This window comes from Nicotiana sylvestris, chromosome 4 (assembly GCF_000393655.2).
Source record: "Nicotiana sylvestris chromosome 4, ASM39365v2, whole genome shotgun sequence".
In the NCBI taxonomy this organism is placed as follows: Eukaryota; Viridiplantae; Streptophyta; class Magnoliopsida; order Solanales; family Solanaceae; genus Nicotiana; species Nicotiana sylvestris.
Window position 1 is genome coordinate 138,685,700 of NC_091060.1, and position 72,089 is coordinate 138,757,788.

At 40.0% G+C, this 72,089-nt stretch overlaps 3 protein-coding genes across 3 annotated transcripts; 1 reads left to right on the forward strand and 2 right to left on the reverse strand.

The window, feature by feature from the left end:
• Positions 1-537: 537 nt before the first annotated feature.
• On the forward strand, positions 538-1,215 carry LOC138890234 (uncharacterized). Its single transcript, XM_070173602.1, has one exon. The coding sequence runs from the start codon at positions 538-540 to the stop codon at positions 1,213-1,215; it is 678 nt and encodes a 225-aa protein (XP_070029703.1).
• An 18,262-nt stretch (positions 1,216-19,477) lies between these two features.
• On the reverse strand, positions 19,478-20,212 carry LOC138890235 (uncharacterized). The gene has a single exon (XM_070173603.1). The coding sequence runs from the start codon at positions 20,210-20,212 to the stop codon at positions 19,478-19,480; it is 735 nt and encodes a 244-aa protein (XP_070029704.1).
• A 48,091-nt stretch (positions 20,213-68,303) lies between these two features.
• On the reverse strand, positions 68,304-69,321 carry LOC104234622 (uncharacterized). Its single transcript, XM_070173605.1, has 2 exons — positions 69,044-69,321; positions 68,304-68,943 (listed from the first exon to the last, which is right to left on the reverse strand). Exons 1-2 carry the CDS (start codon positions 69,319-69,321, stop codon positions 68,304-68,306), a joined length of 918 nt encoding a protein of 305 aa, XP_070029706.1.
• Positions 69,322-72,089: the final 2,768 nt, after the last annotated feature.

A 72,089-nucleotide genomic window follows, 5' to 3' on the forward strand; every position in this document is an offset into this window, starting at 1 on the left:
ATAGTAGAGTATGTAGCTCGGTGCCTAAATTGTCAACAGGTGAAGTATGAGCACCAACGACCAGGTGGATTGCTTCAGAAGCTAGAGATTCCAGAGTGGAAATGGGAGTGGATTACTATGGATTTCGTTGTTGGGCTTCCGCGGACTCAGAAAAATTTTGATGCAGTTTGGGTGATTGTAGACATATTGACCAAGTCAACTCATTTCATTCCAGTGGTGACGACTTACTTTGCAGAGCGGTTGGCGGAGATTTATATTCGCGAAATTGTTCGCCTTCATGGTGTGCCAGTGTCTATTATTTCTGATAGGGGCACACAGTTTACATCACAGTTTTGGTGAGCAATGCAGCGAGAGCTAGGCACACAGGTACAACTGAGTACAACATTTCACCCTCAGACGGACGGACAGTCCGAGCGCACTATTCAAATATTGGAGGATATGCTACGTGCTTGTGTCATTGATTTCGGGGGTTCTTGGGATCAGTTCCTGTCGCTAGCGGAGTTTGCTTATAATCACAGTTACCAATAAAGCATTCAAATGGCTCCGTATGAAGCTTTATATAGGAGACGGTGTCGGTCTCCAGTGGGTTGGTTCGAGCCAGGTGAGGCTAGGCTATTGGGTACTGATTTGGTTCAGGATGCCTTGAACAAGGCCAAGTTAATTCAGGAACGGCTTCGCACGACGCAATCTAGACAGAAGAGTTATACTGACAGAAAGGTCCGTGATATGTCTTACATGATTGGTGAGAAGGTCCTGTTGAAGATTTCGCCTATGAAAGGTGTTATGAGATTTGGGAAGAAAGGAAAGTTGAGTCCTAGATATATTGGACCTTTTGAAATACTTAAAAGGATCGGGGATGTGGCTTATGAACTTGCTATGCCACCTAACCTATCGGGTGTTCATCCAGTGTTTCATGTATCTATGCTCCGGAAGTATATTGGGGATCCGTCACATATTTTGGATTTTAGTACAGTTCAGTTGGATAGTAATTTGACTTATGATGTAGAGCCACTGGCAATTTTAGATCGGCAGGTTCGAAAGTTGAGATCAAAGAACATAGCTTCAGTGAAAGTGCAGTGGAGAGGCCAGCCCGTCGGAGAAGCTACTTGGGAGACTGAACGAGAGATACTGAGCAAATATCCACACCTATTTGAGACTCCAGTTTTTTTTAACCCGTTCGAGGACGAACGTTTGTTTAAGAGGGAGAGAATGTAACGACCCGGTTAGTCATTACAAGTATTTTAACCTCGATCCTCTAAATTATATTCTTTTCTATGCTATATGGTGGTTATATAACTTGTGTGGATGTTTGGTTTGGATCTCCGAGTGCCCAGGTAAGTTTTGGATGAGTTTGGATTGTGTCGCGCTCTTATTTCATGTTTTGGCATCGTTTCTTTTGGCATAAAGGGTACCACATCTAGACATCTACTTTTGACCCTCCCCGAAACCTGATACCTTTTTAGTGCTAGAATATTTCTTTTAGTTCTAAAATTGTTATTTAGAGTTAGTTTTATTTTAATTTAGATGTACACAGTATAAGCAATTAGCACGTAGTATCTTGCTTTTCTCTTAAAGGTAGTCTTTTACTATTTTAATATGTACATATTATTTACTTTTTCCTTTAACAAAAATTAGCGACTTCACGTCATATTCCAACGAAAGAAAAATGACAATCATAGAGTAGAGAGATAGAGGACGGAGGAAGAGAACACAAACCTTTTAGACATCTCTCTCTTCTTTTAATTTCACGCCCCATCTTCAAAACCACATTCAATTGTCCTAACTCAAATTTTGTCACCTTAATATCTAAACCCAACACTCAATCTATAGAAAAACCACCGAAACAACACCACGTGATAAGCTTGAGCCTTTATTTGTATATCAAAATTTCCTCTAGTTTGTGGTTCTATTTGGTCAAGGTTTCGATCCCATCTCTGCTGTAATGATCTATTTCTGGTCAAGTTGTTCTTGGTTTTCTCATTAATCTGATATTAAAGTGTGCTGCAAAATATTCGATCCACTAAGAGTTGGATAATCGAGGAAAAGACTTACTAGGGAATTGAATTAACGCAAGTCGAGGTAAGTGACTTGTCTAACCTTGTGTGGGGGAAATTCCCCTTAGGATTTGTATTGTTATGATAATTGTTATGTGTTGAAAGCTGTGTACACGAGGTGACGAGTGTGTACACGGGCTAAATGTGAAATTTTTTGGCTTTAAATTGTGTAGATCTCTGCTACATATTAGTTAAATTATTCTATCATGCTATAATCATCATCATCATTCTAATTTCAGATGTCCTACTTTCCTTACCTTTTCCTGCTAATTGCTTTACTTGTTTAGTTAAAGTTTGGCTCCCTTTTCTTTTGTGCTCACTAATTGAAGGTTGAATTCTTCAATTGAGTTGTTAAATTATGGAATATCGATTATTGAAATTGGTATTAAAGTATAAAAATCGTAATTCATATTGAAATAAAAGTGTTAAATTATTAAACATTTTTCTGTTGAGTAGTTCACTCCCGAAAATTTTGTTGAGATTTTTTTTGTATATATTCTGATTTAGCTGTGAGTCCCTTGTTGAAAATATTGTTATTATTGAATTATCTGGCAAGCCGAAATATTTGGGCACTTAGGTGCGAATTGTGATATTAATACGTATGCGGTGGTATAAGGCTTGGGTGTTGAAACACATACGGTGAGATAAGGTGGGTTTGATACGCGTGGCTAGTAGGGGAACTACTAGAAGTCATGCAGTGTGATAAGGTGGGCTAAAACGCGGGATGCTATTTCGGGAAAAATGATTATTTTTTAAAGAAAAAAAAACTAAATGTGGAGGCTCCCGCGGTGATATAAGGAAAGATTGTGAAATTATTTATGAATTGAGACTACAAGGTGGACCTAGGGAGTGACTCTGTTGATATTTTTCATTTGGTGTACTTATCTTCGTTTGTTTTGTGTCCCTTATTATGTAAATTCATCTTCCACTAACTAAAGATTACAGGTCACTCTGCACCAAATAAAAATAAAATAAAGTGATTCCTTAAAATATAGTTAACAATATTCAAAGGTGACCACAAGGCCATTACACTATGTTATGTCTGCTTTGCTTTAACAAACAATTTTAAATTATTGAGCTATGGAGTTATAAAAAGGGGAAAAGACAAGGAATAATGAAAAGAACATAAACGTACAACTTATTTCAACATTTCAAGAAAAATGGTCTGCCTAGTAGACATACTTTTAACTAAGCATATAATTAATTTTTCCACCACTCCACTAGCATAAGACAATTAAAGAATATAATACTCTTTCCTAACAAATACACACAAGCACGTATATAGAACAAACCAGTATGTGATAGTAGCAAAGACTGTAGACTGGACAAAAATAATTCATAGGAAGAGGCGCCAATTTTGGTATGGGCATAAGCACATCGCTACTACCAAAACATCATTAGATCTTATTATTATTATTATTCGTCATGTATTATTATTATTATTATTATTATTATTATTATTATTCGTCATGTCCCTTATTATTTATTTCCAGTAGGGCCCTGACTTGACCTCGTCACTACTCAACCGAGGTTAGGCTTGACACTTACTGGCCACCGCTGTGGTGTGCTCATACTACATTTCTGCACATTTATTTTTGTGCAGATCCAGGTACTTCTTATCAGACCAGGTACCAGTGAGCTAGCTGTGCGTGGAGACTTCAAGGTATATCTGTTAGCGTCCGCAGATCTCAGAGTCCCCCTCTATCTTTACTATCCTATTTCTTTATCTGTATTAGACTCCGATGTTTAGAGCTGTGTTAGAACTCTTTCTATGAGCTTGTGACTTGTATTTTACATCGGGTTTTGAGAATTTTATTATGTACTGAATGGTGGATATTTTGAGAGTCTTAATTGTTATTTTGATTATTCCGTGTGTTAATAGGCTTACCTAGTCATAGAGACTAGGTGCAGTCACGATACCTTATGGAGGGAAAGTTGGGGTCGTGACATCCACTTTGGACAAACTTAAAGGAAAAGGGGTATATTTGAACCAATAGTATAACGATAGGGGTATATATGGACTCAAAGTATAACTAGAGGTACAGGGACATATTGGTGGATATTAAAATGTGTATGATAAAGGTGGATATTAAATACAAACATGCTAATAAAGAGCCACATGATAATGTAATACTATTAAGTATTTAGTAATATAATAACAAATTTTTTTTTTATAGAGAAAATCAAAAACTTCCTCACAAAGAAAAAATAAGGATAAACCTTATTTAAAGTTGAGTTGAGAAAGCTTTGTTTTTTATATCTATTATGACAAAAAGGTCATAGCGTGGATACGGTCTATAACGATCTGACCGGTCGTTTTGAGCTCTAGCACGTCGTTCAGCAGTCTGAGATCATGAGCAGCTTCATTTCAGGTATTATGACTTGTTCGCGTGGTCGGAATTAAATTTCGAGAAGTTCAGAGTTAATTTGGAAAGAGAATTCTCATTTCGGAAGCTTAAAGTTGAAAAAATTAACTAGGATTGGATCTTTGAGTAAACGACCACGGAATCGGGATGTCAAGGTTCCAGTAGGTTTGTACGATGATTTCGGACTTGGGCGTATGCCCAGATTGGGTTTTGGTTGACCCGGGAATGTTTTGGCACCTATTGTGGAAGTTAGTATCACACCTCCTTTTAACCTCCACCCCCGGAAAGGAGTATATAAGGGAGTTTTTTCCAACTTGAAGTGACAATCGAAACGGGATTATTTTATTTAAAGATTCAGAGTCGCCACTTAGGATAATTTATGGTGTCCCAAGTCACCGGTTTTAAATCCCGAATCGAGGAAAGATTGATTCTGTATTACAGTCCGGGGACACAGAAATCTGGGTAAGGAATTCTGTTAACTCGGGAGAAGGTGTTAGGCATTCCCGAGTTCTGTGGTTCTAGCACGGTCGCTCAACTGTTACAATTGGCCTATTATCTGATTTTAGTATATGTTTTAGCCTATGGTTCGATTTTAACTTTATAACTGCTTTTATTTTATTTTAAGAAGATTTTAACGTTATACAAAACATGCCTTTGGATCACCTCACATGAAATGCACCTGCGATATGCGACATATTTTATTTAACGTTGTCAAGATTTGGATTTGAGTCACATGAAATGCACACCCGAGTTTAGGAATGTGAATTGTTAAAATAATGTGCCTAAAGTAAATATGCATTTGCAACTTTGCGAGGGCCACAGAAATTTCACTAGATGGCACACCTCGGATTCTAAGGATTAAATCAAAATTAGTTAAGCGAGGGCCATGCAATTGTCATTTTGTTTGGCACGGCACCTCAATTCCAATTCTAAAAGGGAATGCAAACTAAGTTTTGGAGGGCCATAAACTATTTTATTGTCTAATATGGCACACCTCCAATCAACTTTTAAAAGAGTCAAAGTTAATTAAAGAAGAAGCCTCAAGGAGTTTAAAAGGCCCTTCATAATAAAGTTAAATTCAAAATGCAGAATGAATGAGCAAACGTCCGTTCCTATTTCAGATCTGGGCGAAAAGGGAGCCCAATACTTTGTTGCGAAAAGGCCCTTCAGGTTTGACTGTTTCAGCAAGACATGAATAAATCATCATTTTTTAAGACTCAAAATTTGGCAATTAAACTAATTCTTAAGGGAGCATTTTCATGCTATTTGAGATATTTGCTCCAAATGGGTGACTGGCTAACGACAAGTTTGCAAGCTAATTTAGTAGACACTAATAATCTGGACTTTATCCTCAAGCTAGATGTGCTTACCAAACATCACACAAATAAATCAATGTGAATTTACAAACCATTATTCAGCATTTAACGAACTTAAAAGAAATTCAAAAAAAATTCCAGAATCAATCTCGACTTCCCTTCGAACCTTCCTCATCCTCAAAGAGCTTAACATAGTCACAAAAAGAGAAGCATTTAAACCGAGATCTAAAACTATGCAGGGGCAGATTTTATCATGATTGCTGGAAAATAACCTCAATAACTCATAATTAACATGTATTTAACAACCATGACTATGGAACCAAAACTAAACACTTCAGCCAGTACACTGCAACTCACAGTCCATATTTAATGCTCTTTACAGAGTCCATGACAATCTCTATTCAACTGCATCCTCATAAGTTCAAGTCTAAACTTAACAAAACAGAATGAAAGGCACACAAAGTTATACTAAAACAAAACAAGAACCAGATTTAAACTAAACAGATAGTAGAAAAACCAGTATTGATTATTGCTCCAATTTGAATTACAGAAGTTCATAGTTGCACTTCACATGATGACAAATCCAAAGCGTACCTGAAAATTGAAATATAAACCAAAGGGTGAGGAATCAACAGTAGTATTGGCAGAAATCAGCACCAGCAACACTCAGTAAACCAATTTCAAACCCCAGAAAATGATGTGCAACAATCCAGAAATCAGTTTCGATCGAACAGTGACCCAAACTTCAAACCAAACTTCTACAACCCAAGTTCAATCCATTCTATCCCCGAATGAGAAACCATTGTTTTCAGAAATTGAAAAAAATCAGAAATCACTGAGGCAACTCAATGAAACAGTAAAAACCAGCCATTTTTATTTTTCTCAATTTTTTATCTCTGAATCTCTGCCTTGAATGCCAAGTTAGACCTAACGGCTAAGCCAGGCCTGGACTCAAAACTTAATTCAAGTCCCTTGGAGTGAATTCTGAAATGGATTCAAAGCTCAAACGGCATAATGACTCAAACCCAGATTTAGCAAATTATGGCAAATGGTAAAGAAACAACTGAATAGTTTTCATAAAATTTAAAACCTGAGCTAAAATACTAGTTAATGCAAAATTAAACTAAATTATCACTTCAACCTAATTAGGTTAAACTAAATGGATAAATAAAGAAGATGAACAAAGAATTTATCAAGCAAGACCAAACGAAAATCAAGGGATAAACCTGGAAAAGAACAAACTGAAAAAGAACAGACAAAATAAAGTTTATCTTGGCCAGAAATTTTGGTCGATTTTCAATTGAATTATCCGGAGAAAAGAAGAAGAGAAGAAGAAAAATAGAAGAACGAACCAAAGAAAAGAAAGAAACTCACTGACTCGGCTCGCACTCATGACTGCCTCTCCGATTAAAGCCCCAATATAGTATCAATCGCCTGTTCTTTGTCAAGAACATGCGACTAATGTTATTCTGTGGTAAAATCGGCACCCTAACACTCGTGAATACTGGAGAAGTGGACTTGCATGAATGAACTTGACTTTGTCTTCTAGGGTTCGAACCCTAGATTTAATATTTGAGGAGTTCTAAGCATATTCGAATGCAGAGTGAGGATTTGGGAAGAGGGGAGTGAGGGGGTTCTCTGGTGTTAGTTTGGGGTCGGTTTGTGGTGGTGCCGCCACCGGTGGCAGTGGGAAATAAGGGCGTCGCTTAGGGTTTGGTTGAGATAATCTCTGAGGAGAGGGGGGTATAAGAGAGACGAGTGAGTGAGGGGGCAGCGTTCGGACACTAATATACTAAACAACCCCCACTTCCAGGCCGTCTTATCAAACAAATTCAACGGCCCAGATCGAGGGCCTTCAAAACGGAGTCGTTTGACCAAATGGGAATCAGACCGGGTATTGGGAGCAGGTCTGGGCCGAAATTGGGGCGGTTTTGAGGGCAAAATCAATTAGGCCTGGGGATTTTAAATAGATATGGCCTGATTAAGACTCCTTTCTATTTCACTTCAATTTTTTTTATTCATTTCTCTTTTTTAATTCCTTCTTCTTCTTTTTTCAAAATTAAAAATAAAACCTAAACTAAAATTGAAAATCAAATTAACCTATCAGATTGGATTAATTAACTCATAATTGCCACAATAATTAAAAACCAAATTAAAGGAAAACTACCAAAATTCAAAACTAAAATTAAAAGTGTGAAAATAAATTATTTTTGTGATTTTTCCATTTCTATGGGACAATTAAATTACTAATTAATTTTAAAATGCAAGATTAAATCCTAAATGCGAATGCAATATATTTTGTATTTTTCATTAATTAAATAAAGATAAACATGCACAGACAAATGCAGACAATAACAAAATATGCTACAAAAATCCACGAAATTGCAAACAATGGAAAAACTATTTTGTTTTGAATTTGTGGGATTAATTCATATAGGGCAAAAATCACATACTCACAACTGCCCCTCTTTGCTCGAAAACACGAAGAATTTTCGTGCAAAGATAAAGTGAGCGAATACGAGTGATTTTTGCCCGTTTGATTACTCCGTGGGAAGCATTTTTGAAAGATTTGACCGCACCCTACTTCCGAGGTTGCCTACATATCCTTGACTATAAAGGAATCAGGTCAGTGTAGTTCGGGAAGTTTTGGTAGCTGGGACTACCATGAGCTGTGATTTCACTGCTGCTGCTTCTGCCACTGCTTACTGAACCCCTTATTACACCATGTCAAAATAAAAAAGAAGTAGACTAGACTATGATCTATGCATTACAAAAATCCTATCTATATCTTCAAACTTGCTCTTGTGGTTCTTATTGCCTTGTATTCTCCCGGTGAAATCCCTTTGTTGCCGACTTAAATTGTAATCTGAGATGTTTTCCCTTTATCCAGGTGGATGCCTGACTGCAGAACTTGAATTATATTCCTGTGCTCTCCAGGTGGGCGCCTGACTGCTGAACTTGAATTGTATTCCCTTGCTCTCCAGGTGGGCGCCTGACTTCTGAACTTGAATTGTATTCCCGTGCTCTCCAGGTGGGCGCCTGATTGCTGAACTTGAAATGTATTCCCGTGCTCTCCAGGTGGGCGCCTGATTGCTGAACTTGAAATGTATTCCCATGCTCTCCAGGTGGGCGCCTGACTGCTGAACTTGAATTGTATTCCCGTGCTCCCTAGGTGGGCGCCTGACTGCTGAACTTGAAATGTATTCCCGTGCTCTCCAGGTGTGTGCCTGATTGCTGAACTTGAAATGTATTCCCATGCTCTCCAGGTGGGTGGCTGATTGCTGAACTTGAAATGTATTCTCATGCTCTCCAAGTGGGTGCCTGATTGCTGAACTTGAAATGTATTCCCATACTCTCCAGGTGGGCGCCTGACTACTAACTTGAATTATATTCTCGTGCTCTACTGATCTTGAAATGTATTCCTGTGCTCTCCAGGTGGGCGCCTGATTGCTGAACTTGAAATGTATTCTCATGCTCTCCAGGTGGGCGCCTGACTGCTGAACTTGAATTGTATTCCCATGCTCTCCAGGTGGGCGCCTGATTGCCGAAACTTTAACTGTTTCTCCTTGTTCTCCAGGTGGGTGCCTGATTACCAAACCTTTAACTATATTCCCCTGCTTTCCAGGTGGGTGCCTGATTACCAAATCTTTAGCTGTATTCCCTTGCTTTCCAGGTGGGCGCCTGATTGCCAAATCTTTAACTGTATTCCCCTGCTTTCCAGGTGGGCGCCTGATTACCAAATGTTTAGCCGTATTCCCTTGCTTTTCATGTGGGCGCCTGATCAATGTGTGTCGAAGAAGGGTAGCATGATCGTGGTTACAAATTCGCAGAATGAGTTGATTCCAACAAGGATTGTCACCGGGTAGAGAGTGTGCATGGACTACCGCAAGTTGAATAAAGTGACCCGCAAGGATCACTTTCCATTGCCTTTTCTTGATCAGATTCTACACAGACTTGCTGGGCGTGCCTTCTACTGGCCCTTGGATGGGTATTCTGGGTACAACCAAATATTGATTGCTCCGGAAGATCAAGAGAAGACCACCTTCACTTGTCCATATAGCACCTTTGCCTTTTCTAGGATGCCTTTTGGATTGTGTAATGCACCGGCTACATTCAGCGGTGTATGATGGCCATTTTCATCGATATGGTGGAAGATATTGTGGAGGTGTTCATGGACGACTTTAGTGTTGTGGGGGACTCGTTTGATGAATGTTTGAAAAATCTTGAAGGAAAGTTAAAAGCCTGGAACAGTCATTCAGAGACATGCGAGGGTTGGGAGGTCAAGTAAGTATGGCCTACAAAGACCTATGTCTATTTCCAGATGTGCAATTGTCGGCAGGGTTTAAGAGGCCCAAGTTTGATTTGTATGATGGGCACGGTGATCCAGTGGCACATTTGAGAGGTTTTGTGGCAAAATAAGGGGAGCTGGCAGGAAAGACGAGCTGTTAATGGCGTATTTCAGTCAAAGTCTAAGTGGATCAGCGCTAGAATAGCAAACTCGGCAGGATCACGGAAGATGGTACACATGGGATGATCTAGCCCAAGCATTTGCTTGTCACTTCCAGTACAATCTTGAAATTATTCCGGATCGTCTGTCTTTGACGAAACTTGAGAAAAAGCACAATGAAAGTTTTAGGGAGTATGGTTTCAGGTGGAGAGAGCAGGCAGCAAGGGTTGACCCTCCAATGAAAGAAAGTGAAATGGTGGATTATTTTCTACAGGACTTAGAACCTACTTATTACGATCATCTGGTATCAGCTATAGGTAAGTCCTTCAGTGAAGTGGTAAAGATGGGCGGTATGGTATAAGAAGGGCTCAAGACAAACAAAATCATGAGTTATTCAGCTATTAAGGCAACCACCCAGGCCATTCAAAGCGGAACTGGGGGAGTAATTAGAAAGAAGAAGAAGAAGAAGAAGAAGAAGAAGAAGAAGAAGAAGAAAGAGGATGTAGCAACGATTGATTCAGGAGCTTGGTTCGGACCCAGGGGTTCACCTCACCACTATCATCAGCCTCGTCCCCACCACCAAACCTACCCCCATACCCCGTATAATCCACCCCAATACTACTAACTACCACCAGACCCCCATTTTTCTGTCCACCATGCCGAAACATACAGCCAACCTCCGATCCATGCACAATGGCGTGCGCCAGTCCCACAAAATACATACCCAGCTCCACAAAATGTCTATCTACCCCCAAGAGCCTACCGAAACCCTCCTGGATCAGGTTTCCGGTGGTTAGTTTGTGGCATTCTTGCTAAAAGTGACCTCCCCACTGTTGTGCTTTGTTTTGACTGTCTTCCCCTAAACTGGCCAAGAACCGCTTGACTTCCCGACTGACTTTCAAACCCCATGACATTGGATGACCCGAGTGTTTTATACCCAAACCGTTGTGTTTCATCTCTACCCCATCTGTTTGAACCTCTGCATTTCCTACGAAATTACCAAACCATTTCACCGACGGAACTTCCTCTGACCTTTTATACCCCATTTCACATCATACTATCTCTAGCAATGCCTCGGTCGCCCTGTGCCTTGTGCAACTTTGGAAGTTGGGATTAAGCTTTGAAATTCCCACCTATTTGCTTAAACAGAACTGACATTGGGAACATCTTAGAGAGATAAATCCAAAAGAAATGAAATGCAATGACTTTCAGAGTTAAGGATAAGAAAAATCCAAAACTGGAAGACTTTCTGAAGGGGAAAAAGAAAAGAGACTTATCTGAGTGGAGCAGCTGGCACCAATGATCATGATATGTATTTCGGATTAATCGTCCCAATCTGTCCAACCAATCAACTTTCAATTGTCGTACTTTATGCCCCAAGATCTTCAAAAACCCAATTTCCTCATCAGAACCTTGCCCTTGTTCGGTCCGTGGTGCCTCGAAAGGTTTTCACCAACAAGCCTATCTCATTTATTCATCTCTCAACTCACTTTCGCCTTACGATGCCCGTGAGGGTTTTCACCAATAAGACTCTCAATTTTTATTTCTCTCAGCTCTCATCGCCTTACGGTGCCCGTGAGGATTTTCACCAATAAGAATCTCTCATCTTCAATATTTTTTTGCTTCGACCAGAGTGTTGCCCCTGATATGAATTACCTCTCCTTGCTTGACTTGGCATTTCTCGAACACTGATCGGAAGGTCTTTCTTTGGACCGTAATGTAGGCTTTTGGATAGGGTTGGAAAGAAAGGGTATCAAAAGCTCAAAGCAATTCAAAATGGGTTCAAAATTACAACTTTCGGAATCAGATTTCTTACAACAACCACAACTTCCGCCCCCGGTTTCTTTGCTTGGGGACTTTGGATTTTATTTTGATGGGACCGAACCGTAAGACTGCCTATGTATCCTTAAAAGGAATCAAGTCGAACGTAGTTCATGTCATAGAAATTGCTTTGTTGTTGTGACTTTTCCTTTTTCTTTTCTTTTCTTTTCCCTTTCTTCTTCTTTGTTTTTCTTTTGTTGTTTTTTCTTCTTTTTCTCGTTTTTTCCCCCTTTTTTCATTCTTTTCCCTTACTTATCGTTTGCTCTCGCATTTCTGAATTTTGCCACTGATTCCAAAAGAGGGGTATGAAAGGAAATAAATAAGGCTCGAAAGGGGTAACGAAGGATAAATTGTTTAGATAGCAGAACAAAATGTCTTCGTCATTCAAATCTTCAAAATATGCCAAGTACAAACGAATACAATTTACCCAAAGAAATCACACATAATATCTTTTGACTGCATCAGAATTGATAGTCATTTCTACACACTTGCCTTCTATGTCTGTTAAATACAAAGCACCATTGGACAATACTCTAGTTACGATGAACGGCCCCTGCCAATTTGGGGCTAACTTGCCTTTTGCTTCAGCTTGATAAGGAAGAATGCGTTTCACTACTAACTGACCACTTCAAACTTCTGTGGACGCACCTTCTTATTATATGCTCTTGCCATTCTCTGTTGATACAACTGGTCATGACACACTGCTGCTAATCTTTTCTCATCAATCAAACTCAGTTGCTCCATGCGGGTTTTGACCAATTCATCATCATCAATTCCGGCCTCAGCGACAATCTGAAGGGACAAGATTTCAACTTCCACGGGTATTACTGCTTCAGTGCCATATACTAACAAATAAGGAGTTGCCCCTACTGAAGTGTGAATAGTAGTGCGATAACCCAACAATGCAAAAGGCAACTTTTCATGCCACTGTCTAGAACCCTCAACCATTTTCCGAAGTATCTTCTTTATATTCTTGTTAGCTGCCTCGACTGCTCCATTAGCCTTGGGGCGATATGGGGTGGAATTGCGATGCGTAATCTTAAACTGTTGACATACCTCTTTCATCAAATGATTGTTGAGGTTAGAACCATTATCTGTGATGATTACTTTCGGGATCCCGAACCGGCAAATGATATTCGAGTGCACAAATTCGACCACTGCTTTCTTGGTCACGGACTTGAAAGTTTTAGCTTCAACCCACTTGGTGAAATAGTCGATGGCCACTAGAATGAACTTGTGCCCATTTGATGCTGATGGCTCAATTGGCCCAATGACATCCATGCCCCATGCAACAAAAGGCTATGGTGCGGACATTGTGTGCAATTTAGATGGTGGAGAATGAATCAAATCTCCGTGCACTTGGCATTGATGACACTTGCGCACGAAACTGATACAATATCTCTCCATAGTGAGCCAATAATAACCTGCTCGGAGAATCTTCTTTGCCAACACGTACCCACTCATATGTGGGCCACAGACTCCAGAATGTACTTCAGTCATGATAGTCGTGGCCTGTCTAGCATCTATGCATCTTAACAATCCCAAGTCTGGGGTTCTTTTGTACAACACTCCTCCGCTAAAGAAAAATCCGCTCGCCAAACACTGAATTGTTCTCTTTTGATCACTTGTGGCTTGTACCGGATACACCCCCATCCTGATATATTCCTTGATATCATGAAACCAAGGCTCACCATCAAGCTTTTCTTCTACCACATTACAGTAAGCATGCTGATTATGACCTGAATATGCAATGGGTCAACATAAGCCTTATCCGGATTGTGTAACATTGACGCCAAGGTAGCTAAAGCATCAGAAACCTCATTATGGATCCTTGGAATATGCCTGAACTCTACTGCCCGAAACCGTTGACAAAGATTATGTAAACATTGCCGGTATGGTATGAGTTTCAAATCTCGTGTTTCTCATTCCCCTTGAATCTGGTGCTCCAGAAGGTCCGAGTCTCCCAAGACCAAGACTTCCTGGATGCCCATGTCTGCATCCAACGTCAAACCCAAAATGCACGCCTCGTACTCAGCCATGTTGTTAGTATAATAGAAACAAAGTTGAGCCGTGACAGGGTAGTGATGCCCTGTTTCAGAAATAAGTACAGCCCCTATCCCGACACCTTTCATGTTAGCAGCTCCATCAAATAAAAGTTTCCAACCTGGCTCTCCAACTGGTTCCAACTCATCAATATGCATTGCTTCTTCATCAGGGAAGTAAGTCTTCAAAGGCTCATATTCTTCATCCACGGGGTTCTCAGCCCAATGATCGGCCAATGCCTGGGCCTTCATCACGGTCCTAGTCACATAGACGATGTCAAATTATGTGAGTAAGATTTGCCACTTTGCGAGCCTCCCTGTAGGCATAGGTTTCTGAAAAATATATTTTAACGGATCCAAACGAGAGATGAGGTAAGTAGTGTAAGATGACAAAATAGTGCTTCAACTTCTGTGCTACCCAAGTTAGGGCGCAACATGTCCTCTCAAGGTGAGTGTACTTAACCCCATAAGATGTGAACTTCTTGCTGAAATAATAAATGGCCTACTCCTTCCTGCCGGTGATGTCATGCTGACCCAACACATAACCAAATGAATTGTCCAGGACCGTCAAATACAGAATCAAAGGTCTTCCTAGTTCTGGCGGCACCAACATGGGTGGGTTTGACAAGTATCTCTTTATCCTATCAAATACTTCTTGACACTCATCTGTCCACTTGACCGCAACATCTTTCTTCAACAGTTTGAAGATAGGCTCACAAGTTGTCGTAAGCTTAGCAATAAACCTGCTAATGTAATTCAACCTCCCTAATAGACTCATCACTTCAGTCTTGTTCCTTGGAGGTGGCAATTCTTGGATAACTTTAATCTTTGATGGGTCCAATTCAATACCTCGGCAGCTGACTATGAATCCCAACAATTTTCCAGATGGCACACCGAATGCGCATTTTGCAGGATTGAGCTTAAGATTGTACCTGCGAAGCCTTTGGAAGAACTTTCTCAAAACCTTGACATGGTCAGACTGCTTTCTAGACTTTATGATCACATCATCCACATAAACCTCGATCTCCTTGTGTATCATGTTGTGGAATATGGTTGTCATTGCCCTCATGTAAGTTGCCCCAGCATTTTTCAGACCGAAAGGCATGACCATGTAGCAGTATGTTCCCCATGGAGTGATGAATGTTGTCTTCTCTGCATCTTCCTCATCCATTAGGATCTGATGATAGCCCACATAGCAATCCACAAAGGACCCAATCTCATGTTTGGCTCAATCGTCAATCAGAATATGGATATTTGGCAGTGGAAAGTTGTCCTTGGGGCTCGCCTTGTTGAGATCACGGTAATCAACACACACCCTGGTCTTGCCATCCTTCTTTGGTACAGGTACTACATTGGCTAACCAATTGGGATACCGAGTGACCCGAATGACTTTTGCATCGAACTGCTTGGTGACCTTTTCTTTGATCTTCACACTCATATCAGTTTTAAATTTCCTCGGCTTCTGCTTGACAGGAGGGAATGCTAGGTCAGTGGGCAATTTGTGAACCACCAAGTCAGTGCTTAAACCCGGCATGTCGTTATATGACCATGCAAAGATGTCTTTGTACTCAAGCAATGCTTTAATTATCTCCTCCCTGAGTTGAGGTTCAAGATGGACACTTATTTTAGTTTCTCTGATGTTATCTGGGTCCCCTAAATTGATTGCTTTTATATCACTCAGGTTAGGTGTGGGTTTTTCTTCAAAATGGCTTAGTTATTTACTAATCTCTTCAAAGGCCTCATCCTCGTCGTATTCCGATTCATCATCCCACTCTATTTCTTGAATTATTATCTCAGAATTGGATTGACTTTTAAGACTGGGCCGAAGATTCCTCATGCATGTCATGTCATTGAAACCAGCATAAAAAGAACTGTACAAGAAAAAAAACAAAAACAAAAATAAAACTATCAGGAAGGAAGAAAAAGGGACATTGCATTTCATTGAAATTGAAAGATAACAAGGTTATACATCCAAATGGACGGAACATAGAATCTGAATTACAACCCTGGAATAATCCAGATAAACTGAAAGAAAATCAAAGTAAACTACCAAAACTCCTTCCTGGTGGGGAAAGGAGTAGATTCCCAATTGTCAATCTTTGCACTGGGCCCAACGAATTGCACATCCACCTTGCTAGAACCCTCTCCAGCTTCCACCATATTCACCTCGTCGAATAATTTCTCAAACCTTTCAAGCAACTCCTTATCAGGACCAACCATAGAACTAGGAACTGTTGTTGCTAGGCGTTTTTTGGGGCCGGTCCTGACAAATGATCTGGAGAGCCGTGGGATGGGCTTTAGGAGGACCCAGGCCCTTTGTTTCAACTTTCTGGCTCTTTTCACGTCCGCAACTGTGGGCTTAAACCCCAAACCAAATGTATCCAAGTTTTTGGGTAGAGGCACCAGCTGTACGATACCTTGCAAAGATGCACCCAAACCCTTGCCCGGTACAAAACCATTTTTCAACATTTCAACGACTACCATGACTAATGCAACAACTACCTTCGGAGTTGGAACGCACTTCCCTTCTGGAATTTCTCTACCGATACCGTGTCAAAAACCTGATAAACCCATGGCCCCTTGTCGTCTTCAGACTCTATGAACGGAACAACGGCATCGCTGGGAACACACAAATTATCTTCGTCGTGCACAACAATTTCTTATCTATTCCATTCAAACTTGACCATTTGATGCAGAGTAGACGGGTCCACTTTGGCAGCATGAATCCAGGGTCGACCTAACAGCAGATTGTAAGAAACAGCTACATCGAGCACCTGGAACTACATGGTAAATTCAATTGGCCCTATTGTAAGCTCAAGCACTATGTCCCCGACTGAATATTTCCCTCCACCATCGAATCCCCGAACGCAGATATTGTTCTTGTGAATTCTTTCATCATCCACCTTCAATTTATTCAGAGTGGAGAGAGTGCAAATGTTCGCATTGGAACCATTGTCGACCAGTACGCGGGTAACCACAGAATCTTCGCATTTCACCATGAGATAGATGGCTCTATTATTCTCAGTACCCTCCATGGGAAACTCATCATTAGAAAAAGTGACTCTGTTTACCTCAAATATCTAGTTAGCTATCTTTTCTAAGTGGTTTAATGAGATTTTTTAGGAACGTGGGCCTCATTCAGGATCTTCATCAAAGCCCGCCGGTTCTTATCTGAATGGATCAATAATGACATTAGTGAAATCTGAGTCAGTGTCTTCCTCAACTGCTCCACAATGGAATAGTCCTGCACTTTCATCTTTCTCAAGAATTCTTCTGCTTCTTCCTCGGTCATAGCTTTCTTCATTAGCACCGGATTGTCTCTGGAGATCTTAGCTTTTCTCAACTCTTCGGGGGCAAAGCATCTCCCCGATCGAGTCAGACCATGGGTCTCACAAACTTCTTCTTTAACCTCTTTCCCCTTGTAAGTCACTGTCGCCCGTTCATAATTCCATGGGACCGCCTTGCTGTTGACTATCAGTAATTGAGTTACCGGCTTGATAATGACAGGATCTGTGCGGGCACCCTCCACAATTACAACAGGCTTGTTCGCCACTCCTAGCACCACCACTTTTGCTCTTTCTTGTTTTACTGCTACATCACTTGGGCTCCCCTTCTTGACCACCGTAGATGGTTCGCTGTTTGCCCCGCTCAACCTCATCACTGATTTCTCACTTGTCGACTTTTCAACCGACCTGGCTTCACTGGACCGAATCATCATGATGGTCTGCGAAGGCTTCTTGGGCTCCCTTCCCCTATGCACTATCTCTATCATATTTGTCTCAGGATAGGCCGGCAACAGATTCTGGTTGATATTGGGCACCTCCGGAGCTTGGACCTCAATCAGATTAGTATCAATGAGCTCTTGAATAGCTGTTTTCAATTTCCAGCACTTCTCTGTGTCGTGCCCCGGAGCACCAGAACAATATTCGCAACTCATAGAGTGGTTAAGATTCCTCGAGGGAAGATTTGGCAGTTTTGGCTCGATCGGACTCAACATACCCAATTGTCTCAACTTGTGGAACAAACTGGTATATGATTCTCCCAATAAAGTGAAGGTTTTCTTCTTCTGCAACCTCTCGTTCTTAAATGCTTGGTTGGGCTATCTCCTCTTGTTCGGGATTTTTAGATGGTTTTTCAGTTTCCGCAGGGAGGTCAAAATGAGGAGTGTAGGAATAGGGTTCGGGAACCTTGAAAATGGGCTCCGGGGGGGAGGGGTAATACTGGTTGTCGTGAGTTTAGAACAGAGGCTCACTGGAGGATCAGTGTAATGTAGTAGGTGGGGTGCCACAAAAACAGGAGTGGCTGGTGGAGGAGGGTACGAGACTTGTTTGGGCGGTGAAGCTTGTGATGTATGGGAAGTGGTGCCATAACATTGTTGGTAGAGGGGAAAGGCCGGAGATGAGTTCACAGTGGGAGGTTCCTGGGTCTGAGTGGCGTGATAAAAGAAGGGTTGGCGGGGTAAACTGGCGGTGGGTGCCCTTTTGCCCATGCTTGGTACATTTCAGTCATCTGCTGCTTCAGCTTATACAACTCATCTTTCAGATTAACCTCCGATTCTTCCACCTCTTTTGACGGATCGACAATACTTGCCTCAAGTTCCTGGTTGGCCATGTTCAGCTTATTTTAGACCGGGTGTTGTAGGAGTGAGTTGCCAGAATGCCAATCAAACTAACCACATGCCTGAACTGGAATTTCATCAATAACAAACTTGTTAGCGATTAGGGCTTTAACAGATAGGCAACCGCACATTTGAGGAGTAAATGCACCTAAGCAGTTAACCGTTTCTATTATGCATTTGATCAGTTGCTTGCGTCATCCCGACTTTTCCTTATTTCCATTTGCAACTTCTCTTTTCTCTCTCTCTCTCTCTCTCTCTCTCTCTCTCTCTTTCTCTTTTTTTTCTTTTTCTTTCTTTTTTCTTGCCTTCCTTTGCTTGATTTCCCTTTGTTTTATTCTCTCATTTCCCTCTCTTGTTTTATTATTGTTTCCTTCTCACGGTTTCTTATTTTCTCTCTTCCTTTTCTTTTCGCTCTTATTTTTCCTCTCTTTTTCTTTTCCTCATCTTTTTATTTATCACTCTTTTTTCTTTCTTTTTGGTTATGGTCGAATCCTATGAAGATTGTCTACGTATCATGACCCCGCATGAATTAGATCGAGCATAGTTTTGGAAGATAAGTGCAGAAAATAAATAACAAAACATTTTTGGGATTTCAAATTTTTTCTATAAAATAAAACAGTTTTGATTACAACCACTCATTCTACCAAATTATAAAATTAACAGACTCGAAAAGGGAAATTAACAGACTCTGACTCAAAACAAGACCAACAGACTCTGACATAAAGGTGAAAACAACAAACTCGAAAACCAACTAATAGACTCCAATAAAAGAAAATACAGGCTCGCATACAGACTAACAGACTCCAATGAAAATTATGAATACATTAATGCCTCAAATGCTCCTAGGGCCCGCGGGATATCATTCGGTCTCGCCACGGGCCTATATGCAAGATCCCTTTGAAGCCTCTCCAAATCATTCATTATCTGTCGGACAAACGCCATCACTGCCACGAAGAAAGTGGTGCGAGTCATATCCTCATATGCTTGCCATTTCACAACAATGTAGTCGGCAATGGCTCTGACCCGCTCTCGAATTCTACCCTTTTCTTGAAGCAGACGCCCGACCTGTTGATTCCGGGCTTCTAATACCTGAGCATCATGGAGATGTTGATTTTGCAACTGTTGCATTTCTTCCTCCAACCGAGCCATCAAATCATAACAGTGTTCCCTATCAGATTTGAAATCTTTAGCCCGTTTGGCTGCCTCATTCTCAAGAGTAGTTACTTTTCTTTTCAGGCTGGTGATTGTCCCTTCATACTTTCTCTTTATTTGTTGCACAAACTGTGCCCGCGCTTTTGCATTTTCCGCCAATTGAGCCCGGAGTTTCGCTAGACTGGCCTCAGACTTTTCTAGGTCATCTTGATACTCAAGGGCTTTCTTTTTCAGACTGCTTATAAGCCTTTCATCCACTCGGTTTCTTTCCGGGTTTCTATCAGTTATTTTCATCTTACGGATTTGAGCTTTGAGGGCTTCATTTTCCTGAGTTAATTTTTTCTTCTCTCCCTCATCTGCGACGGCTTGTAAACCATTTTCAAACAGAAGATCCATGACCTGCCTTTCCAGCCTGCTTATGGTGGCTCAGTACTCATTTTCTTTGGTCAACCAGTCCCATTGCACATGTGCTTCGTGGTAAATTGTTGGACATGGGGTTTCTTTGCGGGCCTTTCGGGCTTATGATGAACTCGGGATCTTTTACCATACCAAGCAGTGTAACTAGGCTCCACCTCGCCTCTGGATAAATCTCGTACTTGAGTTCTAGGCTCTAAGAATCTGCACTGATGCCAAATCCGACACATTCTTTCTTCTGGAAGAGCGGCTTTTGGTTCCAACTCAATAACCTGCCGACTCAAATCCTCATCGTGTGGGATGGTCTGGTATCGACCTAACTGGTGTAGAACTTGGTGCGGAGCATAAGGCTGGATACTCCGAAGACCCATTAACAACAGAAAGCATACCTCAGCCGACATATAAATTACCTCACCGACCGAGAGCCACCCGAATGTCCATTCGATCTTATTTGCAGTCAAAGATCTCAAATGAGCATGCCATGCTTCCGTACCATCCGGGAACTCATAACCCTCTACCAGTTTTTCATGTTTTTCAATGCACTCGAGGCCAGTCATACCACAATTCAAGTATCCAGGATGGTGGCAAAGGTGTTCCTCCATCCATAATTGTAACAGCATATTGCACCCTTCAAAGAACTTTCTCCCTTCTCGACAAAGGGTCAGAGCTCGGTAAATTTCTGTCAAAATTATCGGCACTATGGTCCCATTTGCCTTTTTCATCATAAAGTCTTATATCCCCACGAGTCCCAACTCTATGTTCCCGTCTTTTCTGGGGCAGATCAAAGTACCCAGGAACGCCATTATGAAAGCTAATCCTCTCCGAGCTTCCCACTTATCTTGGTTTCTCGCGTGAGTAAGACCGGTATCTGGCGTCTCGAAACCACGGGGATTCCCGTAACGTTGGTACAAAAAGTAGAAGGTACAGAATCCTTTGGCCAAATTTCCGTCTCGGATGTCCCGACTGATTCTTAACAAGTCCAAAAATTTGTGAGGGATTACTGTTCTCGGTGCTACCGGGTATTGATTTCTAAGATTCCCCTCGAAACCGGTGTAGCCTGCTATCTTTTCCAGTGTAGGAGTTATCTCAAAATCAGCAAAGTGGAATACATTATGTGCTGGGTCCCAAAATGGTATCAAGGCCTCAATTATGTCCTTTCTCGGCTTAACCTTCAAGAGCCCGACAAGACCACCCAACGCTTTTGTCACAGCTTTTCTGCTATTGTCCCCCAAATCATGCCACCACATATGTAGCTCAACGGGATCTCTTCACGGACGGAGAAAGTTTCATTTTGAATTGTGCTCATCCTGCACATTTATTAAGGTAATTTTAATTAATAGAAAACTATGAATCATTTTAACTCAAGAAAAATGACCATTTTTTCAAAATTTCCACAAAAATATCCGGCTTTGCCAATACGGTCTTTCAGCACTCCGAAAATAAAGATTTTAAGGCTGTGTTCGCTAACCGGCAAAAACCTTGAAAAATGACCAAAGGTGGCTATTCTTGCAAAACGACCTTCCGGCGCCCTTTTGGGGACATTTGGCTATTTTAGACAAGAATGGCATCACCTTACTTATTTGTAATAAAATTAAAATTTTTGTTCTTTTTGGGCTATTTTTGCAAAAAGGAAGTTGGACCCGATGGGAGTTGCCTACGTATCTCACACCTTGTGAGAATCAAACTGGCGTAGTTCGGGCAAATAAAATAAAACCAACTATTTTCAAAACAAAACCTTTTCTTTTTCATTTCATTTTTCTCGAAAAATTCGGTAGAGTTTCAGTACCATTTGGACATTGGTTTTCCCAAAACAAGTGATTTAACTCACTTAACCCTCACATTGCTATTTTTTTCCCACTTTCTCCCATTATTCAAAAGCCGGTCAACATGCAAATCCAAATCAAATAAATGCACAAGAAGCAAGTAAGATGCATCAGAATGGTCTTTTCATTTTGATACACCTGTCCTAGACAGACCCAACCCCTATGTTGAGTCTCCAAAGTCAGATGCACATGATGCAGATAAGCGTTCCTACTAGGGATTCGGCATGAGGATTTGTTATACTAGGTTTAAAGCCTGGGTTTATTGTTCTATACCTGGCTTACCCGAGCGGCCAACTCGAGCCGAGGGGGGCAGCGTACCGGGAATACAGAAGTTTCACCGGCTTTACAACTTGTCCAAACCTCGTTCTAAATTTGGGATATGACTCTTAACAGAAGAGAAGTCACACGAAGTGCATACTCCTCTATGATTTAGAAGACTTAGAGAGAAGAAGGGTTTCGTAGCAGTTTATATACAGTTCACAGAATATCAAAGCGGTAAAGCAACATTTAGCACATTAGGCCCAAACATGTAACAAAATCAGATAATAAATGAAGCCAACTATAACAATTCATCTAAGCTCGAATTCTGAACTCTGAACCAGAGATTCTGGGTTCGATCCCCAGCAGAGTCGCCAGAGCTGTCACACCTCCTTTTAACCTCCACCCCAGAAGGGAGTTTATTCCAACTTGAAGTGACAATCGAAACGAGATTATTTTATTTAAAGATTCAGAGTCGCCACTTGGGATAATTTATGGTGTCCCAAGTCACCGTTTTAAATCCCGAATCGAGGAAAGATTGACTCTGTATTACAGTCCGCGAACACAAAAATTTGGGTAAGGAATTCTATTAACCCGGGAGAATGTGTTAGGCTTTCCCGAGTTTTATGGTTCTAGCACGGTCGCTCAACTGTTATAATTGGCCTATTATCTTATTTTAGTATATGTTTTAGCCTATAGTTCGATTTTAACCTTATAACCGCTTTTATTTCATTTTAAGAAGAATTCAACGTTATACAAAACATGCCTTTGAATCATACCACATGAAATGCACCCGCGATCCGCGACATATTTTATTTAACGTTGTCAAGATTTGGATATGGGTCACATGAAATGCACACCCGAGTTTAGGAATGTAAATTGTTAAAATAATGTGCCTAAAGTAAATATGTGTTTGCAACTTTGCGAGGGCCACAGAAATTTCACTAGATGACACACCTCGGATTCTAAGGATTAAATCAAAATTAGTTAAGCGAGGGCCATGCAATTGTCATTTTGTTTGGCACGGCACCTCAATTACAATTCTAAAAGGGAATGCAAACTAAGTTTTGGAGGGCCATAAACTATTTTATTGTCTAATATGGCACACCTCCAATCAACTTTTAAAAGAGTTAAAGTTAATTAAAAAAGAAGCCTCAAGGAGTTCAAAAGGCCCTTCATACTAAAGTTAAACTCAAAATGCGGAATGAATGAGCAAACGTCCATTCCTATTTCAGATCTGGGCGAAAAGGGAGCCCAACACTTTGTTGCGAATGCTACTAAACTATTGATCTCTTGAGTGGCTTAAGCTAAACTCCAAAATAAGGCCCAATTCGAGAACACAGTACACTTATAACGCTGGGACTCAGGATCGAGTCCCTGCGATGGCATGAGGCAGCACACATACATATTGGAATTAATTTGATCCTATGAAGCATACACGCAAGTACTATTTAACTTTCAGGTTTGACTGTTTCAGCAAGACATGAATAAATCGTCATTTTTTAAGACTCAAAATTTGGCAATCAACAAGTAATCATGCTTGAATCCATTCGTTGATTTTTAAAACTAATTCTTCAGAGAGCATTTCCATGCTATTTGAGACATTTGCTCCAAATGGGTGACTGGCTAACGACAAGTTTGCAAGCTAATTTAGTAGACACTAATAATCTGGACTTTACCTCAAGCTAGATGTGCTTACCAAACATCACACAAATAAATCAATGTGAATTTACAAACCATTATTCAGCATTTAACGAACTTAAAAGAAATTCAAAAAAATTCCAGAACCAATCTCGACTTCCCTTCGAACCTTCCTCATCCTCAAAGAGCTCAACATAGTCACAAAAAGAGAAGCACTTAAACCGAGATCAAAAACTATGCAGGGGCAGATTTTATCATGATTGCTGGAAAATAACCTCAATAACTCATAATTAACATGTATTTAACAACCATGACTATGGAACCAAAACTAAACACTTCAACCAGTACACTGCAACTCACAGTCCATATTTAATGCTCTTTACAGAGTCCATGACAATCTCTATTCAACTGCATCCTCATAAGTTCAAGTCTAAACTTAACAAAACAGAATGAAAGGCACACAAAGCTATACTAAAACAAAACAAGAACCAGATTTAAACTAAACAGATAGTAGAAAAACTTGTATTGATTATTGCTCCAATTTGAATTACAGAAGTTCATAGTTACACTTCACATGATGACAGATCCAAAGCGTACCTGAAAATTGAAATATAAACCAAAGGGTGAGGAATCAACAGTAGTATTGGCAGAAATCAGCACCAGCAACACTCAGTAAACCAATTTCAAACCCCAGAAAATGATGTGCAACAATCCAGAAATCAGTTTCGATCGAACAGTGACCCAAACTTCAAACCAAACTTCTACAACCCAAGTTCAATCCATTCTATCCCCGAATGAGAAACCATTGTTTTCAGAAATTGAAAAAAATCAGAAATCACTGAGGCAACTCAATGAAACAGTAAAAACCAGCCATTTTTATTTTTCTCAATTTTTTATCTCTGAATCTCTGCCTTGAATGCCAAGTTAGACCTAACGGCTAAGCCAGGCCTGGACTCAAAACTTAATTCAAGTCCCTTGGAGTGAATTCTGAAATGGATTCAAAGCCCAAACGGCATAATGACTCAAACCCAGATTTAGCAAATTATGGCAAATGGTAAAGAAACAACTGAATAGTTTTCACAAAATTTAAAACCTGAGCTAAAATACTAGTTAATGCAAAATTAAACTAATTTATCACATCAACCTAATTAGTTTAAACTAAATGTCTAAATAAAGAATATGAACACAGAATTTATCAAGCAAGACCAAACGAAAATCAAGGGATAAACCTGAAAAAGAACAAACTGAAAAAGAACAGACGGAACAAGGTTTTAGCTTGGCTAGAAATTTTGGTCGATTTTCAATTGAATTATCCAGAGAAAAGAAGAAGAGAAGAATAAAAATAGAAGAACGAACCAAAGAAAAGAAAGAAACTCACTGACTCGGCTCGCACTCATGACTGCCTCTCCGATTAAAGCCCCAATATAGTATCAATCGCCTGTTCTTTGTCAAGAACATGCGACTAATGTTACTTTGTGGTAAAATCGGCACCATAACACTCGTGAATACTAATATACTAAACAACCCCCCACTTCCAGGTCGTCTAATCTAACAAATTCAACGGCCCAGATCGAGGGCCTTCAAAACGGGGTCGTTTGACCAAGTGGGAATCAGACCGGGTATTGGGAGCGGGTTTGGGCCGGAATTGGGATGGGTTTGAGGGCAAAATCAATTGGGCCTGGGGAATTTAAATAGATATGGCCCGATTAAGACTCCTTTCTATTTCACTTCAATTTTTTTATTCATTTCTCTTTTTTAATTCCTTCTTCTTCTTTTTTCAAAATTAAAAATAAAACCTAAATTAAAATTGAAAATCAAATTAACCGATCAAATTGGATTAATTAACTCATAATAACCACGATTAATTAAAAACCAAATTAAAGTAAAACTACCAAAATTCAAAACTAAAATTAAAAGTGTGAAAATAAATTATTTTTGTGATTTTTCCATTTCTATAGGACAATTAAATTACTAATTAATTTTAGAATGCATGATTAAATCCTAAATGCGAATGCAACATATTTTGTATTTTTTATTAATTAAATAAAGATAAACATGCACAGACAAATGCAGACAATAACAAAATATGCTACAAAAATCCACGAAATTGCAAACAATGGAAAAACTATTTTGTTTTAAATTTGTGGGAGTAATTCATATAGGGCAAAAATCACGTGCTCACAGCTAGCATTTTGGAAGAAATTTCATAAGTTTGGTTTGAAGTGCATTTCAGTATTATCGATGTCCGTTTGGGATTCTGAATCTGGGAGTAGCTCCGTATGGTGATTCTGGAGTCGGGAGTGCGATCGGAAGTGAATTCAGAGGTCCGTAGGTCATTTTGGAGCCATTCAGCTAAAGATAGAAATTTGAAGGTTTTTGAGAAGTTTGACCGGAAGTGGACTTTTTGATATCAGGGTCGGAATTCGATTTCGGAAGTTAGAGTAGGTCCGTAATGTCGAATATGACTTGTGTGCAAAATTTGAAGTCAATTGGACGTGATTTGATAGGTTTAAACATCGAAAGAAGAAGTTTGAAATTCTAAAGTTCATAAAGCTTGGATTGGAGGTCGATTCGTGGTTTTAGCGTTGTTTGATATGATTTGAGATCTCAAGCAAGTCCATAATATATTTTGGTACTGGTTGGTATGATTGGTTGGGGTCCCAGGGGCCTCGGGTGGATTCCGAGTGGTTAACGGATCGAAATTTGAAAATTTTGAGAAGGCTGAAGGATTGATGCTTCTGTCATAACCGCATCTGCGGTTCTTGGATCGCAGATGCGGTTCTCCCATCGCAGAAGCGGCCCAAGCCAGGAACCGCAGATGCGGCTCCCAAGCCGCAGAAGCGGCTCCGCAGATGCAGCCTGGAGACCGTAGATGCGGTCCCAGCCCCTTTGCCCCTCTTTCGCAGATACGGCCCCTTCTTTGTAGATGCGGAAATCGTTGGGCAGTGAGATGCATTTAATATGGGATCAAAGTCATTTTTGCTCAATTTCACTCACATCTTGGGCGATTTTGGAGCTCTTGGAGAGGTGGTTCCATCATTCATCAGGAGGTAAGTAAGTTATTCTAGCTTTGAGTTTAATACAAGGTTTATATATGGATTTAGACATGAAAATTTGAAGAAAACTTGGGGTTGAGGGAAAACCTAGAAAATTAATATTCTTGGAATTTGACCACGATTTTTAGTATGAAATTAAGAGAAAAGCATATATTTGAGTTCATGGAGTCATGGGTAAGCTTATTCTTCAAAAAATTTGGAAATCCGGGCACGTGGGCCCGAGGACGTTTTCATCAACTTTTTGATCGGGGTTAGGAATTGTTATAAATTGGGTTGTAAGGAATAATTGAGTATATATTAACGGATTGGTATCATTATTGGCTAGCTTTGGAGGTTCATCGGTTCGAGTCTTCGAAAGAACGTGGAATGTTGGTTATGGATCTTCGGAGCGAGGTGAGTCTCCTTTCTAACCTTGTAAGAGGGAATTGTCCCCATAGGTGAGTTAATTGGTTAAGTGCTTGTCTTTGTTGGGGATACGTACGCACGAGGTGACGAGAATCCATGCGTAGCTACTATGATGCTATTGTCCGGGTAGTCTAGGACCCAAAAGCATGTTGTACTTGGATTATTTGTAAACTTATTGACAACTTGAATTGCTTAAATCACATCGAATTAGTAAATAAATTTCTAAAAGGATTAAAACTTCATTTTTCCTTAAATCATTAAAAGAGAATTGGCTTTCATTGGAATAAACTCTTAATTGGTTGTTTGACTGTGTGTATCTATGTGTGCCCGCGTCGCAGGTATGATGCACGAGCGGGGTATTTTTTTATTTATGTTGACCGCGTCGCATGCATGATGCGCGAGCGGGGTAATAGATGCATCTATGGTTCGCGTCGTTCGACCCTCGGCAGTGCACATTTTATATTTCTATTGGATCGGGCCGTACGACCTCGACATGATTTGCGCATGCTTGTATTACTCTTGAGATTATTTGAGATTGATATTTGATCTCCCCGACCTGAGATAATTGGAAACTAATGGATTAGGAATCCGGAGACTTTTAATATAAAAAGGAACTTTCACCTGTTCATGACTTACTTCAAATTACTGTCATTCTTAATAAATCCTCGATTATTCGCATTAATAATGTATCCATATTGGACCACTAGTAAGTGTCGAAGTTGACCATCTCGTCTCTATTTCTTCGAGATTAGACGGGATACTCATTGAGTACACGTTGTTTTCGTACTCATACTACACTTCTGTGTATTTTTGTTGCACATGCATATGTATCTCTAGTGGCCTACTAGGCGTAGCAGCATGGTTGATACAGAGACTTAGGTGAGTTGCACTTCTCGAGGCGACCCGCAGCCAGCAGAGTCTCTTTCAATTTTTCTGTATTTATTTTTCTATCCATTATTGTATTCTGGACAGTTGTTGTATTTTAGTTCCTTCTTAGTAAATGCTCATGCACTTGTGATACCGGGTTCTGGGATGATTGTTGGGTATTCTTTTATTTACATTGTAAAGATCGTCTTTTCACTAGTAAGATTGAAGGAAAATCTTAGTTTTCAAAATTGTTAAAATGAGGTCTTAATTAAGTAATTTGGTTGGCTTGCCTGACAGCGGTGTCTGGCGCCATCATGACCCTTAATGGATTTTGGATCGTGACGACATGGTATCAGAGCACTAGGTTCCCTTAGGTCTCACGAGTCATGAGCAAGTCTAGTAAAGTCTTGCGGATCGGTACGGAGTTGTCTGTACTTATCTTCGGCTACAGGGCTGTTAGGAGTACTTCCCTTCTTGATTCCTCATCGTGCGATTTGATTTCCTTAAGGCAGATGCCCTTGTTTCCTTCCTACTCAATCTTACGCTATGCGAACCACTGGTTACAAATCGAGAATTTAAGGATTTTAATGGTACTACGAATGTGGTGCGGGGTGTTTCTCCTTGCGGGGTTGTTTGAGCTATTATCGTCGCCTTGTGGAAGGATATTCTATTGTTTCAGCTCAGCAGCAGTACTTCTGAGAGCTCTGAGGCTAGGTACAAGTTGCCATGATGATTATGAATGATTATTCTGCAGTATTGATATGATGGTAGGATGTTTGCCTACGTGTCGAGGCAGTGAATGACTTGAAGGGAGGCCTACTTTGTGCATGATCTAGAGATTTGGTATTATATTCCCGGCAGAGGAAAGGCAATCGGGCTAAGAATGTTCAGATTCGGGTTGGTGGGGTAACGAGATTTGGTATTTTCGAGCGTGGTGGAATTTTCATCTGCGATGTAGTGTCGTCGTCCTCAGTTGTATCTGTTAAGTTCGCCGGTATTATGATCTTCTACAATTCGCCTCTGGAGCAGGATATTGCGGGTCAGTATTGAAGAAGCGACGGTCAGAGATCGTAGGGCGCGGTGGTCCAGGATGGAATTGGTGTTCCTAGTGTTGAACACTTGAGAAAGATGATCTTCAGAAAGGTTAAAGTTAGTAGCGATTGTGGGTGCAAGTGCTACGAAGATAGATATTATTTAAGGCAACAATTGAGCAGCAAAGTATGAGGAAGGACCTGTGGGAAGTGTCAGGCGGTGTTTAAAACTTCTAGAAGGCCAGGTATAAAAAGCGCAGGTCGAGTAGTTGATTAAGGAAGCGAGTTTGCCCAAAGTGGGAGAGTGGCGGAGTTGCATATGGGCTTTGTGGTAGGATGACTGCGCACCTTAAGGAGAGTTTGGAATGATTTGGGATTTTAGTGACTGGCGATTGGAGTTTACGAGTTTAATTTGAAGCATGGGCCATTTTGTGGTAGAAGATTTGATATAATGGGAATGAGCTGCTTGAAATGGAGAAGGATACAACATAACTTTGAATTGGAAGGATGTTGCCGCATATTTAATTAATGTCCACGAGGGGTGAATGGACTTATGCAGCTAGAGAGTGAGCTCGGACTCAGAATGGGTAATTGATGTTGTAGTGATTGTACCCCGTGCAACAGCGTTGGAAGATGTCGAGAAGTGATTTCCACAGGTAGGTTAGTCCTTGTGAGCAGGATAGCGGCCGTGTGGTTGGCGAGGCTTCTGCGAAGAATTCTATGGGTTATTCAGCAAAGAGATTGGTCGTGCAAATGTGGTTGATGATTCAGAGTATAAAAAAGGGGTTTTACAGAAGGATTCCGAGAATTTTGACGGTTGATTGCGTAAGGTTATGTCAACAAGAGATAAAGAATTCTGGTGAGTTCCAGAGTTGTGTAATAGTTACTTCAAGCTAAGTGGGAGAGTCCCACCGCCTATGATTGGGTTGCATGGTTAACTGCTTGCGAGGTTCCTGGTATTTAGCATATTGATGGGTTATTTCAGCTACGGGGAAAGAACACAAGTGGTAATTTGAGCAAAGGGATTGTTAAAGGTGTGTTATGGTAGGCCTTGTTGGCTCATGTTCAGATTTGGAAAGGATTCAGGATTTGTGCTTCGTATAGATGCGAGTTCCAAGGGAAGTGATTCTGCCAGGTGTTTCGTCGAGAAGGTATTCATGTGCTAGAAGATTCATGGAGTTGATTATATTCGGGGCCAAGTCAGAGCAGGCGGCTCTCAGCAACGGTCCTAGTGAATTCAAAAGTTAAAGTGTGATGCCTAATGATTTCAAGCCTATAGGTACGGCTAAGAACAAAGCTTTGTAGCAGCTTATGAGAAGAGGCACAGAATGTTCTATGATGTTTTGACTTGCAGTGTAGCATTTGGGAGGTATGAAATGGTTCATGGGATTTGAGTGTGGTCTCATGATTCAAGGTCACTCGGGTGAGTGCGAGTGGAGTGTGTTATGTGTTGAATGGAGTTACTATTATTTTTAAGGCAAGCAGGGTAGACCGAAAGAGGATAGATTGGTTAGCCATAGTTGAGTTGGCATGTTGGTAGTAGAGATCAGTCACTTCAGCGTGATCAAGTATACATATGATTTGTGGCAGTACATATGAGGCTTGTCGGCCGCCGTGATTGATGTTATTCATAGGCATTCTACTGTTATGGCCTGTTATTTGGAGGCAGATCCCGGAGGGGCAATAGTGGCTTAGACCACTACTTAGAGATTTGCATATTCTACGATTAGGAGAATTCACCTGTGTGTTGCTATGGTTCTCCTGAAGTGAGTTAAGTGAAAAGTTTTATATGATGAAGCGTTGGTCTATTAGTGATTCCGAAGTTATGATGAAAGTTGTGTTCTATCGCATATTGGCATGATGGGTGCAGTAAGTGGTATGGAAATTGAAGAAGGTTGCAGTTTGGTGTTGACAAGGATGTCACGAGCTCGAATGAGCAGGAAGGGAGTTTCGACGTTTAAAGTAAGCTGGTATTGTCCTCAGCGTCACCTGAGATTGGTGCTTTGTGAAAAAGGATTTGCATCTTGGTTAAGGATTCGTGATCGCTTTTCAGCGTTAGTACGACCGGTGGTTTGGATGTACAAACCTGTTATTTGTTACGGAAGGTTGTGGGAGCGTGCCCCACGGGAAGGTTGTATTAGTGTGGCATGTAGTCACTTGATTGATTGAGAGCGGTGTAATTGAATTTCCTTTTCAAAGTTCGCTTTCCTTTGTATCACGTTAGAAATGGTAGCCTATTGGCACATTGTAGCATCATATGAGACTTTTGGTCATGTCGGGGTGGCTTATTGCCTGAGCAGTTCGTACTGGGCGAGACGATATCATTGAATTCGGGATCAGTGCAATCTGATTTTATGAAGTATGTTAAGGAGCTAAGACCATTGTTTGGTTCAGAATGAGGTGATAGTTCTTGCCAGGAGTATAGGCCTAAGGCATTATTGTTTTGGTAGTGTTTATGAATTTCTATACATCTTTTCCGTCGTGGCGGTATTGTAAGAGTTAGATCAAGGCCCATGTATGTCATAAGGTGCAATGGGAGCATCAGATTCGTGGAATTTCGACCAATTTGATCAGAGAGTGTTATTGTGGTTCTGTGAGTAGTGTGGTGCAAGGTGTGAATTCAGCAAAGTTGTGCAGTCATGTTTGGGGTACATCGTGTAGTGATTGATATGGTGATAGTGTGCTGGAAACAGTCCTGGCATAGAATTCCGGATGTTGGAATTGGGCTCTAAGGCTTATTTCCTTGAATAAAAGGGAATATCTTCATAATTGATCGAGCTAATGTGCTCAATTGGGTTGTGGTAGCACGGGAAGGTGCATGAGGTGTTAAACAGTGATTTCAGACTACCTCCGTGTAGTTCTCAGCACGTTCGAGTATGAACGTATATTTAAGTGGGAGAGAATGTAACTACCTGATCGGTCTTTTTGAGCTCTAGCACGTCGTTCAGCAGTCTGAGGCCATGAGCAGCTTCATTTCAAGTATTATGACTTGTTCGCGTGGTCGGAATTAAATTTCGGGAAGTTCAGAGTTGATTTGGAAAGAGAATTCTCATTTCGGAAGCTTAAAGTTGAAAGAATTAACTAGGATTGGATCTTTGAGTAAACGACCTCGGAATTGCGATCTGAAGGTTCCCGCAGGTTCGTACGATGATTTCGGACTTGGGCTATGCCCGTATCGGGTTTTGGATGACCCGAGAACGTTTTGGCGCCTATTGTGGAAGTTAGAATTTTGGAAGAAATTTCATAAGTTTGGCTTGAAGTGCATTTCAGTGTTATCGATGTCCATTTGGGATTCCGAGTCTGGGAGTAGCTCCGTATGGTGATTCTGGAGTCGGGAGTGCGATCGGAAGTGAATTCAGAGGTCTGTAGGTCATTTTGGAGCCATTCAGCTAAAGATAGAAATTTGAAGGTTTTTGAGAAGTTTGACCGGAAGTGGACTTTTTGATTTCAGGGTAGGAATCCGATTTCGGAAGTTGGAGTAGGCCCGTAATGTCGAATATGACTTGTGTGCAAAATTTGAAGTCAATTGGACGTGATTTGATAGGTTTAAACATCGAAAGTAGAAGTTTGAAATTCTAAAGTTCATAAAGCTTGGATTGGAGGTCGATTCGTGGTTTTAGCGTTGTTTGATATGATTTGAGATCTCGAGCAAGTCCATAATGTATTTTGGGACTGGTTGGTATGATTGGTTGGGGTCCCGGGGGCCTCGGGTGGATTCCGGGTGGTTAACGTATCAAAATTTGGAAATTTTGAGAAGGCTGAAGGATTGTTGCTTCTGTCATAACCGCATCTGCGGTTCTTGGACCGCAGATGCGGTTTTTCCATTGCAGAAGAGGCCCAGGCCAGGAACCATAGATGCGGTCCCAGCCCCTTTGCCCCTCTTTCGTAGATGTAGCCCCTTCTTCGCAGATGCGGTCCCCTGACCGCAGATGCGAAAATCACTGGGCAGTGAGGTGCATTTAATACGGGCTCAAAGTCATTTTTGCTCAATTTCACTCACATCTTGGGCGATTTTGGAGCTCTTGGAGAGGTGGGTCCATCATTCATCAGGAGGTAAGTAAGTTATGCTAGCTTTGAGTTAAATACAAGGTTTATATATGGATTTAGACATGAAAATTTGTAGAAAACTTGAGGTTGAGGGAAAACCTAGAAAATTGATATTCTTGGAATTTGACCACGATTTTTAGTATGAAATTAAGAGAATGAGTTCATAGAGTCATGGGTAAGCTTAATCTTCAAAAATTTTGGAAATCCGGGCACATGGGCTCGAGGGCGTTTTCATCAACTTTTCGATCATGGTTAGGAATTGCTATAAATTGGGTTGTAAGGAATAATTGAGTATATATTAACGGATTGTTATCATTATTGGCTAGCTTTGGAGCTTTGTTCATCGGTTCGAGTCTTCGGAAGAACGTAGAATGTCGGTTATGGATCTTCGGAGCGAGGTGAGTCTCCTTTCTAACCTTGTAAGAGGGAATTGTCCCCATAGGTGAGTTAATTGGTTATGTGCTCGTATTTGTTGGGGATACGTACGCACGAGGTGACGAGAGTCCGTGCGTAGCTACTATTATGCTATTGTCCGGGTAGTCTAGGACCCAAAAGCATGTTGTACTTGGATTATTTGTAAACTTATTGAAAACTTGAATTGCTTAAATCACATCAAATTAGTAAATGAATTTCTAAAAGGATTACAACTTCATTTTTCCTTAAATCATTAAAAGAGAAATGGCTTTCATTGGAATAAACTCTTAATTGGCTATTTGGCTGTGTGTATCTATGTGTGCCCGCGTCGCAGGTATAATGTGCGAGCGGGGTATTTTTTTTTTATGTTGACCGCGTCGCATGCATGATGCGCGAGCGGGGTAATAGATGCATCTATGGTTCGCACCGTTCGACCCTCGGCAGTGCACATTTTATATTTCTGTTGGATCGGGCCGTACGACCTCGACATGATTTGCGCATGCTTGTATTACTTGACTTGAGATTATTTGAGATTGATATTTGATCTCCCCGACCTGAGATAATTGGAAACTAATGGATTATGAATCCGGAGACTTTTAATATAAAAAGGAACTTTCACCTGTTCATGACTTACTTGAAATTACTGTCATTCTTAATAAATCCTCGATTATTCGCATTAATAATGTATCCATATTGGACCACTAGTAAGTGTCGAATTCGACCATCTCGTCTCTACTTCTTTGAGATTAGACGGGATACTCATTGAGTACACCTTGTTTTCGTACTCATACTACACTTCTGTGCATTTTTGTTGCTCAGACATATGTATCTCTAGTGGTCTACTGGGCGTAGCAGCATGGTTGATACGGAGACTTATGTGAGCTGCATTTCTCGAGGCGACCCGCAGCCAGCAGAGTCTCTTTCAGTTTTTCTGTATTTATTTTTCTGTCCATTATTGTATTCCAGACGGTTGTTGTATTTTATTTTCTTCTTAGTAAATGCTCATGCACTTGTGACACCGGGTTCTGGGATGATTGTTGGGTATTCTTTTTTTTACATTGTAAAGATCGTCTTTTCACTAGTAAGATTGAAGGAAAATCTTAGTTTTCAAAATTGTTAAAATGCGGTCTTAATTAAGTAATTTGGTTGGCTTGCCTGACAGCGGTGTCCGGCACCATCATGACCCTTAATGGATTTTGGGTCGTGATACGGTCACATCAAGTCTAATAATTAAAATTTTAAAAATATTAAATATTAAATAATAACAATAACTTAGAGATAATGTAATAATATTTATATAAAAAATTAGTTTAAAAAATAAAATATAGTAAATATAGAATATTTAAAAATGTTATTAATAAATTGAAATAATTTGAATTTAGAGCATGACATTAAGCCAAGTGGCGTATTGAGAAAATGTCACTTGGCACTTTTCAGACATAATCTAAATAGATTTAGACAAATTTAATAAGGATTAAGAGAAATTAGATTTGATAACGAAACGAAATTCAAGTACTAAAATTAACCTATTAGATTATATAAATATAGAAAAAGAAAACAGGTTATCCACTATGAGATTTGCGAAATGGTTTCATGTCTTGCTTCTTAATTAATATCTAATGATTATCAATAAATTTTATCTGGAAGGTTTATATTTTAAAGTTATTTATACATAATTCAAATGATCCAAATCACAACCCGACATGATTTGTGTATGCGCATCGCGCACTAATTTTTTATTTATTTATATATAATAGGAGAGGCAAAGCAACATTATGATGACAAATGGCATAACATTAAATTGACATGTGTAAATTTTTTGGACAATTCTCCAACTTTATTGGAGTTTCAAATTTATTTAAAATCACAATTGGCATAATCACAATAGTTGGAGTTAAAAATTATTTTAAACTAGAAAATAGGCACACACTCAAAAAAAAAATTTAACCTGCAAATTCAATTCAAACCGTTCACTAATTGATGGAACCGTTCACTAATTCAAACTGTTTTTTTCCACTTCTCGCATCTCTTTGTGTTCCAAACCATTCGCACCTCTAATTATTTGATAACTGTTCTCTCCTTCTCTCTCTTTATTTTTTTTTTATTATTTTTATTTTTTTTGCAGGTTTTCATAGATTTTCAGTACCAAGTGCAGGTTATTATGCATCATTGTTTTTGTAGTTATCATTTAGAATTTTATCATAACAATTCAATGGATATTTATGATTGTATATATCCTAATTTTGATTTTAGATATTTCATGAAAGTGTGTAAGATTCTTTAGGCTCTGACGTCATTTTCAAAACTCAAATCCTTTAAATAACATTACTTGAAATAAGAATGTAATAAGAATGTCAAGAAATTTTGATGCGCACAAAGTAGTGGCTTTAGTCATTATTAAAAGTAAGATCATTCTTTTAGTATGGCTTTATTTTTAGTTTTTGTTGTTGTTAATCAGAAGGTGAATTTCATTATTTACTTTGTAGAGAGGTTCATGGCCAAAAAAATTGCTTGGTTTTCCCGTTTTCTTTTTTGGTTTCTTTTTCAGATTCATGCGCTCATAATTAGGAATTACAAAGTTATTGAAAAAAAAAAACATTACATTTTAATGCAAAAAAAAAAAAAAATTATTTCTCCTAACAATTTTGGTAACTGATACATATGCGATAAATTTTGTTTTTCGTAGATTTTGGTTATCTTTTTCACTGAGTTTTAATGCCATAAAATTAAAAATTGAGTAATTATACCTCCTAAGATTTTGGTAACTGATTTTTATTTCCTAAATTTTGGTAATTGATACATATAAATTAACTTATTTTTTGCAGCTTGGCTATCTTTTTAATGGATTTTTGACAATATAATAATACTAAATATTGGTTAATATGATAAAGAAAAATACATAATAAAAAAGTTATTCGATGACAGTATAACTCCTTGTAATTTAATAGAGATTTTATTATTGGGCATATCGTATTGACAAATAAGATGATAATTGAAATTTATTGAAACAACGGTCTAATATGTTCAAACATATTCGATCATAATTTAATTAAATTAATATTTTTTAATCTAAATTTTTATACTCCAATTCAGTTAACACCATGATGTACTCACACGTTTTTTGGGCAGTTATTTTATCTATATAGAAAATCATAAGCAAAAACATCAATATTACTGTCACGACCCGGATTTTCCACCATCGGGTGTCGTGATGGCGCCTACTATCGGAGCTAGGCAAGCCAAATATTTAAAACACCTTTCCTGCTTTCTTTCAAACAATATAATAAACGAGACAAAATCTAAGCGGAAGACTTTAAATCTAAAGCAACTGAAAACCAAAAGTGCGGAAGTTTGAACCAAAATGCTACCCAGAGTCTGGTGTCACTAGCTCACGGACTACTACAGAATACTACAATCAATGTCTGAAGGGAAAATACATCATGTTTGTCTGATACAAGATAAACAAACAAAAAAAAACATGGAAAGGGACTTCGGCCTGCGAACGCCAGCTACGCTACCTCGAGAGTCCCTGGACTGAAGATAGCTCCCAGAAGTCCTACTGCTGCGGTCCGTAAGCTGCTCCCTGATCTGTGCACCAAAAATGCACAGAGTGTAGCATCAGCACAACCGACCCCATGTGCTGGTAAGTGCCTGGCCTAACCCCGGCGAAGTAGTGACGAGGCTAGACAGTACCTACCACAATTAACCTGTACAGATATATATACAACAAGTGCAAGAAAACAATAACAAGATAATACAAAGTAAAACCGGGGGGGACATGCTATCGGGGAGTAACAAATAAAAATGAAATATCGAAAATAAATAGAAGAAACTCCGGTTTCCATGATATATATATATATATAGTAGACGGCGTGCCACACGATCCCATAATATCATATATAAGTGGACGGAGTGCCACACGATCCCATAATATCATATATAAGTGGACGGCATGTCACACGATCCCATAATATCATATATAAGTGGACGGCGTGCCACACGATCCCATAATATCATATATAAGTGGACGGCGTGCCACACGATCCCATAATATCATATATAAGTGGACGGCGTGCCACACGATCCCATAATATCATATATAAGTGGACGGCGTGCCACACGATCCCATAATATCATATATAAGTGGACGGCGTGCCACACGATCCCATAATATCATATATAAGTGGACGGCGTGCCACACGATCCCATAATATCATATATAAGTGGACGGCGTGCCACACGATCCCATAATATAGATCGTAATATCTGACTTCATATAGTAGACCCCTTCAGGGGAGAATAACAACTCAATACCTTTAACCCGGCAAGGGTACAGCTAACAGCCCAAAATATCCCGACAAGGGAGAGTACATATATCAGTCTACACATCCCGGCAAGGGAGTACTCACAACACATTCTCTTTTTAAATCACTTCTTCCTCAACTAACACATTCATGTTCGAGCTAACGCTCCAAAAGTACACCAATCACAATTCTACCTCAATCGTTCACATTATATGAAACTCATCAAGTAAACAAGGAGATTGTGTCACATTATTCGGATTAAAAGCAATTAAGACCCACGGTCATGCTAGACTCCGGTGCATAGATAACTGTCACCATGCCTATACACCGTACTTCACATTAGCAAGTAGCAAATAACATCCTAATCCTATTCCCTCAAGCCAAAGTTAGAACAAACACTTACCTCGAATGCTCCAAACTCAACTCACGCTTCTAGTATAGCTTTACCTCTTGATTCCACCACCAATCCGCTCGGATCTAGTCATAAGTTACTTAATCACATTAATAATTACTAAATGAATCATCCCCAATGCATGAAAATAGATTTTTCAAGGTTTTTCCCAAAAAGGTCAAAAATACCCCCGGACCCACGTGGTCGAAACTCGAGGTTCGGACCAAAACCCGGTTACCCATTCCCCCACGAATCCAAATATATGATTTGTTTTTAAATCGGACCCCAAATTGAGGTCCAACTTCTCAATTTGTAGAAAACCTAGATTCTACCCAAAACACCCAATTTTCCCCATGAAAATCTTTGATTTGAAGTTGAAATTATATTAAAAGATGTTAAGGGATAAAGAAATTAAGTTAGAGATCACTTACCAATCGTTTTGGAGAAGAAAAGTTGTTTGGAAAATCGCCTCTTAGGTTTTGGGTTTTTTTTTTTTGAAAATTGAAAAATGACTGAGATTTTCGAACTTGTATACCTTTCTAAGGACCTGACGCGGACCGCACAAAAATGTGTTGCGGCCGCGCGGAGTGGGAGAAAAGTGGGGTTTCTCTGAACCCTTCCAGCGCGGACCGCACTGTTTTGGTGCGTGGACGCGCTGGCTAACCTGAAACCCTAGCCCTCAGACTCAGCCACGCGGACCGCACAAAAAATGCATCGCGGCCGCGCGGCTCCAACGCGGACCGCGCGGAAATGACCGCGGCCGCGCTGGTGTCTGCAACACCTGAACCTGCATTTTCTTAAGTCCAAGACCTCCCAGGCCCCATTCAAAACTCACCCGAGCCCTCGGGGCTCCAAACCAAACATGCACACAACCTTAAAACATCATACGGACTTACTCGTGCGATCAAATCGCCAAAATAACATTATATACATAGGATCAAGCCTCAAACACATGATTTTCTTTTCTTCAACTTTCATAACTCAAATTCTCCATTTTTAGTCCGAAACACGTCATATGACGTCCGTTTTTTTTAGCCAAACTTTACATATAGTGCTTAACACATATTTGAGACTTGTAAGGGCGTCGGAACCAAAATACGAGCCCGATACCTATATTTTCTAACTCCTTTTCATTTCAAATTTTCATATCAAATTTCAGAAAACAATTTCTTTCAAAAATTCATTTCTCGGGCTTGGGACCTCAGAATTTGATTCCGGGCACATGCCCAAGTCCCATATTTTTCTACGAACCCTCCGGGACCGTCGAATCACAGGTCCGGGTCCGTTTACCCAAAATATTGTCTGAAGTCAACATTATGCATATTAATACCAAAATTCATCAAATGTTTCACATAATTCACATATTCTAACATAAAAACTTTCCGGCTACTCGCCCGAACTGCGCACGCCAATCGAGGCAACTAAAAGTGAGGTTTTTAAGGCCTTGGGAGCACGGAACAAGGAAGAATTACGGTGATGACCCCTTGGGTCGTCACATTCTCCACATCTAAAACAACCGTTCGTCCTCGAACGGACAAAAGAAAGAAGTACCTGTGTCGGGAAATAAATGAGGATAACGGCTCCGCATATCGGACTCGGACTCCCAGGTCGATGCCTCAGGAGGCTGACCTCTCCACTGAACACGCACCGAAGGAAAACTCTTCGACCTCAACTGTCGAACCTGCCGGTCTAGAATAGCCACCGGCTCCTCCTCATATGACAGATCCTTGTCCAATTGGACAGTGCTGAAATCTAACACGTGCGATGGATCTCCGCGATACTTCCGGAGCATAGACACATGAAACACGGGATGCACAACTGACAAGCTAGGTGGCAAGGCAAGTCTATAAGCCACCTCTCCCACACGATCAAGAATCTCAAATGGACCGATGAACCTAGGGCTGAGCTTGCCCTTCTTCCCAAATCTCATCACGCCCTTCATAGGCGATACACGGAGCAATACCCGCTCACCAACCATGAAAGCAACATCTCTGACCTTGCGGTCTGCATAACTCTTCTGTCTGGACTGAGCTGTACGAAGTCTATCCTGAATAATCCTGACCTTGTCCAAGGCTTCCTGAACCAGATCCGTACCCAATAATCGAGCCTCTCCCAGCTCAAACCATCCAACTGGAGACCGACATCGCCTACCATACAACGCCTCGTACGGAGCCATCTGAATGCTGGACTGGTAGCTGTTGTTGTAGGCAAACTCTGCTAAAGGCAAAAACTGGTCCCACGAGCCTCCAAAATCAATGACACAGGCTCGGAGCATGTCCTCAAGAACCTGAATAGTCCTCTCGGACTGACCGTCCATCTGGGGATGGAATGTTGTACTCAACTCAACCTGGGTGCCCAACTCTCGCTGAACCGCTCTCCAGAAATGCGAGGTAAACTGCGTACCCCGATCCGAAATGATAGATAGCGGCACCCCATGAAGGCGAACAATCTCCCTGATATAAATCTCGGCTAACCTTTCGGACGAATAGGTGGCTGCAACAGGAACAAAATGCGCTGACTTGGTCAGCCTATCAACAATGACCCAAACTGCATCAAACTTTTTCCGAGTCATCGGAAGTCCAGTAACGAAATCCATCGTAATCCTCTCCCACTTCCACTCGGGAAGTGCAATCCTCTGAGATAGACCACCAGGTCTTTGATGCTCGTACTTAACCTGCTGACAATTCAAACATCGAGCCACGTGCACAACGATGTCTTTCTTCATCTTACGCCACCAATAGTGCTGCCTCAGATCCTGATACATCTTCGCGGTGCCCGGGTGAATAGAATACCGAGAACTGTGGGCCTCCGCTAAGACCAACTCTCGAATCCCATCAACATTGGGCACACAAACTCGCCCTGCAATCTCAATACACCATAATCATCTAAGGTTACTTTCTTGGCACCTCCACGCTGCACCGTGTCTCTCAAGACACACAAATGGGGATCCTCAAACTGCCGCTCACGGATACGCTCTAATAGTGAGGAACGAGCAACCGTGCAAGCTAACACTTTGCTAGGCTCAGAAATGTCCAACCTCACAAGACGATTGGCCAAGGCCTGAACATCCAAAGTAAGCAATCTCTGGCTGACTGGAATATAAGCAAGACTACCCATGCTGGCGGACTTCCTGCTCAATGCATCGGCCACCACATTGGCCTTCCCCGGGTGGTATAAGATAGTAACATCATAATCCTTTAGCAACTCTAACCACCTCCTCTGCCTCAAATTCAACTCTTTCTGCTTGAACAGATACTGAAGACTCTTGTGATCAGTGTAAACCTCACACGTCATGCCATATAAGTAATGCCTCCAGATCTTCAGGGCATGAACAATGGCTGCCAACTCGAGATCATGAACCGGATAATTCTTCTCGTGGATCTTCAACTGCCTCGAAGCATAAGCAATGACCTTGCCTTCCTGCATCAACATTGCACCAAGCCTAATACGAGACGCATCATAATAGACCATATATGGCCCTGAACCTGTTGGAAAAACCAATACCGGTGCCGTAGTCAGAGTCGTCTTGAGCTTCTGAAAGCTCCCTCACACTCGTCTGACCACCTGAACTGGACACCCTTCTGGGTCAATCTAGTCATAGGGGCTGCAATGGATGAAAACCCCTCCACGAACCGACGGTAGTAACCTGCTAACCCCAGGAAACTCAGAATATCCATAGCTGAAGCTGGTCGAGGCCAGTTCTTGACTGCCTCTATCTTCTTCGGGTCTACCTGAATACCTGCTGCTAATACGACATGACCCAGGAATGCGACCGAACTCAACCAAAACTCGCACTTTGAGAACTTAGCATACAACTGACTATCCTTTAGGGTCTGAAGGACCACTCTGAGGTGCTGCTCATGCTCCTCCTGACTGCGGGAGTATATAAGAATATCATCAATGAAGACTATCACGAACAAGTCCAAATAAGGTCTGAACACTCGGTTCATCAACTCCATGAATGTTGCTGGGGTATTAGTCAATCCAAATGACATGACCAAAAACTCATAGTGCCCATACCGAGTGCGAAATGCTGTCTTAGGGACATCAGACGCCCTAATCCTCAACTGGTGGTAGCCAGATCTCAAATATATCTTTGAAAACACCCTCGCACCCTGAAACTGGTCGAATAAATCATCGACCCTCGGCAGTGGATACTTATTCTTAATTGTAACCTAGTTCAATTGCCGGTAATCGATGCACATTCTCATCGAACCATCCTTTTTCTTAACAAACAACACCAGCGCACCCCAAGGCGAAACACTGGGTCTAATGAAACCTTTCTCAAGCAAGTCCTGCAGTTGTTCCTTTAGCTCTTTCAACTCCGGCGGGGCCATACGATATGGCGGGATAGAAATGGGCTGAGTGCCCGGGGCCAAATCAATACAAAAGTCGATATCCCTGTCGGGCGGCATACCCGACAAGTCTGAAGGGAAAACCTCAGGAAACTCCCGAACAACGGGCACAGAATCAATAGAAGGGGCCTCCGCGCTAGAATCGCGAACATACGCCAAGTAGGCCAAACATCCCTTCTCGACCATACGCCGAGCTTTCACATACGAGATAACACTGCGGGTACAATAACCAGAAGTCCCCTCCACTCTAAACGGGGTAGATCCGGTAAGGCTAAGGTCACGGTCTTGGCATGGCAATCCAAGATAGCATGGTACGGGGATAACCAATCCATCCCCAATATAACATCAAAGTCGACCATGTCCAAAAGCAACAAATCAACACGGGTCTCAAGACCCCCAATCACTACGATACAAGAACGATGAACTTGGTCGACCACAATAGAATCACCCACCGGTGTTGACACATAAATAGGAATACTCAACGAGTCACTAGGCATAACCAAATAGGGTGCAAAATAGGACGACACATATGAATACGTAGATCCGGGATCAAATAGCACAGAAGCATCCCTATCACAGACCGGAATAGTACCTGTAATCACAGCATCTGATGACTCAGCATCTGGCCTGGCTGGCAATGCATAACAACGGGGCTGGGCCCCACCTCCCTGAATCATATCCCTGGGACGATCTGCTGCTGGTTGACCCCTACCTCTAGCGGTCTGAGCTCTACCTCTAAAACCTCTACCTCCACCTCTATGTCCTCTACCCCCGCCTCTAGCTGGCTGGGCAGGCTGTGGGGCAACTGGTGCCTAGATCATCGGGCAAGAACCCTACTGCTGCGAGATGCTGGAAACTCGAGGGCAATATCTGGCAATGTGATCACATCGCCGCAATTATAACAAGCCCTCAGCTGCTGAGAATAACGAAGTGGTGGTGCACTGATAGGTGCTGATGGTGAACTGAAGAGCTGCTGGTCAGAATACTGCGGCTGAGAACCACGACCACCTAGTGTACCATGAGAAACCTGGAGAGCTGACTGAAAGGGCCTCGAAGGATGGCCTTTACCATAAGAATCCCTACCTCCAGATGAGGTACCACTGAATCTACCAGAATGACGGGGCCTCTTATCAGACCCATGACCACCTCCCTGAGCAAGTGCCATCTCTATCCGGCGGGCACCATCTGTCGCCTCCTGAAATGAAATCTCACTACCGGCACTCATGGCCATATGAACACGGATCGGCTGGGCCAACCCATCAATAAACCTTCGCACCCTCTCCCTATCGGTGGGGAGTATCACAATGGCATGACGAGCAAGATCAATGAACCGGGTCTCATACTGGGTGACCGTCATAGGACCCTGCTGGAGACGCTCAAATTGCCTGTGAAGAGCATCTCGCTGGGTAACTGGGAGAAACTTCCCCAGAAATAACTCTGAAAACTGATCCTAGGTCAATGATGGCGACCCTGCTGGCCTGGCTAAACAGAAATCCCTCCACCAAGTCTTGGCGGATCCTGCCAGGCGAAAAGTGGCGAAGTCGACCCCATTGGTCTCTACAATGCCCATAGTCCGTAGAACCTCATGACAGCTGAATATGAAATCCTGAGCATCCTCTGAGGGAGTGCCACTATATGTAGTAGTGAAGATCTTGGTGAAACGATCAAGCCTCCACAAAGCATCCGCGGACATAGCCGCACCATCACTGGACTGAGCCGCAGTACCTAGCTGGGCTGCCACAGCTGGCTGAACTGCTGGAACCTGAGCCTGAGGAGCTACCGGCTCTAGAGTACGAGTATCGGGAGTCTGAACTCCTCCCCCAGCCTGAGATGTGGCTGGAGCTGCGGGAAGCAAACCCGCTCTAGAAATGCCCTCCATAAAGCCTACCAGTCGGACCAAAGCGTCCTGAAGCACTGGAGTGGCTATGAAACCCTCTGGGACCTGAGGTGGGCCCACTGGAACAGCTGGGGCCGGAACCTCCTCCTCAAAATCGACCTGAGGCTCCGTCGCTGGAAATGCTGCTCGGGGCTGAGCCCTGCCCCGGCCTCGGCCTCGGCCTCTGCCCCTAATAGGGGCTGCTGCTGGGGGATCAGGCTGTTGCGCGGTAGAAGAGGAAGCACGTATCCTCGCCATCTGCGAAAGAACAGAGTGGAAAGACAGTCAGTACTTCAGAAACAGAATCCTACGACAAGAATGAACAAGGTGAAGTTTTCCTAACTCGGTAGCCTCTGCGGGATAAATACAGACGTCTCCGTACCGATCCCTCAAACTCTACTGAGCTTGTCCGTGAGTTGTGAGACCTAAGTAACATAGAGCTCTGATACCAACTTGTCACGACCCGGATTTCCCACCATCGGGTGTCGTGATGGCGCCTACTATCGGAGCTAGGCAAGCCAAATATTTAAAACACCTTTCCTGCTTTCTTTCAAACAATATAATAAACGAGACAAAATCTAAGCGGAAGACTTAAATCTAAAGCAACTGAAAACCAAAAGTGCGGAAGTTTGAACAAAAATGCTACCCAGAGTCTGGTGTCACTAGCTCACGGACTACTACAGAATACTACAATCAATGTCTGAAGGGAAATACATCATGTTTGTCTGATACAAGATAAACAAACAAAAAAAACATGGAAAGGGACTTCGGCCTGCGAACGCCAGCTAGGCTACCTCGAGAGTCCCTGGACTGAAGATAGCTCCCAGAAGTCCTATTGCTGCGGTCCGTAAGCTGCTCCCTGATCTGTGCACCAAAAATGCACAAAGTGTAGCATCAGCACAACCGACCCCATGTGCTGGTAAGTGCCTGGCCTAACCCCGACAAAGTAGTGACGAGGCTAGACAGTACCTACCACAATTAACCTGTACAGATATATATATAAGTGGACGGCGTGCCACACGATCCCATAATATCATATATAAGTGGACGGCGTGCCACACGATCCCATAATATCATATATAAGTGGACGGCGTGCCACACGATCCCATAATATCATATATAAGTGGACGGCGTGCCACACGATCCCATAATATCATATATAAGTGGACGGCGTGCCACACGATCCCATAATATCATATATAAGTGGACGGCGTGCCACACGATCCCATAATATCATATATAAGTGGACGGCGTGCCACACGATCCCATAATATCATATATAAGTGGACGGCGTGCCACACGATCCCATAATATCATATATAAGTGGACGGCGTGCCACACGATCCCATAATATCATATATAAGTGGACGGCGTGCCACACGATCCCATAATATCATATATAAGTGGACGGCGTGCCACACGATCCCATAATATCATATATAAGTGGACGGCGTGCCACACGATCCCATAATATAGATCGTAATATCTGACTTCATATAGTAGACCCCTTCAGGGGAGAATAACAACTCAATACCTTTAACCCGGCAAGGGTACAGCTAACAGCCCAAAATATCCCGACAAGGGAGAGTACATATATCAGTCTACACATCCCGGCAAGGGAGTACTCACAACACATTCTCTTTTTAAATCACTTCTTCCTCAACTAACACATTCATGTTCGAGCTAACGCTCCAAAAGTACACCAATCACAATTCTACCTCAATCGTTCACATTATATGAAACTCATCAAGTAAACAAGGAGATTGTGTCACATTATTCGAATTAAAAGCAATTAAGACCCACGGTCATGCTAGACTCCGGTGCATAGATAACCGTCACCATGCCTATACACCGTACTCCACATTAGCAAGTAGAAAATAACATCCTAATCCTATTCCCTCAAGCCAAAGTTAGAACAAACACTTACCTCAAATGCTCCAAACTCAACTCACGCTTCTAGTATAGTTTTACCTCTTGATTCCACCACCAATCCGCTCGGATCCACTCATAAGTTACTCAATCACATTAATAATTACTAAATGAATCATCCCCAATGCATGAAAATAGATTTTTCAAGGTTTTTACCAAAAAGGTCAAAAATACCCCCGGACCCACGTGGTCGAAACTCGAGGTTCGGACCAAAACCCGGTTACCCATTCCCCCACGAATCCAAATATATGATTTATTTTTAAATCGGACCCCAAATTGAGGTCCAACTTCTCAATTTGTAGAAAACCTAGATTCTACCCAAAACACCCAATTTTCCCCATGAAAATCTTTGATTTGAAGTTGAAATTATATTAAAAGATGTTAAGGGATAAAGAAATTAAGTTAGAGATCACTTACCAATCGTTTTGGAGAAGAAAAGTTGTTTGGAAAATCGCCTCTTAGGTTTTGGGTTTATTTTTTTGAAAATTGAAAAATGACTGAAATTTCCGAACTTGTATACTTTTCTGAGGACCTGGCGCGGACCGCACAAAAATGTGTTGCGGCCGCGCGGAGTGGGAGAAAAGTGGGGCTTCTCTGAACCCTTCCAGCGCGGACCGCACTGTTTTGGTGCGCGGCCGCGCTGGCTAACCTGAAACCCTAGCCCTCAGACTCAGCCACGCGGACCGCACAAAAAATGCATCGCGGCCGCGCGGCTCCAGTGCGGACCGCGCGGAAATGACCGCGGCCGCGCTGGTGTCTACAACACTTGAACCTGCATTTTCTTAAGTCCAAGACCTCCCGGGCCCCATTCAAAACTCACCCGAGCCCTTGGGGCTCCAAACCAAACATGCACACAACCTTAAAACATCTTACGGACTTACTCGTGCGATCAAATCGCCAAAATAACATTATATACATAGGATCAAGCCTCAAACACATGATTTTCGTTTCTTCAACTTTCATAACTCAAATTCTCCATTTTTAGTCCGAAACACGTCATATGACGTCCGTTTTTTTAGCCAAACTTTACAGATAGTGCTTAACACATATTTGAGACTTGTACCGGGCGTCGGAACCAAAATACGAGCCCGATACCTATATTTTCTAACTCCTTTTCATTTCAAATTTTTATATCAAATTTCAGAAAACTATATCTTTCAAAAATTCATTTCTCGGGCTTGGGACCTCAGAATTTGATTCCGGGCACACGCCCAAGTCCCATATTTTTCTACGAACCCTCCGGGACCGTCGAATCACAGGTCCGGGTCCGTTTACCCAAAATATTGACCGAAGTCAACATTATGCATATTAATACCAAAATTCATCAAATGTTTCACATAATTCACATATTCTAACATAAAAACTTTCCGGCTACGCGCCCGAACTGCGCACGCCAATCGAGGCAACTAAAAGCAAGGTTTTCAAGGCCTCGGGAGCACGGAACAAGGAAGAATTACGGTGATAACCCCTTGGGTCGTCACAATTACACCAAGTGGCAGCCTAATAATAATCCATTTGGCATTGCTCAAGACAATGCTCCACAAAATAGGAATTAGAAAGTTATTTGAAAAAAATATTCCTACAGTTTAATGCAAACAAATAAAAATTAATTATATCTCCAAAAAATTTGTAACTAATACATGTGCGATAAAAAAAATTCCCGTAGATTTTGGTTATCTTTTTAATTGATTTTTAATGCCACAAAAACAAAAATTAATTATATCTCCTAAGATTTTGGTAACTGATACATATGGATTAACTTATTTTTGTAGCTTTTGGCTATATTTTAATGGATTTTTAATGCCATAAAAATTTAAAATTGATTGTATCTCTTAAAAAATTGTCAATTGATACATATTTATTAACTTAGAAAATATTTTAAATAAAAATTATGCTCATTTTTTCATTGTTTGGCCCTCCTTTCATCTTATTAGTAACTCGAGCATATCAATTCAACGCAACTTTGTGAGTAGTTTTCATGTAGAACTAGGATTTAAAAGGATAAGTGCGCTTTTTATTTTACAAAGAAAAAAAAAAGAGAAAAAATAATTAGCTTACCTAAAATTAACTGCTCAGACGTAGGTAACGGTTGGTTTAGGTTAGTTAATTTCTTTATTTTTTTTTCTTAAATAATTTTTTTTCTTTTTGAAATAAGAAGTGTATCTATTAATCAAAATTCATACAATATTATTGATTGAATAAAATTTAAAATAAAATAATATTTCAAGATTAATAAAATATATATCTTCTATTTGAATTAAAAGGAGAGGAGATGACAAAAATATTAAACAAAATAATATGCTAATAAAAATTTCTATTAACAGTGTTGTAATACTAAACATTGGATAATGTAATAAAGAAAAATACAAAACGAAAAGGTTATTCGATGACTACATAAATCTCTTTTTTGTTTAATAGAGATTTTATTGTTTGGTATATCGTATTGACAAATAAGGTGAGAATTAAAATTTATTAAAGCAATACGATCTAATATGTTCAAACAAACCGATCACAATTTAATTAAATTAATATTTTTTAATATTGACCGCGCATCGCGCGGGTACGACTATTAGTATTATTAAAAGGAGAGGAAAAAACCCTCTCCTTTAGCCAATTGGCAGCTTAAGAAAAAGCCACATGGCATAATTAGTTAATAATTAGTTATTTAGTTAATAATTAGTTATTGGTTATTATTTTTGAATTTAAATATCTATAAAATAAAAATAAAAAACTGTCATATATATATATATATATATATATATTAATTGGTTATTTTATTTGAATTAATAAATATAAAATATCTTATAATTAGCTATAATAAAAAACGAAAATATAAATATATAAAAAAAATAACTACCCATTTAAATTGGGTCGGAGTAGTTTCAAGTTGGAGTTTTAAAATTATTTTAAAATAATAAAAAAAAAAAAGAAAAAAAAGGAAAATATAATTAGCTATAATAAAAAAATAGAAAAAAAGAAGACAAACTACCCATTCAAATCGAGGAGTAGTTTCAAATTGGAGTTTTAAAATAAAAATAAAAATAAAAAATTACCAATTCAAATTGGGAGTAGTTTCAAGTTGAAGTTTTAAAATAATTTTTTTAAAAAAAAAAGGAAAATAAAGAAATAAAAAAACTTTTGATTCAAATTGTGGAGTAGTTTCTTTCTAATATTGTAGTATGTGTGTATATATATATAAAGAGAAATAAATAATTATATGATGCCAAGTGGTATAACTATAAGACAGTAAGTGTAGATTTTTAGGACAAAGCCCCAACAAAGTTGGAACTTTAAAATTATTTTATAATAAAAATCGAAATGAAAAAATAAAAAAATTCTAATTCAAATCTATATTTATATCTATATCTATATATTATTAAAAGCCAAAAATAATGCACCACATTGATCCAAGTGGTAGCCTAGAAAAAAAGCCACATGGCATAATTAGTTAATAACAAAGAAATTATCTATTAAAATTTAATAAAGAAATTAATTACCTAGATTAGCTACTCAAACATGGGTGTGGGTTGGTTTAGGTTAGTAAATTTCTTTATTTCATTTTTTAAAATCATTTTCGTTTTTCTTTTTTGAAATAAAAAGTTTATTTATTCATTAAATTCAAACAATGTTATAGAGAAAAATATAATAAAATTTAAAATAAAAAATATTTTCAAGAGTAATAAAATATATCTTCTATTATATTACAAAAAAAAATAGCAGAAAAAAATATTAAATAAGTAATATGCTAATAATCTATCTATATTATTATTAAAAGTCAAAGAAAAAGGCACCACATTAATCCAAGTGGTAGCCTAGAAAAAAGTCACGTGGCATAATTAGTTAATAACAAAAAATATTATTTATTGAAAATTAACAAAGGAATTAACTACCTAAATTAACTACTCAAACATGGGTGAGGGTTGGTTTAAGTTAGTTAATTTCTTTATTTCATTTTTTAAAATCATTTTCATTTTTCTTTTTTGAAATAAAAAGTATATATATTCATTAAATTTCAAACAACAACAACAACAACGACCCAGTAAAATCTCACAAGTGGGGTCTGGGGAGGGTAGTATGTACGCAGACCTTACCCCTACCTCAAAGGAGTAGAGAGATTGTTTCCGGAAGACCCTCAGCTCAAGATAATAAGAAAAACAAAAAGGAGAGAATATTAGTTTCACCAAAGAGATCATAGGAAAAATAGGAACATAAAATACAGAAGGAAAAATGCAAAACAAAAATGATGGCTAGTAAATAGGTCCTGCACCGAAAAGAGAAAATAGTAAAACACTGCAACGCCCCTAGCTATTTCAGACAAAAACCCTACCAGACTAGGCTCACAACAGTACAAGGTAACGCAAGACTCAGCTACCTCTTAGCCTACAACCGTAATACTCGACCTCCATAACTTCCTATCAAGTGTCATGTCCTCGAAAATCTGAAGCCTCGCCATATCCTGCCTGATCACTTCTCCCCAATACTTCTTAAGCCGCCCTCTACCTCTTCTCGTGCCCTCCACAACCAGTCGCTCACACCTCCTTACTGGAGCATCTGGGCTTCTCCTCTGTACATGTCCGAACCATCTAAGCCTCGTTTCCCGCATCTTGTCATCAATAGGAGCCACGTGCACCTTCTCCCGAATATCATCATTTCTAATATTGTCCATCCTAGTGTGCCCGCACATCCACCTCAACATCCTCATTTTTGCTACTTTCATCTTTTGGATATGTGAGTTCTTAACAGGCCAACACTCAGCCTCATACATCATCGCCAGTCTAACCACCGCTTTATAGACCTTACCTTTGAGTATCGTTGGCACTCTCTTGTCACACAAAACTCCGGATGTTAACCTCCACTTCATCCATCCTACCCCAATACGGTGTGCGACATCCTCATCGATCTCTGTGAACACGTGATTTTTGCCCTATATGAATTATTCCAACAAATTCAAAACAAAATAATTTCTTTCAGTGTTTGCAATTTTGTGTATTTTTGTGGCATTTGTTTGTTAATTGTTTGCATTTTTGTTTGTGCGTTTAATTAGTGAAAAATACAAAACAATATGTTGTAGTTGCATTTAGAGTTAATTTTACATTTTAGGATTAGCTAGAAAATTAATTGTTGCATAAATAGAAAAATCACGAAAAAATAATAAATTAGTTTAATTTGCACTTTTAATTTTAGCTTTGATTTTGAGTAGTTTTCTTTTGTTAATTTATTTTTAATTAATTGTGTCAATTATCATTTTAGGTTTAATTAGTTTTTTTGTTAAATTCTAGGAATTAATTTTGATTTTTAATTAAATTTCAAAAATAAATTGAAAAAAAAAAGAAGAAGAAGGAAGGTTTAAAATAAAGAAAAGGGCAGATGCAATTTTTGGGCCAAAAATCAGGCCAATTTTCCCTAAGCCCAAGTCTTAAACACCCCTAACTTTCCCGGTCCAAGCCCAGAACCCATCCTATACCCGGTCCGGTTCGCTTCAGCCAAAACGACGTAGTTACAATTCCAAACTACGTCGTTTCACTCCTTCCCTATCATTAAACGACCAAACTCACCCTAGGTTCTCATTCAGTTCATCCAAAAATGAATTAAACCTAAGCCCCTTATCTCTGAAATCACCGCCCACCTCCGTCGTAACTCCGCCGCCCGAAAATTGCCTCACGGCGGCGGAGCACTTCCAAACCCCTCCAAATTTTAACCAGCCACTCCTCATCGTCTCCTCGTTCATATCCCACCGTTGATTTCCCCAAAAGGTCACTCAATTTCTCCTAATTATAGATCCAAAAATAAAAATCCAGACTTTCTTCTCTTTGCCCAAATTTTCTGAATTAAATCCTCCATTCGTATTAAAACTCGCATGAAGTCCTCAGTGTTTCATCAAAGAGAGTCCGTTTTGATGTCGAGAATGTGTCATCCTTTGGTTTTGTACGGATTTCGGACACCTATCCTTAAACGATCCAGCTTCTTCAAGCTTCTGCCTCGTCCCTTTCTTGGCACATGGTGAGGATTGCTGCATGAATTATTAGCCATGAACGAAAGTTCGGCCAATATTCGTGTTACAATTCTCACCGTTTGGTCGAGTTGCGGATTCGCTGGAGTTCGAGTTCGAGTCATCTTTGTTCTTGAAGATTCTGAAGTTTAGTTGGGCTCCAGTGGTATTTTCTTATTTCTTTCTCTCCTTAAGATTCAATTGTTAGTCATGAACTCTTCCTCCCTCTGTAACCTAAGTTAGTCTTGTGGTTACTAATTTAGTATTAATTCTTTTTCTTTTTTTTCTCCTTTTTAAAGTATTTTACTTACAATAAAAAGAAGAAGAAGAAGAAGAAGAAGAAGAAGAAGAAGAAGAAGAAGAAGAGGAATAGGTATAATATCTCAGTCCCGAATTGGATTGACATTTCTTTTCTCTAAGCTTGGTTTGGATTGTGTTTGGGGTTTGTATGTACCAGCCCATTAAATGAAGGTCCAAGTTTGGAAGCCTGTCTGTTGGCCCAAGTTTAGGATTAGATCTTCGGTCAATTGACCCATTTTGGGGTCTGGTTTCGAGAGGTAATAATAGGGTTTAAAAAGGGTATCTTAGGAATTTGGCTTAGGGGAATCTTGTTCTAACTAACTAGGAAGCTTCTGGGAAGCTAGGACAGGGACTAAAATAAACTTTTGAATTTTAACCTAAGGATTTTTAAGCAAAAACCAAAATTCCAAAAGGGTCAAATGAAAAATCTGATTTCTCTAGGCCCCCCCAAATGCCCTGCCTCTAAAGGCACTTAAACTTGATAAGCAAGGCAGACGAGAAGGGTTGAATAAAAAAAATTCTGAAAAAAAACAAAAACAACTGAAAATTACTGTTGCGTTGAAATTCTGATTAGAACTTTTGAAGTTTGTTTTTTTTTTTACTGCTGAAGAATACCTGATCCTATTTGAGGTTCAAAATGGTTTGAACTTGGGTAATGAAAGCCTTGCTTTGAGTTGGGAAATTGGTTCCTCTCTTCTGGACTGATTTCGTTGCTAGTTTTGTTGAATCTGGGTGAATTTCTGTTACTGCTTACTGTTGACTTTGCATTTCCGCTATCCCTCTTTTATTTCCAGGTATATCCATAGCCCAGAAGCACTGACTGAATGTTGATCATGTAAATCGAGTGGGAATTCCATGGAATACAAGTTGTGTTTGATCTAGTTTTTCTCTAATTTTTACTGTCTAATACCATGTAGTATATCTGTGATGTTGGTTGTTAATTGAGCTGTCACTGGTATAGTATAAAATTGGATTTGTGTTTGGAACTAAAGCTTCAATTTCAATATTAAAGATCATGTTTGGAAGGTGTATGAATAGGTTTTGTAGGTGTTGTTCAGTATGACAGGTGAATCATGGATTTAATTGCGCAGCTCCATGTCTGCTTTGTATTCTGGGTCATAGTTTGCTGAAATGCAGCAGGTTTTAGTGTTTTGAAGGGCTAGAATATAGATGTTGGCTTGTATATGTATTAATCCATGCAAATATTGTTTTGGTAAACACGGCTACTGCAAGTTTAAAGTTTAAGATTCATGTTTGTTCAGTAGGACACTTCACAGATTTCCTTCCACCATCTCGTCTAGATTAAACCAGCTTTCGAGTAAAATGATTGTTTTTTTTAAATTGATTCCGTGTCATGATAAACCAATGTTTGATATGGGGGGCATTTGATTGAGCTAGTTATCCGTCATTCCCTGTTAAGATAGTATGTGTTTGTGATCGGATGTAACATGGATTTCACTTCATGATTGGTTCGCTCTTCATTCGTTAATTTCGCTGCCTTGCCTCTTCTAACTTTCACGTTAATTCGATTTGGAGGAACAGTATATGTTTGTCATACTACAGAGCTCGATTTTGGGCCCAGTTCTTGTTAGCCCAGCTTAGCCCAATTCCAAATGTAAAGATCTTGGAATGCCCCTTGGGAGGGAAAAATTTATTTTGCACTTAAATAGATCAAGACCATAATTTAACTGAGGAGAACCATGATAGATGAACGACTAGCTCATGGCCCTCATGAGTTAGCATCAAAACCCGTTAATTAGAATAATTCTTGGTATGTCGTGCTGAATAAAACCTCAAATTGCATGGCCCTCATTTTAATTAATCCAGTGTTGATCCTTAGAATTCGATGCGTGCCGTTTAGCTAAATTCCACGGCCCTCGCAAAGCTGCAAATGCGAAAAGCTTTTAGGCGCGTTAGTTATTAATATTACTTTCTTAAACTCGGGTGCGCATTTATGTGACCCAAATCCAAATCTCAACGATGTTGAAATACGTCAAAACCACGGGTGCATTTATGCGATGTGGTTCGAGACGTGTTTTAATAACGTTGCAATTTTCTTTAAAAAATGAATAAAAGCGGTTTAAAGTTAAAATTTCCACATAGGTTTGAAAATCAGGTAAATAAGCCGAATATAACAGTTGAGCAACCGTGCTAGAACCACGGAACTCGGGAATGCCTAACACCTTCTCCCGGGTTACAGAATTCCTTACTCGGATTTCTGGTTCGCAGACTGGTAAACAGAGTCAATATTTTCCTCGATTCGGGATTCAACCGGTGACTTGGGACACCATAAATCTCCCAGGTGGTGACTCTGAATTCCTTAATAAATCCTGTTTCGATTGTCCTTTAATTGAAAAAACTCCTTTATACCCTTCCGGGGGTGTAAGTGAAAAAAGGAGGTGTGACAACTCTGGCGACTCTGCTGGGGATCGAACCCAGAATCTCTGGTTCAGGGTTCAGAATTCGAGCTTTGATGAATTGTTATATTTGGTTTTATCTGTTATCTGATTTTGTTACATGTTTGGGCCTAATGTGCTAAGTGATGTTTTTACCGCTTTGATATTATCTTAAATGTATATAAACTACTACGAAACTCTTCTCTTCTCATCTTCAGGGATGTGCTCGCTGGTCGAGACTCCTATTCTGTTAGTGTCATACCTTGAAATAAGAAAGAGGCTCGGACAAGTTACTAAGCCGAATGGCCTTTTGGTTCCTGGTACGTAGCCCCCTCCTCTGTTCGAGTTGTCCGCTCGGGTAAGCCAGGTCTAGAACAATAAACCCAGGTTTTAAACTTAGTATAACAAAGCATCATGTTGGATCCCTAATAGGAACGCTTGTTTGCATCATGTGCATTTTGACTTTGAGGACTCAACACAGGGGTTGGGTCCGTCTAGGGCAGGTGTACCCAAAATAACAGACCATCTTGATGCATCCTATGTGCTACATGTTGCATTTCTTCAAGGGTAAAAGGGTCATTTGGCGGATTAATGACAGTTGAGGGCAAATAAAAAAAATAAAAATGAAAAAAAAGAAAAAAATAGAGGGTGAAGTGTGAAGAGAGTGGGGCCCAATTATGTTTTCTGTCACATTTTTTGTTAAAAAAAAAACTTGAAAATTCAAAAAAAAAAAGATTTTGCACTTTTTCATCATTTTCCGAAAATCAAAATCAAAAAAAAAAAGGAAAAAGAAAATCCAAAAAAAAAAGATGTTGCATGTTTCATCATTTTCAAGGAAAAGGCAAAAAATATATTTTCTCTAAATTAGTTGTTTTTGTTTTAATTCTCGCCCGTATCCAATCTGCCCGAACTACGCGAACCTGATTCTCGTCTCTCGGGGCGGGATACGTAGGCAACCCACATAGGGTCTGGTCTTCCTATTAAGTCTTAGGTTCTTGGTTCGCGGGGTCTTAGCCAAATCTTGCTTTTAGTTGGGTCTTTTGTTTTTGTATTTCCTATTTTGTATTGAAAAAATATGTGTTATAAATCAAAAATTCAAAAAAAAGGATATTTTGCATTTTTATATTTCCGTTAGAATTTTCTTTAGGAATACTACTCCTATAAATTGAAAAAAAATCGTTTGATGTGGTTTTTCCTTTAGGCAATTAATATCTAGAATTTAAAATAAAAATTATTTTTATATTTCCTTTAGTATATTAGGACTAAAAATTAAAAAAAAAAATCGTTTAGTACCCATTTAAAAGTTTCATTTAAGATATTAATTCCAAAAATTCAAAAAGATTTTCTTTTGAGGTTCTTCTTTGGGAAATTACTGAAAAATGGATTAAAAAAATTCTTTTTATTTTTACTAGAACTTTGGGACATTGTACATAGAAGAAAAGAAAAAAATACTTTATCTTTTGTTTATCATTAAAATTTCTCCTTTAAGTAATTAAAAATTAAAATCCAAAAATAATTTTTATCTTTTTCATTTCTCGTTATGAAGTTTTTCTTCAGGGATATCAAATGAAAAAAAAAGAGTCAAAAAATATCTTTCTCTCTTCTAGGATTTTTCCTTAGAATAGGTTATAGAACATTAATTCTAGAAAATTCAAAAAGGTTTTGCTTCTTTTATTTCTTTTTTTCATCGGATTAGTCATTAAGGTAAAAAAAAGGGAGAACGTTGGTTCGTTTACTTTATTTCTTATCCTCCAGAACTACGCAAAGATCTGATTCATGCGGCGTCATGATATGTAGGCAACCTACATAGGGTTCAATTGAATTATTTTTTTATTATTAAAAGAAAAAAAGAAAAAAAAGAGGTGAAATTGTGGGATGTGAGATATGAGAGAAAGAAAGAGTGATGATTAAAAAAGAGAAATGAAGGAAAATGAGCAAACCAGCAAGTGCTAGAAAAGCAAAGAAAAGAGGTTGAAATGAACAAATTGGTATGATGCCAACTGACCTTTGTACCCTCGAAGTCATTTTAGAACCGATAATTGTGGCTAGGTGCATTGCAAATAAAGTGAGATTATCTTACGTTAAATGCCCTAACGCTAACGTGATGGCTTCATTTTGTTATATTCATAGCATAAGGGTGGTTGGTTTGTGGTTTTAAAGTGGTAACTCTTCTCTACAACATAAAGTCAAAAGGCAATAGCAGACAACAACAAAACTGATTTGGTTGATACCGGCGCTCGAAAGCAGTTGGTTGAACAGGACAATGGGTTGGTTGAAGAGGTAAAGATGTTAAAACAACACATGGCTGATATGCATCAGGCTTGGTCTGGGAAGGCGCCACCCCCGCCACCACCTAGTTTCCTAGATGCTGCCTTTACCCAAACTCCGGACACAATGCCAGATGATCCTCCATACTCTCCAGATCCACCCGCTTATCTCCAAGCTCATGATGCCCAATATTACCCCTCAGAGGTTGCCCACAATGTTCCCTACTCATACAAACAGGGCCCCAGGGATAAGCCTCATGTTGAAAATGAAAGGTTCACAGGAAGAAAAGGGAAAGATGGGGCACCCAGGAGGTTGAAAGGCATAGAACAGTCCTTAAAGAACAAGCAAGGAATGGGAGACCAGGGAAGCATGGCTTACAAAGAACTGTCTGTGTCCCCTGACGTTCGCCTGCCCGCGGGGTTTAAAGTGCCAAAATTTAACTTGTATGATGGGTGTGGGGATCCGGTAGCCCACCTGAAGTTTTATTGCAGTGAAATGAGAGGTGTTGGAGAGAAAGATGACTTGATGATGGCGTATTTCAGTGAGAGCCTGACTGGGGTAGCTTTGGACTGGCATGCTCGTCAACATGTTGGTAAGTAGCCTACATTGGGTTACATGGCTCAAGATTTTGTTCAAGACTTTCAATACAAATCAGGCGTTACCCCAGACCGCTCCTCCATATCTAGAATGGGAAAGAAGCCGGAGGAAAGCTTTAGAGAGTTTGGGCTCGGATGGAGGGAGCAGGTTGCTCGAGTCAATACCCCGATTGGTGAAGAAGAAATGGTTGAGCTTTTCCTACAAGCCCAAGGGCCCACCTACTTCAGTCATTTGATCCCGGCCCTAGGGAAGACTTTCGATGATGTGTTAAAAATGGGGGAGCTAGTATAAGAGGGAATCAAGTCAGGAAAAATCATGAGTTGTTCGAAAAACATTCAGAACATCCTAGTAAGCTTGGGTGGAAGAAAGAGAAAAAGAAAATATGATCCAATGGGCTTTCCCGGTCAGCACTTCCAGCCTCGACATCGTCCCCATGGATATCCTTATGCACCAGATGAGCCTCCCCAATGCCACTTCTCTCCACAGAACTCCCAAAGTTGTACATCACTCTCCCAGTACCTAGCTCCACAAAATGCCTATCTACCCCTACGAGTCGACCGAAACCCCCCTGGATCAGGTTTCTGGCCCAATCAAGAATTTAAGAACGAGAGGTTACGGAAGAAGAAAACCTTCACTCCATTGGGAGAGTCATATGTCAGTCTGTTCCAGAGGCTACAGAAATTGGACATGTTGAAGCCGATCCAGATAAAAATGCCAAACCCTCTTCCAAAGAAGTTTGGTTTTTCTCAAAGGTGCGCATATTGCTCAAATGCCCCAGGGCATGACATAGAGAAGTGTTGGAATATGAAGAATGCGATTCAGAAGCTTATTGATGCAGGTGACATTGTCGTGCAAAATCCAGACGCAGTAGACACTAGCCAAAGTCCGTCACCTGTGCATAATAAGATGCATATGGTGGGTATGATTTATTTTGAAAAGGAATGTGAGAATTTTTCTGGGATCCTAGGAAGTCCACGTGATACGAAGCTTTCAGTGCTATCAGAGGTTAATCCTAAGAACGAGCAGGCAAAGGGAACCCAAAGGCAATCTGTTAAGAACAATGTGATGGAGACTTGTGAAGGTACTAGTATTGTTGATGCAGAAGTCAGTGGCTAAGATGTTGAGTTTGATGATTGGAAAAACGCTCTTTTCTTGGTTAGCCAGGGAGGAGTTTTGGTGGTTTATTTTGTTGTCATTTCTGCTATCCGGGTTATTTCAGGGTTGTAATCCGGATATTGTCTTGTGACTCAAACCCTTCTATCCTTTTATTTTGCTTAGTTTGTTTAGTCATAATAGCTCGTTTAGTGTTGTCTAGGTTTGTTCTAGGTTTGTAACCCCAGTTTAGTTTGTTTGATTTGTTGTCCAAACCCTTTCACTATCTGTCTAATGCAATTTTCTGTTTTCTGTGATTTCTAGTCATTTTCGTTTAGTTCTCTTTTCTTTTTATAGTTCTTTTCCTGTTGACTCTAGTGACATGACATGCACGCGTAATTCTCAGCCTGGTTTTAAAAGTCAGTTTAATCACGAAGCAATGAAACAATGTTGAAGATGTAAGGACATTTAAGGGAAATAAGTAAAGGCATTTTGAGATCACTTCAAGCCCAAATTGTGTGAAACTGGGGCAGATAAAACATAAAGAAACACTATTGAAACGCATCCTACCGGATCAGGTTGAAGCTAAAGGCAAGTTTGCCCCAAATTGGCAGGGGTCGTTCGTGGTAACAAGAGTGTTGTCCAATGGTGCTTTGTATTTAACATATGTAGAAGGCAAATGTGTGGATATGGTTATCAATTCTGATGCAGTTAAAAGATATTATGTATGATTTATTTGGTTTGTTTAATTGTGTTGTTTGTGTTTGGCATGCTTTGAAGATTGGAATGACGAAGGCATTTTATTTTTCTATCTAAACACTTTATCCTTTGTTACCCCTTCGAGCCTTATTAATTTTCTTTCATATCCCTCTTTTGGAATCAGAAGCAGAGTTTAGAAATACAGATACAAAATTAAAAAAAAAAAAGAGGAAAAGAGAAGAGAAAAAGAGAAAGAAAAGAGTAAAGAAAAGAAAAAAAAAGAAAAAAAGAGAAAATAGAGAGAAAAGTACAAAAACGAACCAATTCCTATGTCATGAACTACGTTTGACCTGATTCCTTTTAAGGATACGTAGGCAGCCTCGCGGTTCGGTCCCATCAAAATAAAAATCCAAGAGTCCCCAAGCAAGAAACTGGGGCAGAAGTTGTGGTTGTTGTAAGAAATCTGATTCTGAAAGTTGTAATTTTGAACCCATGTGAATTGTTTTGAGCCTTTGATATCATTTCTTTTTTAACCCTATCCAAAAGCCCACGTTACGGTCCAAAGAAAGACTTTCCGATCAGTCTTCGAGAGATGCCAAGTCAAGCAAGGAGAGGTAATTCGTATCAGGGGCAATACTCTGGTCCAAGCGGAAAAATAATGAAAACGAGAGAGTCTTAATGGTGAAAACCCTTACGGGCACCGTAAGGCGATGAGAGCTGAGAGAAATAAAAAATGAGAGAGTCTTATTGGTGAAAACCCTCACGGGCACCGTAAGGCGACGGTAAGTTGAGATAAAGAACAAAATGAGAGAGGCTTGATGGTGAAAACCCTTCGGGCACTACAAGTCGAATAAGGATTGTGAATCAGAATGGATAATTGGAGCATTGAAGCCCAGTTTCACGGTTTAGGGGTATAACAGGAGTTGAACATCAGACTTGCTCAACAGAATAGGCCACATGTATATGTCATGATCATTAGAGTTGGTATCTGCATCTGATAGGTTTCTACTTTGTAGTTTTCTTGTTAGGGATCATCTCTTTCCTTTGTCCTTTACTCTGTTCCTTTTGTCTTGTTTACTTCCTCTTCTTGAGTCTGTTCGATCAAAATAGGTGAGAAATGACTTCAAAATTTGTCACCAGCTTTCCAATTTCATAAAACGGGATCTGGCCAGCACATCAAAGTGTCATAAGTTAGGAAAGAATGATGTGCGCACTGAGTTGGTAACAATCAACATGCTTTGGGATTCATGTGAAATACAAAGGTTTGGTATATATCAATTCATGAACAATGCAACATATGGAGGGTATATGGTGAACGAATCAAAGGTATTTTTTGTGATAAGATTGACAAGAAAGTGGTTAACCAGGGACAAGCAAGGTCTTCCAAGCAGAAATCAAAGTTATCATGGCAAGTGAAGGAGCAATATACCTCAAGGCCAAGGCCAGTGGTTTAAGTAAAGAAAGAACAGCATACGCACTAAGTGAGTGGCAATTGACTTGCTTTGGGATTCATGTGAGACACAAAGGTTTGGTAAATGTCAGTTCATGAGCAATGCAACAGATAGAGGGTATTGGGTCTGAACGAGAAAGAGGTATTTTCTATGATAAGGGTGACGGAGAAAGCGGTCAGTCAATAAACAAGCAAGTCTTCGAGTGGAAATCAAAGCTATCATGGGAATTGAAGGAGAAATCGCCCTCAAAGTCAAGGCCACAAACCAACCACCATATTTTTAAACTGACAAGATTTTTCTTTGATTTGAAACAGGGGCAGAAAATTTCGATTGTTTCGGAGGAACCTTCCGTAAGGGGGAAAAGCAAGCAACAGATAGGTTTGACTTGTGATTTTCAGGACCCGCCTGGATAATGGGATTTAATTTGAAATTCTCAGGACCCTCCTGGAAAATGGGACCTAATTTAAAATTCAAAACAATCACGAGTAACAAAATCTAGCATAAATGTACCCAAAGGAATATAAGTTTGTTTCAAAGTTTGTATGTTTAAGATAGAATTCAATTAAGAGTTGTCAGGACCCTCCTGAATAATGGGACCTAGCTTTAAAATTTCCATTGGATAACAAACTCAGCGTAAGTTCTGGTGTAGGGTAATATAATTTAGCCGTAAAATAGTCACTCTTAAGATAAAACTGGATTTTGGATTTTCAGGACCCTCCTGGATAATGGGATGTAGCTTTAATACTTTCTTAGATAAACAAGATGTAGCGGGAGTAACACCTTCAGAAAGATATAACTTAGATTTAAAATTGTCGTTTAACTAAGAGTTGCCAGGACCCTCCTGGATAATAGGGTGTAGTTTTAAAATCGGCTTAGACAACAAGATGTAGCGAAAGTAATACCTTTAGGAGATATAATTTAGATTTAAAATTGTCGTTTAACTAGGAGTTGTCAGGACCCTCCTGGATAATGAGACCTAGCTTTCAAATTCTTAGTAATATTTTATAATATGATTCAGTTTAACACTCACATATGTGCCCAGCTACCAAACTGGGGTAGAAGTTTTCTTCGTTTTTGTCTATTTTGTTAAAATCAGGCGCCCACCTGGAGAGCAAGGGAATACATTTCAAGTTCAGCAATCAGGCGCCCACCTGGAGAACAAGGGAATACATTTCAAATTCAGCAATCAGACGCCCACCTGGAGAACAAGGGAATACATTTCAAGTTCAGCAATCAGGCGCCCACCTGAAGAACAAGGGAATACATTTCAAGTCAGCAGTCAGGAGCCCGCCTGGAGAGCAGGGAATACATTTCAAGTTAGCAGTCAAGAGCCCGCCTGGAGAGCATGGGAATACATTTCAAGTTCAGCAGTCAGGAGCCCGCCTGGAGAGCAGGGAATACATTTCAAGTTAGCAGTCAGGAGCCCGCCTGGAGAGCATGGGAATACATTTCAAGTTCAGCAATCAGGATCCCACCTGGAGAGCAGGGAATACATTTCAAGTTAGCAGTCAGGAGCCCGCCTGGAGAGCATGGGAATACATTTCAAGTTCAGCAATCAGGAGCCCGCCTGGAGAGTAGGGAATACATTCAAGTTCAGCAGTCAGGCGTCCACCTGGAGAAAGGAAAAACATCTCAAAGTGTAGTTGGCAGTCAGGCATCCACTTGGAGAAAGGGAAAATATCTCAGATTACAATTCAAGTCGGCAACAAGGGGATTCCACTAGGAGAATACAAGGCAACAAGAACCACAAGACCAAGTTTGAAGATATAGATAGGATTTTGCAAAACATAGATCATAGCCTAGTCTAGCTTCTTTTATTTTTGACATGGTGTAATAAGGGGTTCAGTAAGCAGTAGCGGCAACTGCAGCAATAGTGAAAGCCCAGCTTCATGGTAGTCCCAGCTACCAAACATTCCTGAACTACACTGACCTTATTCCTTTTTAGCCAAGGATATGTAGGCAACCTCGGAAGTAGGGTGCGGTCAAATCTTTCAAAAATGCTTCCCACGGAGTATTCAAATGGGCAAATCGCTCATATCCGCTCACTTATCTTTGCACGAAAACTCTTCGTGTTTCCGGCCAAAGAGGGGCAGCTGTGAGCACGTGATTTTTGCCCTATATGAATTATTCCAACAAATTCAAAACAAAATAATTTCTTTCAGTGTTTGCAATTTTGTGGATTTTTGTGGCATTTGTTGTTAATTGTTTGCATTTTTGTTTGTGCGTATAATTAGTGAAAAATACAAAAAAATATGTTGCAGTTGCATTTAGAGTTAATTTTACATTTTAGGATTAGCTAGAAAATTAATTGTTGCATAAATAGAAAAATCACGAAAAAAATAATAAATTAGTTTAATTTGCACTTTTAATTTTAGCTTTGATTTTGAGTAGTTTTCTTTTGTTAATTTATTTTTAATTAATTTTGTCAATTATCATTTTAGGTTTAATTAGTTTTTTTGTTAAATTATGGGAATTAATTTTGATTTTTAATTAAATTTCAAAAAAAAAGGAAGGTTTAAAATAAAGAAAAGGACAGATGCAATTTTTGGGCCAAAAATCAGGCCATTTTTTCCCAAGCTCAAGTCTTAAACACCCCTAACTTGCCCGGTCCAAGCCCAGAACCCATCCTATACCCAGTCCGGTTCGCTTCAGCCAAAACGACGTAGTTACAATTCCAAACTATGTTGTTTCACTCCTTCCCTATCATTAAACGACCAAACTCACCCTACGCTCTCATTAAGTTCATCCAAAAATGAATTAAACCTAAGCCCCTTATCTCTGAAATCACCGCCCACCTCCGCCGTAACTCCGCCGCCCGGAAATCGCCTCACGGCAGCAGAGCACTTCCAAACCCCTTCAAATTTTAACCAGCCACTCCTCATCGTCCCCTCGTTCATACCCCACCGTTGATTTCCCCAAAAGGTCAATCAATTTCTCCGGATTACAAATCCAAAAATAAAAATCCAGACTTTCTTCTCTTTGCCCGAAATTTATGAATTAAATCCTCTATTCGTATTAAAACTCGCATGAAGTCCTCAGTATTTCATCAAAGAGAGTCCGTTTTGATGTCGAAAATGTGCCATCCTTTGGTTTTGTACGGATTTTGTACACCTATCCTTAAACGATCCAGCTTCTTCAAGCTTCTGCCTCGTCCCTTTCTTGGCACATGGTGAGGATTGTTGCATGAATTATTAGCCATTAACGAAAGTTCGGCCAATATTTGTTTTACAATTCTCACCGTTTGGTTGAGTTGCGGATTCGCCGGAGTTCGAGTTCGAGTCATCTTTGTTCTTGAAGATTCTAAAGTTTAGTTGGGCTCCAGTGGTATTTTCTTATTTCTTTCTCTCCTTAAGATTCAATTGTTAGTCATGAACTTTTCCTCCCTCTGTAACCTAAGTTAGTCTTGTGGTCACTAATTTAGTATTAATTCTTTTTCCTTTTTTTCTCCCTTTTAAAGTGTTTTACTTACAATAAAAAGAAGAAGAAGAAGAGGAATATGTATAATATCTCAGTCCCGAATTGGATTGACATTTCTTTTCTCTAAGCTTGGTTTGGATTGTGTTTGGGGTTTGTCAGTACCAGCCCATTAAATGAAGGTCCAAGTTTGGAAGCCTGTCTGTTGGCCCAAGTTTAGGATTAGATCTTCGGTCAATTGACCCATTTTGGGGTCTGGTTTCGAGAGGTAATAATAGGGTTTAAAAAGGGTATCTTAGGAATTTGGCTTAGGGGAATCTTGTTCTAACTAACTAGGAAGCTTCTGGGAAGCTGGGACAGGGACTAAAATAAACTTTTGAATTTTAACCTAAGGATTTTTAAGCAAAAACCAAAATTCCAAAAGGGTCAAATGAAAAATCTGATTTCTCTAGGCCCCCCCAAATGCCCTGCCTCTAAAGGCACTTAAACTTGATAAGCAAGGCAGACGAGAAGGGTTGAATAAAAAAAATTCTGAAAAAAAAACAAAAACAACTGAAAATTACTGTTGCATTGAAATTCTGATTAGAACTTTTGAAGTTTGTTTTTTTTTTACTGCTGAAGAATACCTGATCCTATTTGAGGTTCAAAATGATTTGAACTTGGGTAATGAAAGCCTTGCTTTGAGTTGGGAAATTGGTTCCTCTCTTCTGGACTGATTTTGTTGCTAGTTTTGTTGAATCTAGGTGAATTTCTGTTACTGCTGACTGTTGACTTTGCATTTCCGCTATCCCTCTTTTATTTCCAGGTATATCCATAGCCCAGAAGCACTGACTGAATGCTGATCATGTAAATCGAGTGGGAATTCCATGGAATACAAGTTGTGTTTGATCTAGTTTTTCTCTAATTTTTACTGTCTAATACCATGTAGTATATCTGTGATGTTGGTTGTTAATTGAGCTGTCACTGGTATAGTATAAAATTGGATTTGTGTTTGGAACTAAAGCTTCAATTTCAATATTAAAGATCATGTTTGGAAGGTGTATGAATAGGTTTTGTAGGTGTTGTTCAGTATGACAGGTGAATCATGGATTTAATTGCGCAGCTCCATGTCTGCTTTGTATTCTGGGTCATAGTTTGCTGAAATGCAGCAGGTTTTAGTGTTTTGAAGGGCTAGAATATAGATGTTGGCTTGCATATGTATTAATCCATGCAAATATTGTTTTGGTAAACACGGCTACTGCAAGTTTAAAGTTTAAGATTCATGTTTGTTCAGTAGGACACTTCACAGATTTCCTTCCACCATCTCGTCTAGATTAAACCAGCTTTCGAGTAAAATGATTGTTTTTTTTATATTGATTTCGTGTCATGATAAACCAATGTTTGATATGGGGGGCATTTGATTGAGCTAGTTATCCGTCATTCCCTGTTAAGATAGTATGTGTTTGTGATCGAATGTAACATGGATTTTACTTCATGATTGGTTCGTTCTTCATGCGTTAATTTCGCTGCCTTGCCTCTTCTAACTTTCACGTTAATTCGATTTGGAGGAACACAATATGTTTGTCATACTACAGAGCTCGGTTTTGGGCCCAATTCTTGTTAGCCCAGCTTAGCCCAATTCCAAATGTAGAGATCTTGGAATGCCACTTGGGAGGGGAAAATTTATTTTGCACTTAAATAGATCAAGACCATAATTTAACTGAGGAGAGCCATGATAGATGAACGACTAGCTCATGGCCCTCACGAGTTAGCATCAAAACCCGTTAATTAGAATAATTCTTAGTATGTCGTGCCGAATAAAACCTCAAATTGCATGGCCCTCATTTTAATTAATCCAGTGTTGATCCTTAGAATTTGATGCGTGCCATTTAGCTAAATTCCACGGCCCTCGCAAAGCTGCAAATGCGAAAAGCATTTAGGCGCGTTAGTTAATAATATTACTTTCCTAAACTCGGGTGCGCATTTATGTGACCCAAATCCAAATCTCAACGATGTTGAAATACGTCAAAACCATGGGTGCATTTATGTGACGTGGTTCGAGACGTGTTTTAATAACGTTGCAATTTTCTTTAAAAAAATGAATAAAAGCGGTTTAAAGTTAAAATTTGCACATAGGTTTGAAAAATCAGGTAAATAAGCCGAATATAACAGTTGAGCGACCGTGCTAGAACCACGGAATTCGGGAATGCCTAACACTTTCTCTCGGGTTAACAGAATTCCTTACTCGGATTTCTAGTTCGCAGACTGGTAAACAGAGTCAATATTTTCCTCGATTCGGGATTCAACCGGTGACTTGGGACACCATAAATCTCCCAGGTGGCGACTCTGAATTCCTTAATGAATCCTGTTTCGATTGTCCTTTAATTGAAAAAACTCTTTTATACCATTCCGGGGGTGTAAGTGAAAAAAGGAGGTGTGACAATCTCCCCTCCCCCGTGGATAACCGAACCGAGGTACTTGAAGCTGCCTCTACTTGGGATAACCTATGATTCAAGCCTCACATCCACACCCACTTCCCCCAGCTCAGTGCTGAACTTACACTCCAGGTATTACGTCTTCGTTCTGCTCAACTTGAAACCTTTAGACTCAAGAGTCTGTCTCCGAACTTCTAGTCTCCCGTTAACCTTGGCTCGTGACTCATCAATCAGAACTATGTCATTGGCAAATAGCATGCACCATGGCACCTCCCCTTGAATATGGTTTGTTAATGCATCCATCACCAGGGCAAATAAGAATGGACTGAGCGCAGAGCCTTGGTGTAACCCCATTTCAACCGGAAAATGCTCAGAGTCACCTCCTACTGTCCTAACCCGAGTCTTGGCCCCATCATATATGTCCCTAATCGCCATAATATAGGGAATCGACACACCTTTTGTCTCCAATCATCTCCAGAGAACTTCTCTAGGATCCTTGTCATACGCTTTCTCTAGGTCAATAAATACCATGTGCAGATCCTTCTTTCTCTCTCTGTACAGTTCCACCAACCTCCTAACAAGGTGTATAGCTTCTGTGGTAGAACGACCCGGCATAAACCCGAACTGGTTGTCGGATATAGACATTGTCCTTCTCACCCTCGCTTCAATGACTCTCTCTCATACTTTCATGGTATGACTCAGTAATTTAATACCCCTATAATTGTTACAACTTTGGATATCACCTTTGTTCTTATACAATAGAACCACCGTACTCCACCTCCATTCATCCGGCATCCTCTTCGCCTTAAAAATAACATTAAACAACCTAGTCAACCGCTCCAAACCTGCTCTCCCTACACACTTCCAAAATTCCACCGGAATCTCGTCTGGCCCGGTTGCTCTGCCCCTACTCATCTTATGCATAGCCCCCATAACCTCCTCAATCTCGATACGCCTGCAGTGCCCGAAGTCACAGTGACTATCGGAATGCTCCAATTCGCCTAGCACAATATCCCGATCCCCTTTTTCATTCAGAAGTTTATGGAAGTAAGTCTGTCATCTCCTCTTAATCTGGGCATCTTCCATCAGTATCCTACCATCTTTGTCCTTGATGCATCTCACTTGGTCCAAATCCCGAGCCTTCCTCTCTCTCAACTTGGCCAGCCGGAATAACTTCTTCTCCCCGCCCTTTTCCCCTAGTTCCTCGTACAGACGACCATAAGCCGCAGTCTTAGCCTCTGTGACTTCCTTCCTAGCTACCTTATATTTTTTCATGCACGCTCGCCTCTCCTCCTCACATATGCTCCCCACTAGCTTTATGTATGCTGCCTTTTTCGCTTCCACATTACCTTGGACCACTTCATTCCACCACCAGTCTCCTTTATGCCCACCAGAGATACCAGTCGAGACCCTTAATACCTCTTTCACAGACGCCTTTATATAGTCTGTTGTTGCTGACCACATAGTGTTCGCATCCCCACTGCTCCTCCAAACACCCATAGCCGCCAGCCGCCACTCCAACTCTTGGGCTTTATCCTTAGTCAAGGCTCCCCACCTGATTCTCGGTGTTCCCCGAGCAGTCTGTTTCCTCTTCTTTAACCTAATACCAATGTCTATCACCAATAGTCTATGCTGCATCGCGAGTGTTTCACGCGAAATCACCTTGCAGTCCTTGCACAGCCCACTGTCACACCTCCTGAGGAGGAGATAGTCAATCTGAGTCTTCGCTTACCGCATTCTGAAAAGTAACCAAATGCTCATTCCTTTTCGGAAATCTAGAGTCCGCAATCACCAACCCGAAAGCCTTAGCGAAGTCCAACAGCATAGTACCTCCACCGTTCCTCTCCCCGAAACCAAAGCCTCCACGCACCTCGCCATAACCACCTGCAGTCGCCCCAATATGACCATTGAAGTCCCCTCCTATGAATAGCTTCTCGGCAGGCGGAACCTGGCGCACAATCTCATCTATCCCCTCCCAGAAGCGTCGTTTAACCTCCTCATCTAGGCCCACATACGGCGCATAGGCGCTAATGACGTTTAGGGTGTACTCACCAACCACCAACTTAATAACCATCAAACTATCATTCACTCTTCTAACTTCGACCACAGACTCTCTAAGTTCCCTATCCACCAAGATACCCACTCCATTCTTACCTCTCTCGACCCCTGAGTACCAAAGTTTATACCCGTCCGCATCCTTCGCCCTCGACCCTATCCACCTTGTCTCCTGGACACATGCTATATTGACCCTCCTCTTCTAGAGAATCTTTGCTAACTCTATAGACTTACCCGTCAATGTACCTATGTTCCATGACTCGATTCTTAACCTATAGGCATCCTTGTTCCCTTTACCTCCCGACCACCCCCTAACCCCTGCCCTACATCCCGCCCCACACCCCGCTCCCCCCGAGGACATGACCTCACTCGACCATCCCAGACCACAACCACTATACTTACGACAGACTAAGGGAATCCCTAATACACACAAGGCAACAGACCAAGTTAGACAAAGACAATCTACAATCATAAGCGCACTAATACGATGGATAAACAAATAGGAACAAAGATTGCAATAATTTAACTAACACAATAAAAGAAAATGAATAAGGGGAGGTACCAACTCCCACGAGTAGAACCTGGGATTGTCTTGGTATATATGACGATGTTGCGTCCACCTAGCACGTTCGCATCCAATTCTTACGGACCCTTGTTGACCCTTATCGAGGTTGTTCCTTTTGTCCTCACACGCATGTCCCGCTCACTGCTAATAGCCACAGTCCCTAACCTAGACTTTCGACTTGGTGTATATCGTATGCTGAGAAACCCGACGCACTGCTCTTGTTCCTGCCAGCTGGAATGCTCTACTGCTTTTGCATGTGCACTTCCCTCCCGCCACCAAACGGCCACAAAAATGCTATCTGCAACACACAAAACACACCACGATGATGAACACCGATCTGGTGTTGGTCCAATTGGAGTCGCCGAACCGGTCTGACATCGCTGGAGAACATCGACATTGCAGAGACACAGCGGGCAGTGAAAGAAGAAGAAAAGAAGAAAGAGGAGAAAAGAAGAACAGGGGAGGGGGTTGGGATGCAACCGGACTAAACAGAAGGCGCTGGCGCGGGGACAAGTTACTGGAAAAAATGGTTGCTTCTAGGGTTAAGAGGGAGGAAAAGAAGAAAAGGTGAAAAAAAATGAAAAGAGAGAAAGGAGGAGAGAGAGGGGGGAGGGTCGGGGTCACTTATCTGGTCGCCGTCGCCGAAGGGTTCGGCGGCAACATTAACGGTCTGACGTACGTTTTTAAACGTTAAAATCCGATTTCGAGGAAAGAGAGAGGAAAACGAGTATTGTTCGTTAATTTCAATATTTAATATTCCATCCATCCAAAAAGGTGGTCAAAGATAAAGAGTATAAATAACATGTTAAAGAAATACATGTGGCTGCTGGGATTCGAGCTCAGGTCTCCACGGCCACAACGTGGAATTCTCACCAATAAACTACAACCACATTATTGTTATTAAATTTCAAACAATATTATTGAGAAAAAAATATAATAAAATTTAAAATAAAAAATATTTTAAAAAGTAATAAAATATATATCTTCTATTATATTTCAAAAAAAATTAGCACACAAAAATATTAAACAAGTAATATGCTAATAATTTCTATTAACAATGTAATTATACTAAATATTAGATAATATAATAAACAAATATACATAACAAAAAAGTTATTTGATGACTACATAAGCCCTTTAATTTAGTAGAGATTTTATTCATTAAAATTCAGACAATATTTATTCTATTTATATAGAATAGGAGAAGCAACCCATTGTGATAATTCCAAATGTAACATCAAAAAATTTACAAAGTGACAAATTTTAGGACAAAGCTCCAACAATTTTTTATATTCAAAAATTATTTTTAAAAAAAAAAGATAAAAACAGACACAACGAAATTACCTACCTAAAATTAACTACTCAAATGGGTGATATAATAAAGATAAATACATAACAAAAACGTTATTCGATGACTACATAAGTCCCTTTAATTTAATCGAGGATTTGTTCATTAAAATTCAGACAATATTATTGAGAACAATCGAATAAAATTTAAAATAAAAATTATATCTTCTATTATATTACAAAAATAAAGTAGTAGAGAAAAATATTAAATAAAGTAATATGCTAATAAAAATTTCTATTAACAATGTAATAATACTAAATATTGGATGATATAATAAAGAAAAATACATAACAAGAAAGTTATTTGCTGCCTGTATATGTCCCTTTAGTTTAATAGAGAATTCATACATTAAAATTTAGATAATATTATTAATAACAACATAATAATATTATTAATAACAACAAAATAAAATTTAAAATAAAAATATTTCAATAGTAATAAATTATATATCTTCTCTTATATTACAAAAAGAAAGCGAGCAGACAAAAAATAATAAACAAAGTAATATACTAATAAAATTTTCTATTAACAATGTAATAATACTAAACGTTGGATACTATAATAAAGAAAAATATAGAACAAAAAAGTTATTCACTAACTATATAAGTACTTTTAATTTAATAGAGATTTTATTATTGTGTATATCGTATTGACAAATAAGATGACAATTAAAATTTATTAAAGCAATACGATCTAATAGGATCAAACAAGCCCGATCATAATTTAGTTTAATTAATATTTTTTTTAATATTGATCGTGCATCGCACGGATACCGATACTAGTAATAATAATAACCGATCATTACTTTCAAAAGAATTTTGGTGGACTAACCCCAAGTGCCTAAAAACATTATACCTTCAATTACTATCCACAT

Bases quoted from the DNA above. Each gene is read 5' to 3' on its own strand.
- LOC138890234 (XM_070173602.1), top strand. From the start codon at position 538: ATGGCTCCGTATGAAGCTTTATATAGGAGACGGTGTCGGTCTCCAGTG.
- LOC138890235 (XM_070173603.1), bottom strand. From the start codon at position 20,212: ATGGATCTTCTGTTTGAAAATGGTTTACAAGCCGTCGCAGATGAGGGA.
- LOC104234622 (XM_070173605.1), bottom strand. From the start codon at position 69,321: ATGGTTATTAAGTTGGTGGTTGGTGAGTACACCCTAAACGTCATTAGC. The intron at 68,944-69,043 runs GTTGGTGATTGC...TCTCCTCCTCAG, and splicing joins GACTTCGCTAAGGCTTTCGG to GAGGTGTGACAGTGGGCTGT.